This window comes from Rissa tridactyla, chromosome 2 (assembly GCF_028500815.1).
Source record: "Rissa tridactyla isolate bRisTri1 chromosome 2, bRisTri1.patW.cur.20221130, whole genome shotgun sequence".
NCBI lineage: Eukaryota > Metazoa > Chordata > Aves > Charadriiformes > Laridae > Rissa > Rissa tridactyla.
The window spans coordinates 166,230,237-166,302,325 of record NC_071467.1 but is presented as its reverse complement, the minus strand read 5'-3'; the positions used below and the strand labels follow the sequence as shown (position 1 = coordinate 166,302,325).

General features: G+C 41.8%; 1 protein-coding gene across 1 annotated transcript; it reads left to right on the top strand.

The window, feature by feature from the left end:
- Nucleotides 1-26,688: 26,688 nt before the first annotated feature.
- Nucleotides 26,689-63,632, top strand: MYL3 (myosin light chain 3). Its single transcript, XM_054192786.1, has 7 exons — nt 26,689-26,909; nt 49,135-49,162; nt 54,202-54,351; nt 55,484-55,657; nt 57,650-57,727; nt 59,232-59,267; nt 62,798-63,632. Exons 1-6 carry the CDS (start codon nt 26,787-26,789, stop codon nt 59,258-59,260), a joined length of 582 nt encoding a protein of 193 aa, XP_054048761.1. The 5' UTR covers nt 26,689-26,786; the 3' UTR covers nt 59,261-59,267; nt 62,798-63,632.
- Nucleotides 63,633-72,089: the final 8,457 nt, after the last annotated feature.

Below are 72,089 nucleotides of genomic sequence, written 5' to 3'. Positions count from 1 at the left end.
AATCTGAGTGTCAGGTCCCCCAGAAAAAAGGATCTTTTTGTGCAGGAGAGTAACAGGACATCTGAGTGCATTTCTGTTGGTGACATCCTTATCTTCACCAGAAAGATCTGATGAGGGATTTTTTTTTTAGTTTTGTTTTTTTTTTAATTGAGTGACTACATAAAGAGATCTGTTTCTAAACATAGCCAGGTTATGTAAAATATAGATATTTATACTCTCAAATCATCTTTGAAAATGCCTCATTATTCCCAAAGCTGCGAGCATTCCCATGAGATGCTTTACTATCTCTAACAACTATCTCCTCTTCTTGAAGACAGCCCTGGGAGCAAATCTGTATGCAGAGAAACATTGGTTTTGATTAAGACAAATTATTTTGCAGAAACTTCACTTTTGTTAAGCTATTACAGGGGGAAAAAGTAAGTTTGGCAAAATTTACGTAGAACTCCTTAATTTTTCCTTCAATTTTAAAAGATTTCATGAAATATCATTAATACCACCTCACTATTGCTGTTTCAAATGCAGTATTTGTTGTTTGAAAAAATCAAGGACAGCTGCTTCTCAGTACTCACTAAAAATTCTTACCTTTTCTGGATCAAAGTGTCTCCTGTCTGTGTTAAAATGGGACAGCATGACACTTTCCCTGTTTTGTGGGAAACTTCAAAAGCTTGTTTCTGTTTGGAACAAAGAGCGTATTTGTTAATGTTAATTTCCCATAAAATGGAAATGTTGAGATTTGACCAGTTGGATTTGAAATCATGAATACTTATCTCTATTCACAGAGTTGCACACATCAAGGGATCTACTGACTTTTCCAACAGTATAACTTTAGTATCATACTTTGCCAGTACTTTAATTTGTATCTCTTCTGGATCCATTGCACACTGATTTTTCTGTACAGTGAAATAAAAAATTTTTTTCCAAACATCAACCTTAACCCTATAAACAGAGAGACGCCAGGAATACTAAATGATTCAAAAAACCAAGATTTGATCTGTCAGAATGTCTCATTCCCAATTTGGTGGAAAGCAGGTTCAGTAGTTTTGTGGATCCTAACATTTTAAAAGATAAATATATTTCCCTTCCGTTAGGAAGATATCAGTGCAGTGTTTGGCCAAATACAACATAATCATCCTTTGTCATAATAATACTGTGCAGATGTGTGCATTCAGACCAATCTTATAAAAAAAAAGTCAGAGAAGTGGCAAAGGAAACTAGTTTAATATAAAAACTTTTCTATCTGTCACTAGAAAGTATGTCCCCTGCTATATTTATTGCTTTACAGCTGTTGAGACACATAGCATAGTATTTATCTTATCTAAATTTAGTCACCAAAATGTTAGACAGTTGGAATCTCAGCTATTTGAGGGATTAGCCTAGACAAATTTTGTGTGGATAGATGCTTTAGATAAGCAACATTTCCTGGGATAATTCCTAATCACAATGTAGGATCTGAAGGTTCAGACTTCTATTCAAAATAGGCAAAGGAAGGAATTAACTCAATATGGCAGAAAGTTTCTTAGCACTGGATTCAAATCATTGAATGATCCAGAAAAGGAATTTGTTTCATCACATCAAAGGCTAAAACACTGCTCTCATTCCCCACCTCTCAATTCCAGCCAGGCAAACAAAAAATGTCCAGCTCTTTTCACAGCGAATCTGCCAAAGGAATAAGTGACAAAATGAACAAAACTCACTCCGCTTTCCACATAACATCAGAAAAGAAAAGAAATCCATTGATCCAAAATCCAAAGAAGCTGAGGAACTTAAGTTATGCAAAAACACTTGGTTGACATCTGTTGGAGTGAGTCTGAAAATACCAGCTTCGACTGGGAATTTCACCAGTATCTAATTAAACTGCAATGTATACATTGTTAATGACAGTGAATTAGCAAGGATCTATTTTCTTTTCCAAGGTCCTGCACCTGGGTCTGGGCAAACTCTGGTATCAGCACAGGCTGGGGGATGAAAGGATTGAGAGCAGCCCTGCTGAGAAGGACTTGGGGGTGTTGGTTGATGAGAAGTTCAACACAAGCTGGCAATCTGTGCTGAAAACCCATAAAGGTCCCCACATCCTGGGCTGCACCCCCAGCAGCGTGGCCAGCAGGGCTAGGGGGGGAATTCTGCCTCTCTTCTCCGCCCTGGGGAGACCCCACCGCAGTACTGCCTCCAGGTCTGAGTTCCTCAACATAAGAAGGACATGGACTTGTTGGAGCAGGGCCAGAGGCGGCCACAGATATGATCACAGGGCTGGAGCACCTCTGGCTGAGAGAGCTGGGGTTGTTCAGCCTGGAGAAGAGAAGGTTCCAGGGAGACCTTACTGTGGCTTTTCAGTACTTAAAGGGGGCTTATAAGAAAGAAAGGGAAAAACTTTTTAACAGCGCCTGTTGTGATTGGACAAGGGGTAATGGTGTTAAACTAAAAAAGGATAGATTCAGACTAGATCCAAGGAAGAAATTTTTTACACTGAGGGTGGTGAGCCCCTGGCCCAGGTTGCCCAGAGAAGCTGTGGCTGCCCCATCCCTGGAGGTGTTCAAGGCCAAGTTGGACGGGGCTCTGAGCAACCTGGTCTAGTGGGAGTTGTCGCTACTCACTGCAGAAGGGTTGGACTAGATGGCCTTTAAAGGTCCCTTCCAACCCAAACTATTCTATGGTTCCATGATTCTTTCGCAATTCTATGCTTTAAAATGTATCGCTGGGCTAACACTGAAACTGGAAAAGCGAAGCTCTGAACTTTCACTCTCCCATGTAACTATCTCTAAGGTAAGGGGGAATGAAAGACTGGGCAGCTGCTCGTCTTTGCTGTGAAGATTCTCTGAACTTTTCATATCAAGTCTTTGTAGACAGTCAAGAAAGTGTTCAGGCACCAGTATTTGGGATTCTGGTGTTACATCTGTCTCACCATGTGGAAGTATTTGGTGCCTCAATGTGTGAGAAGGAACCCTAAAGTTGCAGTAGGATGGGCACAGTGATCTCACCCTAAATACTGCTTTACCAGATGGCACCTGAAATTTTAAGGTATTTTACCCTTTGGCTCCCTCTTATATCAATACAAATTAGGAACTCCATTATGTGGAGTCAGGTGAGGGTCATAAAGTTCTTATATTGTCTTACCCCTGGGACAGCCCCTGTTCTGAGAACTTTGTATTATCATATGGAAGAGTGATCAATAAACAAAGCTTTCTCATTTTCTCCCTGTTCTTATGGGAACACGAATTCTTATTGCAATATTATCTATGCTCTTTCATCCCGACAATGTAAGAAAACCCCAACTTTTAATTGAAACAGCTGTTGTCTCTTCTTCATAGATAAGAAAATTAGGTCCCCTGCCCATTACTTTTTTAAGTTTACAGGAAATGCAGATAGAGGAAATTCTTCACCCACCTGTAATGAATTCTGGGTAGACTTAATGAAATGTAAAACTCTCCCCTCTCTCCCCACTCTCCCCATTCCCTCACAAACAGTGCAGTCAACTTGTAAATTAACATGAGCTCTCAGAGCTTGAGCAACACTTTTTTACCGACATCATTTCCATATATTTTAAGCTCCGTTTCCATCCTCATCCTTCTCCTCCACCCCACTGATTCCTTCTAGGATTTGCTTTAAATGTTGAAGTAGCATCCTGAACAAGGTGGCATCCCTACCTGTGGGGATGCCATCTGACCCTGCTAACACAAAGTGTAGGTATCTGAGTAGGTGGGTGACTGACAGATGCTGAAGAAGAGAAGACAGGGTGAGGTCAAGGTGAAAGCAGAGGCTGGTTCCCTCTTCTTTTCAGGTTTGTTTCCCAAAACAGGGCCTTTACCCCAAGTTTGTTGTTTATCAGAAGCCAATCTTTGTTGATAGCCATCTGCTTCTCTCCTTGACCTGAGACTTCACTAAACTTTGTTTCTTGAAACCTCAGACTGGATTAAGGAGTGGCTAATCCCTGAGGGTCAAGCTCCTTTGTGAATAGCAACAGGACCGGAGCCCCACCACATGATCTACGTGGTGGTATCAGTTATTCAGCAGCCTAAGATAAAGGACACAAAGCCAGCAAACCCTTGTAAACAGTTCATTATGTTCTTTACATCTCTGTGTTTCTTTTTCCTGCTGGCTTCTCCCTCCTACGCTCCCAGACTAGCTAATTACTTTTACCACAGGCTAAGTATGCAGTCAAGAGGTTCCAGTTGCCACCAGTAGTGTATTTTTAAGCCTTCGCAGCTGACATGCCATTTTAAGATTCAGGCTGGCTTATCCTTGGCCTTCATAACTTTGCATAACCTATGCCTGGGAGGCAGGAAGAAGTGGGAGAAGGGATGAAGGATCTCAGTGGAGTCCAGGCCAATGGGAGATGTGGGATGGGTCAGACAGACAGGGAGGGGAAGGTCATGAAAACTTAACTCTGGAGCTGCAGGGAATGAATTTGGCCTGGGATGAGCAGTGAGAAAGAGGGGAAGGAAAAAGGGGTGATGGTTTTAAACTAAAAGAAGGAAGATTCAGACCAGATATAAGGAAGAAATTTTTTTATAATTAAGGTGGTGAGACACTGGCCCAGGTTGCCCAGAGAGGTGGTAGGTGTCCCATCCCTGGAAATGTTCCAGGTCATGTTGGACAGGTCTCTGAGCAACCTGATCTAGTTGAAGATGGAGGCTTGTGCTCGATGACCTTTAAAGGTCCCTTCCAACCCAAATCATTCTGTGGTTCTATGATGCTATGAATAGGATCTAACAACTGTCTGATGAAGATCAAGAGAATGACCGAGCTCAGCCTGAGCAGTAAATTAGTTTCTGTGTAAGAAGGAAACCACATTTCTGCCCTCCTCTTTCTCTCATGCATATTCTCCTACCTCTGTTACCTGTCTGGCACAGCCTCATGTTATGACAGGGCAGCAGGACTGCCCTATCTCTGTACACAAACCTTGCTTTGATTCTCGAATACCAGCCCGATAGAGTGAAACTCTCACAGTTTCACATTCTCCCTGTTGCTCACTGAAATGTTTATGAATTCACCTTTCCTCCTCTTTGCACTCTAGCGCACTCCTGACGAGGACACTTTACATTCAAGCCCTTCATCCAGAAACACTCATATACTGCTCATCCCTCCATCTTTCCCTCCAAGGTATCTGTTCAAATCTTTCCAGAATGAATATTAATTTTCCTCAAACTTTCATTCTAGCAAAGCTCTTAATTTAGGCACATCTGTGCATCCTAATCACAGATCAGATGCCTCCTAAACTCCTTGTGATGCGGTGTGACATACCACAACTTCTGAGTGAAGTGCTAAATTAAAGACGCAGTAAAGTCCAAGAATCCAGGAGTCCTTTGTCAATCTTTCCATCAATATGGAAATTTAGTGTTAATACTATCTGTTTATTGATTCCTGCTTTGCAATTTGCCTGAGCTAAAGAACTTCTGAGTTTGTACAGCCCAAATTGCAACTGGAAAAGCATCAAGACATGGAGATCTTAATCAGGATAAAAATCAATAGTGTCCAAATACACTTGCAAGATAAAAGATAGTATTCACAAGCAGAACCATCAATGCCACTGACACCTTTGTTTGTGTGTGTGTGTGTGTGTGTGTGTATGAACTAACATCTGTTGCTATTCTCCTCTGGGAGATGGCTAATCCAGCAGGTGACTGTTTTCAGTCACTGCTGCGTCTGTCTGGTTTTACATCAGGGCTGAGAAGTTTGTGCTTCATGGTAATGCCAGTCCTCCTAGAGTTGCCTGGGGTTTTCCACCATTATCTTTTATGATGCAGAATATCCCTACTCTGTTTGAAGGGGTTTATGAGCTTCTCTGAGCACAACTGATGCTGCCTGCAATGGAAATAATGTGCCTTAGAAAAGCTAACTGCAGTTTAAATAAACACTCGCTAGATTACAGTAGCTTCCATCAGAGGCTCATTTCCAAAAACTACTAAAGAAAACACCAAAGAACAAGAGAGGAGGAAACATGCTGGAAAAATTACCTTGAGATAAATACTGTTCAAGTTTATTTTTCTACTCCATTTTAACGAGGTAATATTGCACAGATGAAATTACTTTGGCTAACTGGGTTTGCATCTTACATCACCATTTTTCATCCTCTAGGATTTCCTTCTATTGGATTCTGGGGAATTTATACTACGCTAAGTGCTTTCTTGGTATGGAAAAGAGGAATCCTGGTGGAGGCGTGTTGTGTAAACATGCCTTGGCTATCAGAACAAAGTTAAGGTGAGCACGCGAGCGTGATGGTTTTCTGTTTGGTATGCAGTATGCCTAGCCCATCTGAAATTCTTCTATGTGCAAACACGTGTGTGTTTCTGAGTGCTTTGGACTATTTGAGATGAGAAGGGCAAGCTGAAAGGATGATTATTTTTTTTTTAAGTTAAACATACTATGTAATAACAGCCCAGAGACATTTCACATGCAGCTGTTAACAGCAGAAAGCAGAACAAATGAATGCAATACCCCTGAACACTAAGTGTTTGCAGAGGGGAGGGATCAGGTTTTCAATATACACCAGATTTTCTGTTCTGAAAAAGCATTCCCTGTGCATTGGAGCATGTAGAAGGTATTTGTAATTGCTAAGCTCCCTTCTTAATTCGTGAAGAAAAATAGGCATCTCTAAAAGGTGATTCACCTCTTCTTAAAACCAGAGTGTACAGTCAATTACAGTAAGCCAAACCACCCAGCTGATTTGGGGTATTTATCCATGACTCCTCTAAGAGACATTCTTATCCAGATCAACATTCACAATGAATTTTTCTACACACATTTCTATCTATTGTACTTCTTAGACGAAGCTATCTCTCTCCAACTATCTACTGACATTATATTCCTATGGTCTATGCTGGCTCTTAATTTTCTTCCTTTTCTTTGCGGACTTTGATGCCAGATTCTCAGTACCAAGGACCTGGGATTTCTTTTCAGAGAACGTGATATTTTGGAGTTATCGACCTGAGGGACTCTGACAGAGCTTTTCTAGTATTCAAGGCACTGGGAGTCCCTGGAAGCTGCTACGAGAGGGGTAAATGAATGCAGCCAGCTGCAAAACATAGTTATACCTGCTATTTTCCTGATTGCTGGGAGCAGGATTCATCTCACTTGAAAATTAAGCACTTAGTCTAAGCAAGTTGCCTAGGCTGCTTAGAAAGGCAGAGCACTCTTAGGGAAAGAATCACCTAGATGAGACACTTGAGTCAACACATGTTTACTGATGCTAAATGTTTACATCGATTCAAAATATGAACAAGCTAATGACAGATAAAAACCATGAAGTTCACTACATAAAGATACCCACTCTGGGTCAGGAAGTCCTCGAGGCAGAAATTTCTGGAAGGTATTTTGAGGATGTGTAATTCTTTTGATTTTATATTCTTCCTAGGCATTTACTGTTGGCCAATTTCCAAGAAAGACTGTGCTCGATGGATCGGAGGTCTGGTCCACTGCAGTTCCTCTTACATTCTTATTTTTTTCAAGTGGAATGAATTCTCTCTGGAAGTACCTATATGTTTATTTATAATATATATATGTATATATATGCATATATATGTGTATTTATATGTATATATACACACACACACATAAAAACCACATATATATGCTTACATATAATCTTTAGAGAGATTAGAGAGAGACCCTGGATCAGTTGTTACTGGACACGAGGAATGGGGTCCTTACCTCCTGTTAGACAACTACAGTGTAGACGTCTACACTGGAGTTAGTCACTCCCAGCACCCTCCAGTCATTGCAGAGGAAAAGGACATTTTTAGAGAGCGATCCATCTCATGTTGGAGTCAGTCCCTTCTATAGACCAGAAACACCATACCTACCATACCTACAAAGTTTCTTTTTCTCTCCCATATATTTTTCAGAGAACAGCACATATCCTAACTTCTGCCTCTTCTACAGACCAGTTGAGTGACCTCAACTTTTCTATTTCTCTTCTGTTTCTTTCCCAGACATCTGGGGTACACAAACAGTGTTGTGTGAAGTGGTGGTAGCTGGTGGTAGGTGAGATGAATTCCTCCTCCGTACATTTAGGTAGCTGAAGATAATTGCTGTGGATCTCACCTTTCATGTCTTTGTTCCAGATATAACTAGTCAGTTTCAGGCTTATTTTTGTGCCTTTGATTGGTAATTCAGTCCTCGTGCCCAGCACAGTGATCACGTGTGATGCTCTTTGAGTGTCTCCACCAGGGATATACAGAAGGCCTCCTTTGTTCTCTGAACTGTCTGGTCCACTTCTTCAGACCACCATTTTCCACACAGCTCCCACCATGATAGACAAGAAAGGTTTTGCCATGTTGACATAACATAGTTTCCATCGCATCTGATTAATCTGTGATGTCTTTTTTTACCTCTTGGAGCAAGAGTGGGTACACAGTAGAGGAAACAGTATTCCATGGACTGGTAATCAGGGTTGAATAATAAGATGAAATTTTATTGTGTAGGTCTTCCAGGAAAAAATGATGACCTCTGAAAGGTCTTCCTGTTTCTTTCAAGATTTCGCAGGGTGATTTGACATTTTTTTGATCAGACTTATTGCTTTATGTAAAAAAAACAGGACCTCTCCTAGTCTCAGGACAAAGATGCCACATCCACGGGTCATCTCGCAGAGGCAACAAGCCTGAGACTCTCAGGGTCTCTGCAGTCTGTAGTTGTCACACTGCAACACAGCAATCCTTGTTCCTTCTGAGCGATTTCTTTCACTCACCCAACAAAATCTCCTATATAAGTGGGATGGTGGAACATGCTGTTAAATGTTTATTACCGAAAATTTGAGGGAAACCACATGGATTTGCTAGACAAGATTTACAAAAACAAGTTGCAATAAAAACTTTATAGCATCTCCCCCAGTGCCCTAGCATAGACTTCCTTTTTGTTTATGAAACATATACATAAACTGATGGACAAAATTTGTCTCTCTGGCTACATGGCAAACATCCATTTCTGACTCTGCTCATATGCACCAGATGAAGAGTTTTCCTGTTACCACTGCATCTTAAAAATCAGAATTCAACACACAACTGAGGTTTGCACTGCATGGGGCAGAGTTGCAGGAGGAAGAGAGGAACACTATGTTGCTAACATAAAATCCTTTTATTTTACTTCACTTCTTTCTCCCTCCGCTTTGTGTATGTTTACTATGAAATTGATAGATTTGATTCTGACATCAGATTGAACAATTAGTAATGGTCTGATTATCTCAACTTAGTGAGTTACCAGTGACAGAACTCATGAATTTATTTCAAATGCCAAGCATGGTGCATTAAGCAAAGGAATTCTGCTTTACATAGCCAAGCTTGAAGCACATGCAGATACAGTGATTTCTTCACTTGCATTTTCCTTTCAATTTTTAACTAATAATAATCAAATCTGTAGATGAAAAAACATTAATATTAATATTTTGCACTGTTACAGTACTGCACCAATGGAAGCTATTCTCTGTATGGCTTGGTGCTCTCTAAACTTGAAGTAGTTGAAAGTTCCCAAGAAAAATGAAGACCATCTGCAGAGTAAAAATAACACAGTGAAGAAAGAGCTAAAAAATTTTTTTCAAGTTCTCAGTGTCCAATCCAGATAGGCCAAGTAGTCAGAGGGTTAAATCACAAAAAGGAATAATCAGTTTAAGCACCTGCACAAAACCGAAATAAATCCATGAAAATCTGTGTAATGGCTTGGGGAAGGAAACCGATGCATTACTTGGGAAGACAGAAAATTTCCCATCCCTGCAGATTTTAGGCACATTCCTGCTGGGAATGACAGGTAGACTCAGTCCTGTCTTGGCAGAGGAGACATGAGTGAGATGATTTTGTGAGATTTCAACCAACTCTGTAATCGCAGAGAAAGGGTTAGTTTTGCAAATATTTTGTTAATTCTTCATTTGCTTTTTTTGGCATAGGCAGGAAAATGAAGCCTTGTTAGGGTGAAGATTTATAAATAAGATTAGGATGAGGCCTAATGGAGTGAAAGGGGACTCTAGTAGCTTTGCTATTTGATGGGTCCCATCCAGTTTTCTCCCATATGTCAAGTAATGCTAACAAAGAGTTTCCTGTTGGAAGAACACTCTCAGGAAGTACTGCTTGAAATAAACCTAAACAGAATAAAATGATTTGTCATTCTTTGGGGGAAAGATGAGGTCTTATAAACACATTTTAATTACGCACCGTCACTTTGCCTTCTGTGTTCATGTACGTGCAATGATCTGCCTTTTACTTAATGTAACACAAGCTAAAATGATACTTAGAAGTGGAGGAAAGTGGCTTTTGCAACCGTATAAGTGGGTAATTCCTATGACAAATTGGGCAGTGCCAAAAAAGCTTCCACGAGAGCAAGGAGACAGGACAGATGGAGTCAGAGACTGATTCATCTCTCTTTGAACATCCACCATGAAAACTGAAAAATTTCTTGCTCTTTACCTGCTTCCACCTTCCGTGCCCTGCTGGCTGTTTGCTACAGAACCTTCTTTGGGGTTAACTCTCTTCATGGTTTGGAGTATTTCATATGGGTGTTACCTTTCACCACAAGGTTACCCGTCTTTGTGCTGAAGTGGAATAAAGAGTGTCCCACCTACCCTAATTCTGCTGGTTGCATGGGCTTGAGGTTTCTTCTGGGGACAGGGAAGAACAGACATTGCGGGGAGGCTGAAACCACATTAGCTATATATAAAACCAAGCCTTCATCAGCAAATCTTAATGACTTTGCCTGGAGTACATAATGAATGTCAACATTGCCTTGTGCTCTAGCAGGCTGCAGGAATATCAAACTTCAAGCTGATCAATAGAAACAGACAGTTGAACATGCTAACATTTTTATCCAGAACTAGGTCTGGAAGAGATCCTCTTTCCACTTACAGCTGAACCTCTGGTCTGTCCCCAGGACATGATGGCTATTCAGTGCGCTTTTTATCTATTAGTGGTGAATATTCTCTGGCTGTTTGTGTGATGAAATGTAAGAACAGAGATGTGCGCATGAACAATTGTTCAGTATAGAAAGGACCATGAGGGAATGTGATCTGACATGAGACTGCAGATCTTTGAATATGAAGATATCTCAAATCCCTTTCAGAAAGGCAGAGCTATGTGACCTAAATATAACAACTACAACTTTCTGTGCTTGGCTTTACAGAGAAAAACTCCTTTGACTTCAGCAGACCTTGGATTGGGCATCTGAGAAATCACCAGTAAAAACACATCAAATAATTAGATGGGAGAAATCTTGAGGATCAATCAAATCAATATGCATACCTCGAGGCAGAATGAAGCTGGCTCTAAGATAGTCTTCTGAGATGATGGACAAGTGGAGAGTATGGCAGACCATTTGCCCATATACCATCTTGGTGAGACTGAATATTCCTAGGCCCAGTAACAAAAAGTTTAAGGCTCTAATACCTGTCTGGATGGCCCTGTGATGATTTGGTCTTCTTTCCTTCCTTCTCTGCTTTTCCAAGTTACTAGTGAAAAAAACCCTTCTCTAGACCCATCTGACTCCCTTTGTCCCTGCTGGGACAGGGAAACATGCAGGTAGCAGAGTCTGAATCGTGGGTCATGTTTTCATAGCCTGTGCAATTAATAACTACCCTGGTCAGGCAGGCTGTTCAACAAGAAGAGCTGGATCCCAGCTGGATCCGAGTATGAAAACTTCCTGAGGAACCTGGACTGCTGTCAGCCTACCTGATTGCATAATTGGTACCATTCACTGACAAACCAGATCTAGTGGTCTATACAATGACTGGGGTGGTCAGAAAATGGAAGAGCCTCAGGATGTGGCCTAAGATTGGTTCACCCACACACACATAATCCTCTCCAACACACTGTGGGACTCTCCATGGCATGGCTCCTTCCCATGAGTTCACCTTGGTTACTGAACCCATCTAGGTTTCAATGTAATGCCTTCAATGCAAAACAGAACCTTAGGATCAGATGACAGCAATTGCTCCCACTGCATCCAAAACACTGCCTCTCAGCAGAAAAATATGTCTGGAATGCACTGTCATTGTATTACACAGGGACGCAATTTCACTGCAGGGGATACAGTAAACCCCTGAAAGATGTTGGCCGATCAACAGATCATGCCATAAGACTCTGCTCAGATTGCTTTTGGCATGGCTGCCTTGAGACAATTCTAATTAAAACCAGCTGGCCTTAACTATATTTAGTGATATTTATTTGGGTTTTGATGCTTCTTTTTTTTTTTTCCTTCTGTTTAATCCATATGGCTGTAAAGAATTTCTAAACAAGCAGAAACACGCATGTTGTTGATCAGCTAATGAGAACAAGAGCTGGATAAAAAGGGATGGCAAACCCAACTGAAGGTTATGATATACCAATGAATGGGCCATAGGCAATAGAGCTGTCAAGCTTTATTTGTCGTAGGATTGTGACTGGAAACTAAAGCAGCTAATTGTCATGCCTGTGTGATCGAGAGAGTGGGATTAGTTCTGATTCCTAGTGGGATTCCCAACATCCTGGCAGACCCTGAAAGACCATCCAGTCCCAAGGCAGGAAGAATTACATCTATGCTCTTCCTGACAGCAGTTTATTTAAACTCACCTTAAAGCTTTCCAGCAGGCAAAAGTTTTCCATAAAACAGATTCCAGCGCACAGGATTCATCCTAACACAGAATTTCTCCTAACATTTAAACAGAAAGATTAACTGTCATGCAGTTTAAGCTCTTGATTATCACAGACATCAAGAACAGAGTAGTTTTGTATGCTCTGAGGCATTTTTTCATGTTCTTGAAGGTTATCAAGTTCTTGCCTTCTCTTCCCCTCCTCCGCATCTCGTTCCTCTTTAGCCCAAACAACTCCAGTTCATTCAGTGTGTCCTCATAGTTCATATTATCTGGGTAAGTGCTGTTTGGCAGCGTCTGGGGAAAGCCCACCTGCCCCTACCCACACAAACAAGGAACCTGCTTCTATGTCTCTGCCTATCCGTCTACAGGATTTGATGGGTTGACTTTGGGTTGAGATGGGTGGGCTGCAGAGCATGTGGCCATCCCCACTTCACAAGAGTAGACGCTTGCCCCTTACCAACCAGTACTCATCAGATGAGGATTTACACAACTGGAAGCCTCTTCCCTTCCTCCCTCCCTTTAAATCAACTTCCAAGCTAGTGTTGTAACAAGTCAGATGGTCATATGGCTCCTATTACCCTGGGATCCCAGCAACGCCCATCACTTCATCTAACACCTTGTGAGTGGTGGCTGGGGATCTGATGTTTTGTGAAACCATGCATTTCACAGCTGATGAACCAGAAGGCAAAATCTGGTAGACTCCGTGTTTTATGAGAATGGGGAGAACAATGCTGTCATCGGTTTGCACTTAATCTTTCCCTCTTGGCAGTCCAGATGTAAGCGAGGTTAACATGCTGCTTTGTTTCAGACTGTGAAGTGCTGTTGTGAATATGACTGTTCTCTCTGCAGCTGTCACTCAGTGTGACACAAATGGGACAAAATCAAGCTCCACAAGACTCGGAAAACCCACCTGGTGGGTCCTCTATCTGACCTGTTTATAGAATCATAGAATCATCTACGTTGGAAGGGACCTTTAAGATCACTGAGTCCAACCATTAACCTAACACTAACAAAACCCACCACTAAACCATGTCCCTCAGCACCATGTCTATTCGTCTTTTAATTACTTCCAGGAATGGTGATTCCACCACCTTCCTGGGCAGCCTGTTCCAATATTTGATAACCCTTTCTGAGAAGACTTTTTTCCTAATATCCATCCGAAACCTCCCCTGGCACAACTTGAGGCCATTTCCTCTTGTTCTATCACTTATTACTTGGGAGAAGAGACCAACCCCCACCTCGCTACTACCTCCTTTCAGGCAGTTGTAGAGACCGATAAGGTCTTCCCTCAGCCTCCTTTTTTTAATTCTTCTTAAAGCTCTCTTTTTCTGTAGTTTTTCTACACTGTGTGGCTGTATACAGGGAAAGATGGCCAGCAGGCTGATATTGACTGAAAAATGTTGATAAAAAACATATCCATAAGCAGTTGTAGGAGGTTCTCTTTCTCTACAGATGCTTTTACCAGATGAGGATGGGAAATGGGAGTAACAGTGTCCACTACCATGTACTACTCTCCATTCATTTAATTGGGTTTACTTTGCATGGTTGTGTGAATCCCAGGAAATAATCATATTTGCATATCTTTTGGAAACACACTGAACAATTTGTCATGACTGCACCTACACTGGAGGAGATCTGAACAAATCATAGCATCCATCATTTCACTCGTGGCTGTGGGACTGAGACTTGTTCACCAAGTAGGTCTTTCCCTGCCCAGTATAGGATCTGGTCCAGGGTTGACAGCCTGGGACTGCACCCCCTGAGGTCTGGGCTGAACACTAAAAAATTATCGCCATCACCCTCAGCGAACAGATGAATCTCTCTGCATTATTCCAGTTCTCCCTTACCAAGTCCCAGATCACCTATATCCTGCCAGAAGGACTGTAGACCTTCCTTTACCATGCTTTTTGTGCCAGGAATTTCAGGAATCTTGTGTCTATCCAGTGCTCCTGTCAGAAGGAACATAAAACCCTCTGGTCATTCAAGAGCAAAAATAACAGGCAGATTTTGAATTATTTTTTTTTTAAATGACATTATTAATGCTTTCATATTGATTACACACATAATATGGTTGTCTATGTGTGATATACACAAATTCATATATGTATATGGAATCATAGAATCATAGAATGGTTTGGGTTGGCAGGGACCATAAAGATCTTCCTAAATGCAAAATTTCCCTGACAGGTTAATTGAAATACATTGTATTTTTCACTTCCAGATAAGCCAATGTAACAAGCCAGACAGCAAGCAAATATGCTTTGATATCAGAACCTCAGAACATTCTTACCGAACCACTTCTGGGTTTTGGGAAATACTTTAAAATGGTCAAGCATTATCTCTGGTTTGCTGACGTCAACAAGTATGAATTGGAGTCATTCTTTCCGGGAACTGTCCTCTTCTATTACATCTTTGCGGTGTGCTGTAAAACCAAGATGTGACTGGCCTGAGCTACTGGGGATCACATGCCTCTTATCCCATGAGCTGGAGTCCAAGGTCCACTTGCGAGTGTACGTTAAGTTTTGAAGTGCTCACAGACACCTCTTTGGGATCTTGAAAGGGATACCCAGCGCGTCTTCAACTCCTGTCAAGTGCTAACCACTGTATAGCTATTAGTTGCTATTTTGGGGGGCAGAGGGATTGCCTTTCAGTGTGCTGTGTGCAGGACATCCTGCAGACAAAACTCACGGGACACAACTCATTAGTTGCAGTAGACTGATAACCCCTGTGGGTATCACAGCGCAGAGGACACTTGGTGGAGTCCAGGTCCAATGTCATATTTCCCATGTCCTTACCTCAAAATATCTTTTGGCCACTTTCTGTACAATGCCATCTCTGGAGAAACTCTTGTAACTGAAACTGAGCAGGACCAGATTATTATCTGCTTTATGTCTTTTTATTTGTTTATATCAACATTTACTACAGAGAACCGGGATGTCCTCTGTGGGAACAGGCTTGTTTGTTTTAATTTTGACATTTGTTCACTAGATATGCTTGGAGTAGGCTGTGTCTTAGTGGGAGTGTATGGCTGTTCAATGTATCCTACACAAAAAGTGCAATCCCGTAAGGACCAGACACCCTTGGCATCTCTTTAAACAGAAAACTGAAGGAGTAAGAATACCTAAGACCAGAACATCAAGCCTCTTTCCCATGTGCCTTCTAATAACCCAGTCACAGGACCATTGCAACATACAATCCACCTACACTTGTCTTCTCAGTGAGAAATAGTGGCATTTTCTTCTCTTTGGCAAAGAATTCAGATGCACAGGCTTGGGAGATGCTTGGTAGGTCAACTTACTCAAGCCATGTTGCACAAACACATAAGGATTGTAGTGAAAGGGGAAAAGAGTCTTGTAGATGAATTCTCTGTGCGGAAGGGTATCCATCATTAGCCCTTCTCTGTGATCAGCAGAATACAATGTCAAAGGAAAAAAAATCAGCCTAAAGCAACATAGAATCATAGAATGGTTAGAGTTGGAAGGGACCTTAAAGATCATCTAGTTCCAACCTCTCTATGGCAGGGACACCTTCCACAAGACCAGGTTGCTCAAAGCCCCATCCAACCTGGCCTTGAACACCTCCAGGGATGGGGCAGCCACAAATTCTCTGGGCAACCTGGGACAGTGTCTCACCACCCTCAGAGTGAAGAATTTCTTCCTACTATCTAATCTAAATCTTCCTCTTTCAGTTTAAAACCGTTTCCCCTCATTTTATAGCTACCCTCCCTTATAAAGAGTCCCTCCCAATCTCTCCTATAGGCCCCCTTTAGGTACTGGAAATGGCTAGAAGGTCTCCCCGGAGCCTTCTCCAGGCTGAACAACCCCACTCTCTCAGCCTGTTCTCATAACAGAAGTGTTCCAGCCCCCTGATCATCTTTCTGTCCTCTTCTGGACTTGCTCCAACAGGTCCATGTCCTTCTTACGTTGGGTACCCCAGGGCTGGAAGTGGTACTGCAGGGCGGGATCTCATGGGAGCCTCCCCAGTGAAAAATGCTTATTAAATATGAATGATTCATGACAAACAGCTTTCCAGGTCCCAAAATCTGTGCCTCTCTTATCTCAAATGAGATTGGGTGAATGTTAGCAATGGTTTAGCTGACCAATCATACTGCTCATGCAGTTTTTAATCATTAGATAACTGTCCAAATCTTATTCCAGCTTCTTCAATCTGTATGTGGGAAATCTCTCTTGGCAGAACTAAAAAGCTAGAGGAAGGGGAGGGAAGAGTAGAACAAAAAGGGAAAAGAGTGATTTTTGAAAAACGATGGAAGTTCAATTAGATGTCAAGACCAAAAATATGTGTTTGGTGGACCCCTTTTTAAAAAATATCTCAAGGTCCTTCAGAAAAGTGCCAGCAGATCAATAAAGGAATAAGAGGATAAGCTGATAACTAAGGCTGAGCAAGAAATGTGACTAGAAATACACCCAAGGACAAGTCCTGGGTATGAATGCTGGGGGGTTAGCATGGGATCATATTGCTTGTTTGTGGGTTGAATTGTGTTTGTATATCATGAACTGATCCATGGGCAGAGCTGGATCTCCACGTACTTTGCACATACTTGAACACTGACTCAGTTGCCAGAGCTCAGCTCTCTTTTCACACCTCCGTGGCTTCTTCACCCAGGCAGTGCCTGATGGAGGGTCCCCAGGTTTCAAGAGAACAGAGCAGAGCTAGCCCTTGAGTCCTTCAGCCCAGGACATTCCTGGAGTTCCTCTGCCAGACGACTCTATGTGGCTATTGTTCCCAAGCTGTTGGTCCAGATTGGGTTACAGCCCTTCACAGTGGGGGTTGAGTTTCACAACCAGGCCAGAAATTCCACTGCATGAAAAAGGAAGATGAGTATTTTGGGAAGTGACATTAGTGTTACACGTGTGACATCACAAGAAAAGACTCTGTGTTTCCTTTTGATACGCCCTATACTTATTAAAACAAACAAAAAAAAGCATCTACAAGTAAATTATTTACTGTTAAAATATTGCTCTGTAAGGTTACTTGAGTATGTTCCCATCACATAACACTGTGTGCCTCCTGCAGGAAATCTATTCAGCTCCCAGGATGGATAGTACAGTGTGGAAACACCAAGAGAAATTTACTTATTTCCTGAATCTGTCACAGACTCTCTGTTTGACCTTGGTCAAATAATCTATCTTACCACTAAAAAAAAAAAAAAAAAAAAAGGTATAGGATAATACTCCCCACTCCCTTTTTCTCCTCCTGTCACTTGTATATATATTCTAAATTTTTATATTTTTATTTCTATATTTTAAATAATTTCTTATTTTTTTTCCCTCCATGTCTGTAACTAGTAAGCTGGAACTGTGGTTTCTGCTGGGACCTCAAGATAGTCCTGTGACTCAAATGATAATGATAAATGATAGAAAAGTGTCAATTACTTTGATCATCACTGCAAGAGTTGCCTTTATGGTTATGGCCCAGAATTTTAAATATCTCTAGTAATAAAAAAGGAATAAAGAAATGAGTAGCAGGGCCAGATCATGATTCTTTATGGTTCATTTGAAGTTGGTAGTGCTCATCTGCAAGCAGGATTTGTCCTACAGGAAGCAGAAGTGAGATAAGCTGGGTGCATCTATTTTTGTTGTTGAACAGAAGTTCCAACAGACACCTGGCTTGTTGAAGGCTGTTTCTTGTGATGTGAGTTTTCTGCCTTCATCTCCCATCACATCAGGAGATAAGCTCAGAGCTTCCCAAAGCTGTGCTTAATGTTATAGTTGTGTTATGTCCTGGGAACTTGCTCTGATGGACTCTGGGCTCATGCTTTGGTAACGACGGGGATAGAGAATTCAGGAGTGTTTCTTGCACATCACTCTGACAGCATCAGAACCAAAAACTGGGAGTCTCAGACTCAGTCTGGGACCTTTGCTGGAATGCCAAAGTTGCAATACTGTAGCAGTTATCACAACTTTACAGCTTGAAATATAGTTTCATTTGGCTGGAGCTCATTTCCATATAACTAGCCATCCTGATTAGTCTTCCAGGGTTCTTTTCTGCTAAGTGGAGTGATATAGATGTCTTTGTAAAGCAAGAAAGACAGATTTCCATAAGAATGTGAGAATATGCCCTTTTTCCATGGAAGTCTTTCTACTAGTTCCTAAATGGAACGTGAATGGACAATAATACAAAAGAATAAGTGTATTTAGGGGGAGGAAAGAAGGAGGGAAGGATGACTTGTAGATCCACTGTGGGAGCAAACTTGGCTCTTGGTGTTTCCCTTCAAACAAGGAAAGAGTCAATTACAGGCCCTGACTAGATTTTTTTGTTGTTGTTGTTGAGGTTGAAAGCAGGAGTCTTAATTACATGAGGTAGTTAACAGTGGCTGGGGTTTGGGCTCTGGACGTGACCAGAAAACTTGTTTCTGGAGAACTTCAGATCAAACTTTGCTCTAGGAAGTATGCCACTGCCATTGTGATTCATCTACTTTGTGACAAAAAAATCAGTATTTGATGACGGGTCCAAATGAAAATGCTTCTCAAAATACTTACCACATTCTCCTCTAGTGTGTGATACTTCTTTTTAGCTTAAGAGGTAGGAATTTGTGCTACAGCTTTGCTTGCATGTGACTGTGCAGAGAGGAACGGGGTGTTCAACTTTTTACAGATGATCCCATTAAGGAGGCTGTACGATTAATTATCTCCTGTGTCCAGCACCAGGTCAGAGAAGTCTCCTGAGATGTCCTCTTCTCAGACTTTACTGTGAATCCAAATAAATTGCTTGCTTGTTTTTTTTTATTTTTTATTTTTTCCCCTGTGTCCATCACTGGCCCCTTTGGGGTCGTTTTCCCAGTATAGAGCTACTTCTCTGTGAATTCACTTCAGGTTTCTAGAAGAGAGCAGCTGTTATTTACTGTGCCTGCAATTGATTTTCAGCTAATGTCACTGAAAACAACACAGCTTGGAAGAAGGGAAGAAATCCACCTTTGTCCACCCCTCTCACCGCAGCTGTCTCTGGTAGTGGTTTAGTAACAACATGAAATACTCAGCTTCGAAATTTGCAGCAGCCACATTGCAGTACAAGCGGGGACAGTCAAAGGCTATAAAAATAGTTGCAGTGCCATATGAGCTGCTGATCTCATACAGTACCAAAAAAGAGAGAGCAAAGGAGCGGAAAGGAGGAGAGCAAAATACCTCAGCCCCATTGAAATCAGCTGTGATGATCTCATTTTCCTTATAATAGTCTTTATAAAGTTGAAAACACAAAGTAATGATGAAATGGTGGTGGTAGTGGGGACTTCTAGATAAACCAATTTGGATCTACCACTTTTGCCTTCAGCATCTACTCTAGGATCTGCAAGGTCACCCTGAAAAGAAGTATTTACTTGCCTGCTAAGTGTATGGGCAGTAACCTGATGTCAACCTGTCAGTCGCTGAGGTTGACCATTTTACTTTGTCCCTGAGAAGACCGTGAGTTGACTTGCTTGTGGCCCATAAGTATTCAAAGGAGAACAGTTCTCAGACTCTGTTGAGTCCCAGAGACAAAGGCAGAAAAAACCTGTGATGGATGGAGGCTCAGGGTAGGTATATTACTTTTGGAAATAAAGGAATGCATCATTTTATTCCTTTCCTGAAAAGAAAATTGAAACAGCCTAGTGGGGATGAAATGGGCTGTATGAGTATGGAAAAGTGGAATTTCCTTATTTTAAGCATGTGAAAGTTAAGCCTACAATCATCTGGGACTTCCTTTGCCAATATATATAGTAAAAGAAAAGTCTAGAAGGATATTCATCCTACTTTGTTATAAAGACCAAAAGTTGGAAAGAATCACCATCTGGGAGTGTTTCCTCACTTGGACAAAGAGAAGGCATTGCTGATCGCCCATATGAAAGCTAGGCATTTCGTCAATGCTAAAGTTAAATGACATCACTGTCCCCTAACCTTTCTAACAGGAGCTAGGTGATTTTCTGAAGAAAATAGAAGTCTATACTTAAAAGAAATAAGCTATCATGAAGTCTGCAAAATAGCTGTTAATTAGTCCTTTTAATTGACATCTAACACTTTTTCCTTTCAACAACCAACTGAAGGATCCCGTTGATTTTTGTAGACTTTTAATGGCTTTGCAGAAGGACTTTAGAAGTTTGCTAAGGCTGTAACGAGCAAAACGTTTCATTCAGAAATGAAAACAAAACATTTCATTTTTGTTCCTCTTCTTGTGGTACCTAAATAGTCTCAGGATCCATTATATACTGATTTTCTACTAAATCCCACGTGTAGAAGGACCAAGTTTTGTGTCACCAATGCTGCTTTGCTGCTTGGTATCTTCAGTGTTACAATTTCTATATAGATTCAGATTTTCTTTTTTCTTTTTTCTTTTTTTTTTCCTGTCCCCCACCCCAGCCTAATGAACAGCAAACATGTGTTCTCCTGATCCCAATAGTCAGAAAGTAAATGATGGTTACTGCCAGACAATCTACTATTCTGGTCCGTATCCACAGCTGGTATAAATCAACATAGTTCCCTTGAAGTTAGTGGAACTCATTGATTTATAGCAGCTGAAGAGTTGGTCCAAAGGCAGACATTTGCTCTTCTTTCGAGCTGATGTTCCTATAGGGAGCAGTGGTAATATTGGTCAGATGATTCACCCTATGGACGTTGGGAACAGAAAGAGTAATCTCAGGAAAATTCTCATTTTTACCTTTATTTCTGTCCTCCACCTTTGCTCACAGCAGCTTCCCATCAGATAAATACCCTCTCAGTTGGCCTGCCACTCTCTCCATGCAGATACCACTCCTTGTGTTCTTCCGTCCAGTATATTTTTGTCTTGCTTTAACCCCTCAGGTGTTAAAGTATGGATGGAAAAACTGACGAGCTCTACAGCTGGCAAAAAATAGAGAGAGAATTGAGATTTCTTGGAAATTCTCCTTCTGGTTTTCCTTTTTTTTTCCTTTTTTTTTTTCATTAACTATCTTTGAAATGCAATTGCCATTTGAAAATATTTGATTTTCTGTTTATAACTTGGTTATATTAAAGTACAGAGGCTGAGTAACATATGAGCAGATGTGGTTTGGAGCTTGCTTTCTTCGTCCAACAGCTGACAAGACATCTGCCGTGCTGGGGACTGAAAGAGTAGAAAAATAAATCGTCTTCTGGTTGCAAATCTTCTAAAAACACTTTTTCTCTGTTCTCTGGGGAAGACACTCAAGCTGTGGCCATCTCACAACTTTAAGGACAGCATTCCTTATTGGGAAAAGTTGCACAACCACTTTTGGTTGGAGAGAGAACATCTTTGACGTGCTCTTAGCCTCTCATTTAAAGATGTCTGGAGAGTTTCCATCAATGGTTGTTTTTAAAGACAGAATTGAAGTTTAAACTAAAAGATTTATTTTAATTTTATTTTTAACAGAAAAAAAATCCCAACAACCTACTTGGGGGGCAGGGGATATTATTCTGTTGAGAAGTCAGATATCTGAAAACTGATATGTTTTGGCCCAAAATAGTTAAATTCAAACATCTCACAACAATATTTCATGAAAATCGTTAACTTGTCTCAGCTCTTCGTTTTCCTCAGAAAGAGGCAGTTCACATTCTTTATATAATCTGCTCTACTTGGTCCGAGGGGGAGTGTGGCAAATAGCAGTAAGTGGAGTAAGATCGATAGATAATCTCATCTGGGATCCCTTTCCTATGAAAGATTGGACCAGATGATCTTTTGAGGTCCCTTCCAACCTGGGCTGTTCTATGATTCCAGTAAAACTAGACAGACAGACTTATCAAGGACCAGAGAACAATAAGACACTGAGGCAATACTCCCAAATTTAAGTGATTCAGATTTTGGCTGGAATATTTTGTTTTTAATTTTATTCTATTTTTCTGGTTCTTAAATCCATTTTTTTTCCTGTGGGAAATGTCTTGATGAGCTCTCTTCTCTTTGAAGATGATCTCGGTCCATCTCTCAGGAGAAACTTATCATACCCCGATGATCAAGAGAATTTTAGAAAATTCACAGCTAGCCCAGTCTTTCATGTAGGACTCTAGGGTGACTCTGGAATGGCTTTTTGTCACTGAGATCTGCTGCTAACATCTGTTGTGAGCATGACTGAAAAAAATTGAAGAGCACAATCCCCCCACACCCCCTGCCCTTCAAAACCTATTAACAGGAAGAGGGATTTTTGGTCAGGGTTTTTTTTTTTTTTGCAGCTGCTGGGACTCTAGGGATCCTCATGGAAGAGATGAATGGGGGATTTAGGGCAAGATTAGCTGCATTGATTTGGCTGTTTGCAGAAGGATTTACGGGGCATTGGAGTATCTTTAATCCATGGAATTGATCCAAGACATCCACCCAGCAGTGGTTAGCCAGCCCTGCAGATACTTAAAACTCATACTGTACCTCCCTGTTTTTCCCTTGACATTGTATATTTAAATAAAGATAAGCATACATATAAGAAGTAATCAGACAGATGGGGCTACTTCCTGCCATCTACGCTACCTTGTGTTGAAAAAGCAAAGCAAAGAACCACCTGAAGCTGGGAGAAAAGGCTGATCTGTTTGGGTATTTTGGTCATTGACAGTTCTACACAACTAAAGTAAGCAGAAGTCAGGAAGGAACATGCCATGGGTCTAGAAGAGGAACAGAGACGTAGGAGACTGAATAAAATCCCAAAGTATTTGACTGGGATTTTTTGGCATTGCCAGAAGCCTCTCCTTCCAGGCAGAACCTGCAATTTACAAAAAGTGTCAGGATGCTGCAACCATTTCGATTTTGACAGAAGTGGAAAGGATCTTTTCTGTGACCTGTGTCGAGCCAGTTGTATCATGAATATATTTTATCATGAATATATAAAAAACGTATTTGTATGACAGTATGACTCCTAAATTTTGGCTGAGAATCAGATGGAGGTGAGCTTTCAGCCACCTTTCTGGATCATCTTTGCTATTATTTCTCTAACATCTTTTTATTAGTGAAAAGCTGAGGGGAATCCCTCCCTCCGCAACTAATCCCACAACCATGGCTGATTTGTGGAATTTGGAAGAGAAGGTGAAATATGACTCTCCTTGTTATTATGGTCTCTTCTTATCTCACAGAGGTGGAGGTGACAAGATCCCAAGCTGCTGTTGAGCTGCTGCTGGCATCTTAATTGCCTGATATTTTCCAGTGCTGTTCCCAGTTTAGGAATAAGACCTGGTGGCTTTTTCAAACCTTGTGTAAAACACACTTATGTGCTTAGGCTGGTGCCTGTTCAGATGCTGTCCTTGTGGTTACAGCTGCTCTCAGAGCACACAATAATTTGCACTGCAGTTTTGCTGCTTTGAATTAGCGGAACCCTGGATTTTCTGGGTCTGTGCTGGCCCCTGCGGTGTCAGTCGAGAAGTCTGTAGTGGGGGAACATGGTGAAATTACTCCCTGGTATTTCTTCAGATCTGTAGAAAGCTCTTACAGTTCTTCAGCCATGACTCATTTCAATGCAGAAATCAATGCAGCAAAACTTTCTTACAGGGCATGAAAAGAATGCATGATTCCAGTTATTTCTTTTGCAGAAATATCTACAGTTTGCAAAGTTTGCAGAGATAGCTTATTCTGATCATCAGGATACATCAGATACTTTCCACACTTCATTCTTTTTTGCCCTGGACAGAAAATGGGCAAATGAGAAATAGAAACCTGCAGAAAAACCTCTACTCTGGAGCTTTGCAATATGAAGGAAATGTCAGAAGATGGAATTCAGCCCCAGTAGGGTTCCTTTCACTTAATTTAGGTGTCTACAATGTAAATATCTTTATGTGAAAGGTCACGTGGTGGGTTCCTGTGGTGGGCTCCTATCACAGTCACCAGAATCCATATATTCAGTGTGAGGGTGATGCATGTATTTCAGCTGCAGATATCTATCACTTCACTCAGTTGCTTAAAAGTAACTGGTGTCATTTGAGATGATTCTGCCTACAATGGCCTCTCCAGAGCCGTGTGAGTCTCCTGAAATTTAATAATTCACAGGGAATGGAATTAAGTTGCCTACATAAGTGTTTCTAGAGCCATTTCTGATACCTTATGGTATCTGAGATGTGTATGGCACTGGTAGGTATGCAGTTATGGCACAGACCCTACAGGACACTGAGGCCCTTCTGCAATGGCAGCTGATGGCCAGGTGGGATCATCTAGTGCATCTCTGTTGCATCTCTAATGCAAACAAATCCCACCCTACAACCCAGAGACCAAATGCAGGTTTTTACCTTGGGGAAGCTGAACTGCTCCCCTGGCTGCACTGCTTTTAGTGAGTAGATCAATGTGTTGGTAAGCTCCTGTCAGAAACTTCTTCCCCAGGTCACCAACTAAACATGGATTGGGCCTGGTGGGCTCCATCAGAATGGATCTGTGGCTGTGGTGAACTGAAGAGGACTAGAGTCTGGTCTGGTCAGAGTGAGCAGACAGATCTCTGCACCACTTCTCAAGGAGACGCATCCCTTCTCTACTACCAACTCTGTGGAGGGAACAAAAGTCAAATTTCAGGGAAGGTGTCAGGCTGCAGGGAAAAATGCAGTTCTCCGGGCTGTCCCTGAAACACCGAAACACCGAAACACCGAAACACCAAAATACCTTGTCAGCCTGGTCAGGAGCAGCTTAGGGCTCCTGTCATAGACAGTGTTTCCGAAGTGCCCTCTTTGGTTAGAGGAATGAGATTTGCTTCCCATTACACAAAAACCACAAATTACCATTTCTGTCATAATCATGAGATTGCAGGGATGTATTTATTACTGCAGTAAATAGTGTGGCATTGCCTCAAACCTGGAATCAGAAAGCAGGCTCTCATTCAGGTAGGACCTGGAACTGTACATTGTGGTGTATATACACAAAGCTCAGCCCTTTTCCATTCCCTCCAGTCTCTCCAGGATTCCCAATTCTTTTCACTTGCTGAAGCCATGGTGGAGACAGCAGCTTAATGGGGGTGGCCAGCCTTCTGCTTAGTATTTAGGTTGAGCTTCAAAGCTGCTGCTATACTACCAGTAAGGGATGTGCTGTGATTTGGGAGCAGCTGGGCAGGATAATACACGAGTGCTCTTCCAGTAGAGCCACCCAGAGAACGGAAGAGAGCATAGAGGCAGGCACTGAGGCGGGGCAGGGGTCAAGCTGATGGCGGTGTTGGGAAAAGCAGGTCTTAAAGGGGTCTGAATGGTAGATTATGAGGATGACATAGTAAGTAGGGGGAAAAAAAGAAGAGAATTATGATGCAATTTATTTGAAACACCAGCAGATACCCTTTTCAAATACATTTTGATTTGGTGGGTGGTTCTCTTGTTACAGTGGATGATGGCTTTTTTGGGAAAAAAATAATAATCTAGGCAAAGGGGAAAAGACTTTCTCAGACAGTGGCCTCTTGTTTTAGGAAAATGACAAAAGCAAATACAGATCTGAAAACTGTTAACTTAGTTTTCCTTTGAAGGGGGGTTATTTAAATCAAAATAAAGTTTGGATTAGAAAGGCTTCAAATGGATACCCTTATCTTAATGATTTTAATAGGAATTTGACATTCAAGTCCCTAAAATGGTCTGGAAAATCTCAGCCATGAGGATGTATTTACAGACACCCAGTGCTACCGTAGCCTCTGTGTGTGTGTGCGTGTGTGTGTGTGCATGTGTTTTCCTGCTCGTTAGATGCTTTCTGCTATAAGTAAAACTGGTGCTTTCCACCATCCCGGGAGAAGATCAGTGTGTGGTCTGGGGCATGGATTTTCCCCTGCACCAGCTGACATGTTGATGGTCAGCCTCCCATATAACCTCATCTTCATGTCTATATATAAACCTCTGCTTGTCTTTTAATGAACCGAGGCATAACAAAGGCCAGGGGTGCCATCCAGCCTGGAAGAGAGAAGCTCTGCAGCAAGTGAGCTGGGAACGTGTCAGCATGGGGAGGATAAAACCCATCCATGGGACCTGAGTTGTAACCCAACCTCCCCCTTGTACACGTACACCATGCACACCAACACTAAAAATGTTTGACCCAGCGCCAGCCTCAGCCCTAAAATCCTCAAACTCTCTTTCCATTTAAGTGCTAATTCATAACAATGCCGTATCCGATGGCTCTAAAATAGCCGGGTAAATGTCTTGTCCTTTTATAGCAGTGGCCCTATTGTAAGCTCTGGCATGTGACAGGTCTCAGAGTGACACAATGTGTGACTTCAAGAGACTGGACAGAGATAAAGACCTGTGGGCACTGGTGATTTATCCTGCAGCAGCCACCTCTTTCCTGTCTGTCTCTCTGTCTCCCTCTCTCCCTCTCTAAAGCAGCCCATCAGCAAATCAACATGGCTCCAAAGAAGCCTGAACCTAAGAAGGCTGAACCAAAGAAGGAAGAACCCAAACCAGCACCTAAACCAGCAGAACCAGAACCCAAAAAAGAAGTAGAATTTAACCCAGCTTCTATCAAAGTATGTATCTTTTGACCTGGCAGGTTGGTGGGGCTTGGGTTGGTGGTGGTTCTGGTGGTGATGTGTTCAATGCTGGGAGATGACGTTCTCAAATAGTAGCTCTTGGTTTTGAGCAGAAAGTGAGTAGCAAAGACAATTGCCACAGGTAGAGTAAGAGTGGGAGCAAAGTCACGGAGAGCTCTGCTGAACAGAGAAGCTAAAAGCTGAATCTTGTTTTATCTGAGGATGTTCAGACCTGTTTGTCTTAGCCCCAAAGCAGCAAATTTCATTGTGTGCAAGCTTCACTGACCTTGGTGGGAAACTTATTGCTTCTCTTCAGGCAATACTGCAGGTAGATGCCAGGAAGGCTTGACTGTACTCAGGGCTGACCACTAACTAAACAACGGTCAAGGCCTCATGGTAGGCTTGGAGCATGGGTTGGATTAATTTCTCTCTGCCTGTAATGCATCACTTTGGTAGACACCACCAGCGTGGGCCTTCCTTAAAGTGAGCCAGTGACACCTCTAGAAAAGCCCAACTGAATGGCAAAGCAACTGCCTGCTTATGTTTGTGTTTTGGAAGGCAGAGAGAAGCTTGGGCAAAAATCCAGGTTTCCTGAATTACTTGCTATTCAGGTTCTGCCCCAAGAATTCCTCCAAAGGGCATGAGCCTTCTCCTACTCCTTCTCCTTTAAATAAGTCTCTGCTGGAAAGAAACACTGCTGTTTTCAGCAGGTGTTGCTGAAATCTTGCTCAAATGTGTAAGAACAAGATTAGGTTTCCGAGGCCATTTCAGAAATAGGTTTTAGGAAAATTTGGGGTCACTACTCTAATCCTGAGCTGCCTAACTGGCATCTTGTTGCCATTTCAGTGAACTACCCCATTGACAGGGAACTGCCAAAGTTTAGGAAACACTGAGGTTTTAAAGCTGTGAAGTAGGTGATTCCAGTGAAATGATGCTTGAGATCTGTTTCCATTTCAAACACTTTTTTTCCATGGGAATTTACCCTTCAGCTGATATCTGAGAGTGACTCTTATTTCAAAAGAAATTTCTCACAGAGAACGATGAGGAGAAAGAAATAGTATATTCCTATGGAAATGACCATGAAATGGACTATCAAAAGGTGACCTCTTGACTTACAAAAATGCAATAAACAAATAAAGATCTAAAAATGACTAGTTCCCCTTTGCTCCTTCTGCACCACACATATTCGCAGGCAATGTCAGAGACCCCTGCACTCATCTCTAGGAACAGCTTTCCCGTATTGTTTGCACAGTAAATACCACATGAGAGATAGAACTTGCAAGAGATAGCAGGATTTGTTTGCAAGGCATTGTCCTTTGGGAACTGTCCTTTGGGAAAAGGCATTGCTCTTGCGGAAAAGCAGAGGAGCTTTGCCGCATCTCACAGGTTTCTTTCTCATGGGACTTTGGGCCAGGCAATGGCTGGGTGTAAATCAGCATTATTCTGTTGATTGGTTTAAAGCAGCCAGATTCTTTCGTGTTTTTCACAAGAAACTGGGCAAGCAACAGGGAAGTCCTGGTGATCTCCTGTGTTTCCGGTGAGCCCAGAGGACATGAGACAAGACTAGATAATGCCAAAGAGGAAAACAAAGAGATCTCCATAGCCATCCATGGGACCAGCTCCTTGGAGCTGAGGCAAGGGATGAAAGTCTCTGGAACCCTCTCTTGTTAGCTAAAAAAAGTAAAATTTCCTTCTCATAAACTATGTGAAAAAGGGAATATGTTACTCCTCAGCATGTGTCCTGAGCACACTGCAGCGGGTCTCAGGGGTAGCTCATAAATCCCGGGCTGCTGAAATCATTTTCTTCTCTCACATGGGAATGACCCGCAGCTGGGGATTTCTAACAAAGGAGTCACTGAAATGGCTCTGTCCCGCCTTGAATCACAAAGACCTTGTGAATCTTTCAGTTTAAATACTCGTGAATATAAAAGCAATCATTTGTAACTATATCAAGAAAAAGCTTTTGGGGCTAGGTTTTGGATTAAAGGAATTTGGTTTGGGGCTAGTTTTTAAAGTAATGACACCAAAGATAGTGTGGCGCTCTGAGAGGACTTTCACTATGACCTTGGGCAAGTGGTACGTGGTGGGATGCAGCTCTCTGCTAACAGCTCTGTACTTAACATTCCTGCACTGTAAAAGGAGGAGGGGGCATTTGCAATAAAGTCTTTTTGAGGGCACAGATACCTTCAGATGGGATGCCATGACATTGTGGTAATATCCAGCCGGGCTACTCTGACATTGTGGTATGAAGGGCAGCTAAGTCCAGTAAAGAGATGAGTTGTAATTTAAAAAAAAAAAAAAAAAAGACAAACCACAAACTGGTGCCACTCAAAAAACAGTGATTCATCTTTGCGGTCACCACAGTCTCAAAATTACCAAATACATAGGATTTGAAACCAATTAACTTCTGCATTTTTATTTTTTTAAAAACTTACTCACTCTGCACACTTATTCATGCAAATTCTTATTTTTCCCTCCGGCACAATTTGCAATTATGGAATCTTATGGTTTTTAAAGTGTTAAAAAATATGTATTGAGTTCCTAAAAAATAAGTAAATCCAGTACTCCTGTCATAATATCTCTTCATCTTTGCAGAGAGTATTCCACTATTTGCTATATAACAATCTGGACTAGGGAAAGCATTGGTAGATGCATGGTTTGTGTCTGGGGTATTTTTTTCCCCAAAACTTTTAGCAAGGGGAGATGATATTGTCTGGAGAAGTTTTCCTGGGAATTTTTCAATTAAATGTTTTTCATCAAAAAATGCTTTTGTCAAAATTGAAGCTATTTGTGCACAAGGGCTTGGTCTGGCAAATATACTGCTTCCTGTTTCATAAACCTAGCTCTGGTGGAGTTCAGGCCATCTGGTGTAGATCAGAATACCTCCCTAGATCATTGTACAACATTTGAAAAAAAATGCTTTAATGAGTTTTGAAATTCTCCAAACATCCCATTTCTGCATTCCAGGGTGAAACTTGTTCTTGTTTTCATGTGGAAGATAATCTATAGTTAAAAAAAGGTGAGGAAAACAAACTTGTGTCAAAACAAAATGTTAAAAATGATTAAAATGCATCTCCTGATGGAGATGTCTCAAATTATCAATATTTATTCTCAGACCTCATTGCACAATTTTGTATTTGGAATTTATTAATTTTTTTTTTTTTTTTTAGACACTCAGAAGTCTCAAAGCTAAAATATTTCCGTGGAAAGGAAAAGTATTTCTTGTTTCATTTTTATTTACTGTTATAGTCTATTGTCATGATAATGGTCTAACAGCCTTATTTTGCACTCCAGCATCATGTTAAATTTTCCTATTGTCTTTCTTTTGCTGTTTCATGGTCTCAATCTGTACTGGGTTTATATTGGGATGTCAGTTACAGCAACCTAAATGTGGGCTACATCTCCTTAAGTAAATGCAGTTATTCTAAAGTTTTGATGTTATTCACATATACATTCACATAGGATTTGATCCTATACTTAGAAATTTTCAAAGTAGATCGGGTGCGATTTAGTGTTGTTTGCAACTCAGAGAAAAGAGTTTTATGGGTTTTTATTTTGTCTTTATTTTCTGTAAGAGTTTGGCTGAGTCCATGAGGAAGTCTTTTTTTAGGAAAGTGTTTCTCTAGAATGGCTCCTGAACCCCTTTACTTTGGGGACCAGATTGTCCTGGAGAGATTTTGTAGCAAGAAGACTGTCTTTTCCATATATCTAATTCATTTCCACCTGAATGCTATCTTTTAGCCGGGGGGGACACACCCATTTTGACATGAAATATATGCTACTCTCATGAGAAAGATTAAGGTTGATGCAAACCAAGATTCATCTTTTATTGTTATGAACACGGAAAATGGGACTGAGTCATCTAGCTTTAAGTTGAAAGTTGATCATTGATCTTAAACAGATCACATGGAGAAACTCTCTAGAGGTTTGTCCCTTGCAGTAGGGCTAAACACCTATATTGGGATGAACTGAATCACCCTTGGGAGATGCTGTTGATAGGGGAAGATGAGACAGATATTTGGGTGCCAACATTTCAGCAGCTAAAGTTAGCTGGGATGACGTATGCTCAAAGTCCGGAGAGTCTTGGGCACAAAAAGGCCATGCAGAGACAGCTGGTGTATGTGAGGACCTGGAATGGACATGGCTTACCATATAGAGTTATCCTTAATAGCCACATTTTCCCTTGTCATCACTTGATATGCTTATTGTAGCAGCATGCAGTAATATAGGTGCCTGGGGAAAAAACAGTCAGGGTTTATTTCTGTGGAGTACTGTGATCTTGAAGCCATGTGAAACCTGTTCTCCCTGAAAAGCCCTGCAGGCTTCCGAACATGTGCAGGGATGCTAAAAAAGAAAAGCTCCTTCCCTTTTTTCTGCCAGAAAAACTGTAAGAGCATCTGGGATGGGAGCAGCCACGAGGGAAATATGCAGTCATCCTGCACCACCAGGAAGGATGAGATCCTGCTGGACTTGTCTGGTCATCTTTGAAACAGCAAGCGTGTGTCAGTGCAATGGCAGAGCGACAGGCAGGCAGCTGGGGGGAGATAGATTGATTTTCATGGGGGAAAATCCCATTTCAATAATTTGTTCTGGGCTGAAGGGACCGAAATGATTATTTCAGAGTGAGCTTGAATGTGGGAGAAATGTATATGGGTTAATAGTGGACATACCTGCGAGAAGGGCTTAGATGGGGGAAGGAAAAAGTAGGAGTTACTTTGTGGATAAAAAGGATTTTTGCTTGTCGGGTAAATGTGTTGCATTAGTGTGCATGAGAGAAAAAAATGCTCTATTAAACTTGTGGATGTATTAAATTTGGTTTATGGGAGTAATGAATGTGTGTGCAAGAGAGGGTGAAGCAGTATATGACACCTTTGTGCCTACATGTGTGAGACAGAGGTTTTGTAGTCACGTTTTTGTGGTGTTTGTGTGTGCAATCAGTAGCCATGGGGTGTGTGCCCTGATTTCTTGAATTTTTGTAGTTGCGTGAGAGGTTTTGAATGTACCTCTTATTCAGAGAGAAGAATTCAGCTACATCCCTGAATTCTGTAAGAAGGGGCGGGGTGTGTGGGGGGTAGTACAGGGGTGAATGGTTTTGCAGGCAAAAAGGCTTCTTTGTGATTAAAAAGCTGAGGTGTCAGCCCACTTGAGAGAGATTTTGAGCGCGCAAAAGAAGCGTTTTATCTAGATGTGTGAGGGAAACAGGGGATGAGCTCATGGGAGCACATCTCTTCTGGCGTGTGAGGCTCAGCAGCAGGTAACCTTGGTTGGCAGGAGTGTAAGGTCCTTTATGACATAGCCCAATGGAAAGCATGTTACAACAGGGGTTGCTTAGGAAAGAGGGGGGCTTTTCTTGCCAGAAAAAGCCATTTGCCAGGCCAAGGTTAGGACATCCCAGTGTGGCTGTGATTTGAATCTCAGCATATTGAAGAACCCCTTCCCTCTGGTGCAGGTGTTTCCAAAGCTGTTCACCAACCTGTTTCATCCCTGCTTTACACCAGAAAGGCACAGCTATTTCAACAGTTCATCAGGTAGAAGATGGTACAGAGCTATCCCTGAGCCACCCATGCAAGGCATCCCAGTATTCAGTGTGGAGACCATTTCTTTGAGTAGATGATGACCCAGGACATACTAAGTGCATCCAAACTAGTATGGGCTTTTCTGATTCAGAAGAAAGCCTGTCTGTATATCCCATGCAGTGTACACATATATTCATCTTGGAAGAACAAATCATGTTATGTTTTAGTAAGATGTGGGGGCGGTGCGGGTCTTTGCCCACATTAAAACCTGTCAGGATGTTAGATCTTGTTGAGAGTTTGGCCAAGTCTTCCTTGAGGATGACATGGGAACTCTTTACACATCTATACCTGAGCCTCCAAGATCAGGCACCAAGACAGCTGAAGGTGGCCACCATATGTGTTCAGCCTCCCAACACCCTCTCATTTTTCTCTCTCCAATCTATTTTTTCCCTTGATTTCATTCCTTCCAGGTGCTACATATTCCCATTGTTATCACCGTTATTATTATTGGCCTACAGTGCACCTCAGCAGAAATACTTTTAGAGAGCAATTTCCCTCCTGTGCTCACATATTTGAAGGTTTCTGAAGTGGGCAGACACCTGCCAGGCTAAACCAAGCCCATGCTGGGCCTCTTTCTCTCCATCGTTTCTTCCTGAGCCTTTCAAGCACAGAGAAATTTGAGTAGTGAGGAGGCCCCAGGCAAAAAATGACTGAAAGTTTAGCAAAGACAAGAGACCCCATTGCAAGCTCGTTGGAGTCAGTAGGAAATTTTTCCTCTTGCATTTTATGGGATTTGCCTCTGACCCACCATTCTTGCTATGGACCAGTTCTCTGGCAAGGTGTGAGAACTTTTGTGAACTTACTGTGATTTATTTTTAGTTTAGCAAGTGACAAATGCCTCTTAGGTATGGGCTCAAAAATTGCATTGATCTGGCAAAATATCTTCAGATGCACAGAGACAACTCCCTTTTCAGCATAATAATGGTTCAAACTCCTGTAACTCCAGAGGAAGATTTCAGATGCCATCTATTTTAAATACCAGATATCTTTCTTAAGATGGAATGAATCTTTATTTGAGAGTGGAAAAAGCCCAGCCTGGCTTCTAGGAGGGAACATAGACATTTAGCTTACATGAGATGTCTATCTCAGCAGGTTATAGTGAAGAAAAAGGAGCTCCATCCTGAAACCTATGGCTGCACAAGTTTGAGTTGCTATTTCAAGCACAGGTCTTAGTGGAATATCTAGGTAAATGCAGAAAGCCACTGGAGATTTGGATTGCATTATTAAAGAGTTTCCACAACTAATTACCACCTGACCCACTGCCCCCTTGCTCTAGAAAGCTAATGAACCAAAGTGCCCTGATAGCCTAGGCCTGGGCACAGGAGAAGAACCAGAAAAGAATAAAATAGGAAAAATTCTATTCAATTGGAATAACCAGGATAACCAGGGTCCTCTGCCCTGCTCAGCCTACACCAACTTGAAAACATGAGGATGAGTCAAGAAGGCCAAAGGCTCCTTCATGATCTATTAACATTTCGTGACACTGAGTGTGGCAAGTACTTCTTTTATAGAGCTTAAGGCTGTTTAATCATCTCATCTGACATCCTATACATAGATTTTGACTCAGATAAGCTCTAGTGAGGCCAAAGATTTTGATTAGGGAAAAGCATTTTGGGCCCAATGAGAGAGAAAAAAATGAAGAAAAAAAGTGGGATCCACCTGCTTTATTTCAGGGATCTCCAAGTTAGATATTCAGGGCTGAGCTAGTCTCTTCAGGCTCCCGATACAGTTGCTAAAGAGAAACAGGCACTTTCAGAAGTTCATTTATTTCACGTGAAGATGAGCCTCTAAGATAGATCAAATAAAGCAGTGGAAGAGAAAAGGGTCCACTGAAGAGTAGGGACACTCAAGCCATGATCTGGATGCAGTGAAGAGCCCTGGCAGCTCACTTTTGTGCCCTAGCTAACAAGAACTGCAAAAACTTGGAGCTCACCAGTAGAGCACTGACAGAGCTGGACTGTGCCTGGATGCAAGCCAGTAAAATTAACTGGTTTGTATGGTGCTGTACAGCTCCACTGGTTTGGATTTCTAACAGTTTGGGGACTTTTCCACAGTACAGACATTGGCTGATGAGTTTTAGCAGTTCTGCCCAAGGCCCTGCTGTAAAAGAAGTTATGGACCTACTCCAAAATCCTGATTCTGGACTGACCATGGAAAATAGATCTGCAGGATCCTGAACCTGAGCGATCTCTACCATGTCTGAAAGAAAATCTCCCATCCTCCCGATCCGTCATCCCCTCAAAGCTGGGGGGAATCCAACCTCAGTAGCCACCGGTCCTTCCTAGGAAAAAAACTGAGGTCATAGTGGGAAGTAGTTGCTTTGGGGGGAATCTAGAAGAGGATCATCCTTCTGGAGGGATCCCCCTCCAAATTCAAGACAGAAAAAGTCTGAGGCATAGAACTTTTCCTCCATAAATGGTGCTTTCTCCTACCCTGCCTTACGCTCTCTGAGCAGCAAGAGGTGCAGAGGTCTGATGTTACACATTGCACACACATGAATGTGCACGGGGAGGGGAAACTCACCTAGAGGATGCTGTCAGGGCTGTCAACATAATCTCTGTTCCCTCTCCAAAGCCTCCCCACCTGTGAGAGGCTGTTGTATGCAACCACCACAGGTATTTCTCGTGTCTCGGTGGCTGAGACATGCTGCCTTGCCCATTAAAATCAGGTGATGGTCATGCTTATAATGCCCCATTAGCAATTTGCTTCAGTACTTCTGGATGGACCCCAGAGATAAGCATAATTAAAATGCCGTGCTGCCGTAGCAAATTTCTAAAGGCAGCTCTGCTCTTTTTTTCTCTCCTTTATTTATCACAGTCCAGTCACTCTGGAAGCACAGGATGTTCCCAGCCAGGCTGGCCATTGTGGAGCAGATTTTAATAGCAGAGAGAGCATCTTTGTCCCTCCTCCCTCCTGTCCCTCCCTTCGGAAGAGATGGCCCCAGGTTGACTTGAATTTGGCAGCTTGCTTGACAGAAATGAATCAGTGCCTGAAAGCGTAAAGGGAATTTCAACAATAGAAAACAACCTCTGTCCTTGACCCAGTGAAATGTATCATCAGAAGAGGGGATGTGGGATGACTCGAGTCCTGGGGGCTGGAGGTATCCCCAAAGAAAGGATCCCCAAGAGATTCAGGCCAGGATGCAGAACGGTGAAGAAATAGTAAGATATTGAACAAACATGCATTAAAACACAGTAAAAGGGTTTCTTTGTGGTATATTCCACTCATGCTTAGGGCCAAAACCGAATAGCACTGGAAATCGAAGGAGCTTTCCAGATGAATTTTCTTGGCCAATAAAAGTCTGGCTATCTTTGTATATCTCTCTTGTTCGCTGAGCTGGGTGACGTTTCTCATAAAACTGTTTTTCTGGGGAGACTTGAAAAGTGCAGTTTGGTAGTACCAGAACGTTTTGCAAATCTAGACAGATTTTGCAAAGACTTTTCAAAAAAATCTGAAAAGGATAAAGAAAATTACAAGTTTCAGCTTTTCTTAGTTAATTCCCTGTTTAGATTTTTTTTTTAATCTGAAGCAGCTATTAATTTTCTTCTTATATAAAACAAAATACCCAGAAATTTTTAATGGCTGAAATTACTTCAATTTGGGCAAAAGAGAACATTTTGATTGATCTGGAAGAATTTTTCTCCCTCATTTCCAACTAAAACTGTCATCAAGTAGAACACAAACCCCAAATCTGTTTTCATTCTTAATCGAATGACTTTTTCTCAGAAAATTTGGAAATTGTTCAGTGGCACCCTAAAATATGTAGTAGTATGATTATTTTTTTTTTTAATTCTTTTTTTTCTGGGCAGTTTCCTCTTCCAAGTCTTTGTTATGCAGCTGCCAAAAAATAGCTTTTCTGCAATGTCTGATGTCCGTGGCACTGGGACGTACAAAACAAAACCTATGAACAGCTCAGCTTGGTCTGAGGGATGTAGAGATGAAAACTTGTCAAGATTCATGTGCTTTTTTTTATTTGAAATAACTCAGAGTTGTGACATTACTGAATCCTCAGGCCTTGGAGCATTTGAAGCAAAATGTGCAGAGTTCTGAGTCTGTATCTGGATTTCAAAGAGCCAGGAGCACAGTGTGATTTTCTGAACGTGACTTTCTTTAGTGTCTCATAGAAAAGAGATGATTTCTGTAGAGGGTCTTAAATGCTATTAACTTTATTTCCCTAATGCAGAAGAAAAGGCTGTGGCACTGGGTAAACCCTGCCCAAGGGTAGCCCAGATTTACTGAGTTATTTGAAATCATCAAAAGTAAGATTTTCTGCAAATGTGTCTGTTTTTTTTTAATTTCCCTCTACGTTTCCCCTCATACCCCTTTCACATTTTCATCTGTCTCCCTTGATATTTATACACCCCTTGTCTCTGCAGTATTTCCCAGCCTGCTTTTCCCTTCCACGTGAAGCACAGAAATTGTGCAAATTGTGAAAAGCAAAGAATTGTGCAAAAGTGAAGAGTTGGTTCGAAAGGGTTTGCATTGCTCTCAGCAGGGTGATTTAAATGCAGTTATTATTTTCCTGTTTCATTTTCACTTTTCAGTCGTTATCTCAGACAAACTAGGATACAGCAGGTCCTGACCTAGAAAACCCTTACGGCAATGCATCCTGCCATGGAATTTTATCTTCTGAGATCTCAGCCAACATGTTTGTCTCCTTCTCCAGCACGTGGTGTGGATGTGGCCTCTGTAGGCTTGTCTGCATGTCTGTAGTTGTGTATAAGGTAGATTTTCTTTGATTTATAGATGGGAAATAAGCAAAATATCGGTGTGGAGATCTCATGCTTATGAGCGTGTGTGCCCGAGGTGGGAAGCGAGTGAGAGCTGCCCGACCCTCAGCCTTACCGTCATCCCTCCAGCTGGTGCCTCCCAGCCTTGCCTTTTCCTTTTCCTCTCTCCAATCTGCCCCTTGATGAGCAGGGAGTTATTAAAAGCACACTCTGGATACGGAGCAGCTCTGTAATAAGATCTGCATTTCTCACATAGCTGCTAAACCTCAATCAATATGGTTTTAATCGCCATTTGTGTAACGTGCAATAACTATTAAATTTAAATTAAATGCACAGCTCACAGCATGCAGAAGGCCCTGGCCAAAGTGCTAACTTTTCCCAAGTTGCTGGAAAGCCGGACTGTAGAGACAGATCATTTATTTTTCTCATAAACCAGTTAAATCTTAACTTGGAGAAGGGGAAAAAATGTTGAGAGTAGCTATAGGAGGGAAGGGGGCGGGGAGGAAAAGTGTCTCTTCATAGAAGCAGAAACTTTGGGTTTCCCCTAACTTTTGCAAAGACGTTAATGTTTAGACAGAGGTGCCTGGGTTCACTTTTTCCCGGTGTCTGTGCTGACCGGATGGAAAAAGACGTTAGTGGGTGTTCCCTGGGTGGAGAAAAGCCACATATGTTCTGCCTTCCCCCCTGGTCCTGCACCCCATCCCTTCCCAGGGGTAGGCTGTTTACAAAACATAGAATCCCAGAATGGTTTGGGTTGGAAGGGACCTTAAAGATGACCTAGTTCCAACCCCTGTGCCATGAGCAGGGAGACCTCCCACTAGACCAGGCTGCTCAAAGCCCCATCCAGCCTGGTCTTGAACACCTCCAGGGATGTGACAGCTACAACTTCTCTGCGCAACTTGTTCCAGTGCCTCACCACCCTCAGAGTGAAAAATTTCTTCCTGATATCTCACCTAAATCTTCCCTCTTCCAGTTTGAAGCCATTGCCCCTCATCCTATCGCTACATGCCTTTGTAAAAAGTTCCTCTTCAGCTTTCTTATAGGTGCCCTTCAGATACTGGAAAGCTGCTATAAAGTCTCCCTGGAGCCTTCTCTTCTCCAGGCTGAACACCCCCAACTCTCTCAGCCTGTACTCACAGCAGAGGGGGTCCAGCACTCTGATCATCTTCATGGCCTCCTCTAGACATGCTCCAACAGTTCCATGTCCTTCTTATGTTGGGGGCTCCAGAGCTAGGAGTCACCAAATCCTCGCTATGCTGGCCCAGGACAATACATTTCCATATGTCAAGTGTTCATAAGTGAAAGAGCCCTTCAGCTTTGCTGTGCCACCCCCAATGGTAACTTTGGGAGCAGTCACCTTGGGTAAAGACCTATCTCTGCACTTACATGCTCCAGCAGCAAAATGGGGACAGCAATAATTATAGCTCTGAGATGGGCTTTCATGAAAGGTTCTGATGTGTTAGAAGAGTGAGACTGATATAAATCCCTAAAACCTACTATGGAGCAGTCCCCCTTGGCAGCAGAGAAAGGCAGAGTGTATCTACACTGATTTTCAGGCAGAGAAATGCAGTGGGTACCTGCCAAAAATGGGGTAACCAGTTAGCTCTGCACCAAGACCAGGAGCATGGGAAGAGCTCTTGCTGCTTCTCCATGCACGTTGCTCAAGCTACTGAGACCTGTCCATCTCACTGCACATGCTCTGGGACTTTGGGTGCCAAAGCATCCCAACCCCTCCTAAAGCTGTTGCAGCTCTGAATGGTCTCAAACTATGGGGCTTTCTGACATTAGACTAATAGTGAGCTTGTCCACCTCCATCTTCTTTCCTTGATCAACCGAAGGACTGATCAGTAACTTAGACTTTGTTGTAAGGTCTCCAAGTGGCAAAAGGACTAGTTAAAGCCCAGGTATTATTAAAAACAGCAACAACAAAGAAATGTCAAAGTATATTTCCTAAAAATATTTCATATATATATATGTATAAAATTACTGTATTCTAGCCAGTATAAAGAAGTGGAAAGAAATATGGGAAAGGAAATGGATGTAATAACAGTAGAAGGGCAATGCCAATATAATCTCCAGAATGCTGGTTTTTTTTTTTTCTTCCTAAGAAAATTTCCTTCTTGAGTTTAAATTCATATCTTATTATATGCATGTATTTTATGTAGCATTGTTCAATCCCCTGTCCTATCTGCAATCTGAATGCTAAAAAAAGCAGACAGGGAGAAGAGGGACTCAACTAACTTTAAACTGAAATCATCGTGCTATGCTCAGGGTATGCTAACTTGCGGCCCAGCTGTCTTTGATGAGATAGTTGCTTCCCAGAATCCCATAGCCATAGCCGGGGAACTGTATGTTGCTGCCACTAATAACAGGGATCAGGAGACCTTTAGTGGCTTTTGCTCATGAATGCTGTCCATGTCACGGATTGATTCCCCACAGGGGGTTAATCAGCATAGCCCCCTCCAGTCACGCATGCACCCATGTGGATTTATCCCAGCTGAACACCTGCATCAAACTTTTCCAAAGATCTGTGCTCTAGATCCAAAAGATCATATCCTCTAGATTTAAAAGCATCATTGCAGATTTATCGTGATCCTTTATAAACTATCTCTCACTTCTGTTTTCTCTGGATGGCTTGGGGGTTAATGTGTGTGTACTGTTGTCAGTGTGAGTTGTGCACACAATATATATTAGGAAGAAATTTTTCACTGTGAGGGTGGTGAGCCCCTGGCCCAGGTTGCCCAGAGAAGCTGTGGCTGCCCCACCCCTGCAGGTGTTCAAGACCAGTTTGGACGAGGCTTTGAGAAACCTGGTCTAGTGGGACGTGTCCCTGTCCATGACAGGGGGTTGTAACTGGATGATTCTTTAAGGTAACTTCTGATCCAAACCATTCTATGATCCTAAGAGATATATATATGTAGTAAGCATAGATATATAAAAAAATATGTAGTATGCACATGTGTGCATAGACATGTATTAGGAAAGAAATTTGACTGTGCGCTTATATATTCAGATATTCATATGTATGTATATTCATATGTACATATGAATTAATACTCACATAGATGCAGATATATAAATAGATGAGCAAATGTTTACACCCATGGATAGCCCTATGAAGTTTTTCTTTAACCAAATGCCCAACGCATGTGTAAGCACACACCATACCCATGCAAGGTGCCTGGATGGCCAACTCGGGGACCAGTGCCCCCCTCCCAGCCCTCCAACAGGTGCAAGAGAGCCCAACCCCACAACCCATCCTACTCTACTGGGATCATGCTGGGAAGGAAGGTGGCACTCAGCCCGCGACCCAGCTGGAGCCAACCCAGTCTCCAGCCTGCAAAAACTGCTCTGCTCCAGCAAACTTACGCATCCAGAGCCCAGAATAGAAACAGTGACAATCCATCGATTGTGTTTTCTGGGAAGCAGCTGAACATCACAGCCACCAGGCAGACGCTGCTGAAAAATCTCCTACGAGAAGTCTGCTCCTGTGAATGATCTTAGAAAAACAAACCAGTTTATAACCCACCCAGACTTAAAAAAACAGAAATGGGGAGCAAGGAAATAAAAAAGGGCATTATTGAGAACCCAGGTAATGTTAAGAGCAGCCTGACAATAACTGCTGAGTGCTTGGGAGGGAGGGGGAAAGAAAAATAATATAAAAAAAAAGAAGGAAAAAAGAGAAGAAAAACAAAAGATAAAATGTTGGTAAAGAAAATAGGTCAAACTTTTCGGTGTTTTTGGTTAGCGTTGACTAGTAGGTAACAGCCTTGCAGGGCGTAAAAATGTTCTCTCTCTTTGATTTAGTGGTTGCAAAAAAACCCACCCCCAAAATGCACCCCCCTCTGTCTAGGAATGAGATGTCTTCGAATGCCATACTGCTTGGTGACAGCACTTCATAAACACGGTGACTGAATCTGCCTCCAGCGTCCTTGTGTATGATGGCAGGAGCTGGTTGTAAGGAGTGCGAAAGGGCGTTGGGGACTGCGGCTGTGGGACATGCACAAACCTTGTGGGTCTCGGGAGAAACTTGTTTGTCAGTGTTACCTTGCAGGCTCCACGGCAAAGCCTGGAGAAAACCGTCATGGGTTAGAGCACTTGTTAATATGATCCAGTTCTGGACATTGACACTGTTGTAAGTGGACCGAAAAAAAACAAAACAAAACTCTGAAAGGTCAGCTCCAATTGCAGTTGTAGGAAACTTCAGATTTGGCTTCTTTCTACATAAATAAATAAACCTCTAAATCAAGCAAAGAACCCCAGCAGGCTGAAATGAAAGGAAAAACTCCTGGTCGTGGTAGGGAGGGGGAAAGAGTTTCTCCTTTCTTTTTTCTATTGTAATTTGAAATTTTGATAAAAGGGCAGGATTTAAAATTTCTGTCCTCTTGAGCAAGCTCCCAGCTGGGGTTCAGCTTTTCGGACTTGAGCTCCCTGGTGATGCTGGGGATGGGCAGGAACATCCAGTACGGCTGCGGTTACACAGCAAGATCAGAGCACACTGTTTTTCAGCTCACAATGAATAACGTCCTGCTTCGGAAAATAATTTATAAAAAAACCCCAAAACAACCAAAACCAACCCCCAGAGTATGAAGTATGGCAGATATTAGTTTGTGCTCGTGGATTCGCTACAGGAAAGTTTTGGCCCATTTGAAACTGTGGCTGGGTCACAGTGGTATTATTTTGGGAGCGGCATGTGCGCTATGCCTGCCAGCTCCGTGTAACAAAAGCAGAGCTCTCCCCATTGCCAGCATGTTATCGTAGTGACTCTTTGGCAGCTTAATCCTTTTTTTTTTTCAAGAAAGTTGCAGGGCAAGGGGAGTGACATTTTGAAGAGGTCCAGCTACTGTTTGATTCTGCAGGAGCTGCAAGAGCATGAGGATGGACTGGATTTGTTGGGGGATGGCAGTTGGCATCATCCCATCCCTCGGAGGGCTTGGGGTGGTGATGGCTGCAATGCCCATGATGGCATTGAAACACCACCTTTGGCACGGAGTAGGGAGAGAGGGATGTTTGCATCACATTCCACAGTGTGGAGTTGTGTCAGCGTATCTCTGGGAAAAACCTTAATATTTTCTATCCAGAACACTGAAGCTCAGACTAGACTTGGAGGAAGAAAACCATGGTAGATGGTTGTGGTGGCTGCTGCTGCTGGTGGAGGTATTTTGCCAAGGTATTTTTTATCTTGGGGTACATTGCTGTGTATAAGCAAGAGCTTCAGCTTCAACATCCAAAACTGACTCCTTTGCTTCCAGGAGATTTTTGCTTTACAGACACCTTTCTGCTACGTCTTGCCTGAGACCCATCCAACTCATTTCACTTAGGCCAACTAAATGCCTTATAGGGTCTCATTCACTATTAGCACGACTGGCACGTCTATCAGCAACCTAAAGGAGTTACACAAATCTCTCATCTGAGAGCAAAATTAGTTCAGCAAAGGGTGGTTGTTTTTTACGCTTGGTGGGGGAATTAAAATATTAGAAGAAACCAGCTTGAATTTTCAGGAGGAGGTTTCAGAAACACACAAAAAAGCCACAAAAATTCTTTTTTGGCAACACGAACTGGATTTGTTCAGCCCAAAAGGAATTGTTTTGGTAGGGTTTGGAGTGATCTAATGTGGGGGGAGCTGGATTCTTTAAGTAAATTTTACATGAAATACGCCATTTCAATATAAAAATATTTGAATTTGAAATTAAGAAAAAAAAAGAAGAAAAAAGTGCCATTATTTACAAGACAAAACATTTGACTTTGGAAATGAAAGACAAAGGGAAAGGCTTTTATGTCAAAATAATACGTGTAACAGTAATAATAATGCCTCATTTTTTTTTTTTTACTTTAAGCCGTTCACCAAATTAAATACAGAAGTGTTTCAGATTTTGTGGGTATTTTCTAACATATCATGCCCAACAAATGTATTATCTGGTGACAAATTTTCCCTGTCCTGTTTGAGACCTTCCATCTTAAAATGATGATATTGCAAGGGGCACAAGTGCAATGCTGTTCCATAGTTATGTGTGGAATGGTGGAGTCCACCTGCCCCCATGCATATGCGTCAAGACTGGCCTTTTTCCTTCTTAGCACCTACTTACCAGGAGGTTTGAGGGCCTGAAGCCCCCAGGAAGTGTTGCAGTGTGGTCCACAAGTTGTATCCTTGGCGTTCTTCTCCATCAGAAACCCAACCCACAAGCTAGTATATACTTCAAGCAGACAGCACCGGCAACATCCGACCTCTCCTACACCCCAGGCTCCCCTCCAGAACTTAACAGAGGGTATTTTATTAGGTTTTATAATTTCTTCCATGGTTGCAAACATCTGAACAAACATCTGCTGGTAAGGCTGGTGGAGGGGGGAGTTGCAGACCTGGCGGAAAGCCAGCTGTCAGTAAATGGTTGGAGAATCCAAACCCATGTTGCTACAGGGAGAACAGTCAGTCTACAAAATGTTTTATATTTCTGGTGCTGGCTGTTGCCAGCAGCTGTCTCAGTTCTCCAAAGTGGCTGTGTCATTCTCCTGTCGAGGCTCTGGAATTTCCCTTTGCACTCCAGAAAGTTGTGGCAACACATTCCCCATCTGAGAAAGGGAGCTATCAGTTTATAGGCTACTGCCAGAGTTGGAAAAGCACAGTTGGGAAAAACACTCTCAGGAAACCCAAATAAAACAAAGATTCAAGGTGACCATCTTCTGATGGAGAAGGGTGCAGCCTGGAGAAAAAAAATGCTTGCGTATTTCCTTATGTAGCAGCACCTTCTCTATGACCTTGACAAAGACTTTGCCTCATTTTCCTGATCTTGAAATACATCTTTTTTTTAATGAAAGGCTTCACCAATTTGGCTGAAAATAATGGTTGATTTCTATTTTCACTTGACTTTCATTATCAGTATAATTAGGTGTTGTAAAAGGTCAACAGTTCAGTTCTGTATTTGACTCCCAAACAATATATTTTCTGCCACCCTAAAACGACCTGTCATTTCAGACCAACTAGAAATATATATTTCTTTTTTTTCTGAAAACATGGGGAACAAAACTTAAAAGTGAAAACATGGAGTATCAGTAGAGTTTTATGGTTGGGTTTTATTCTGCAAAATGTTCATTGTACTTTAGCTCTTCCCCATGAAGACCAGGGGAGCACATCATGTGCTGTTGTGTGTCACAGTTCTTATATTAATCAAGTATCTGTATGCTATACCATGCCTTCCCTCCCATTAGACCATGGCCCGAGTAGAAATAATGAGGAAAGTCCTTATGGCAACCCTGGGAGCTAAATGTAAATGTACCAAAAGAGTTTCAGAAGGCAGAGGAGATGAGAGATCAGGAGTGACTATCAAACAACAAGAAGAAGCTGTATGAAACTTGACCAAGTGTCAAGGTTTGCCCATGGGCAGTGGAGGTGTTTATGCATATTGTAATTGCTCTGTGCAGAAAGTGATGGGAGAGGGGATGGTGGGGACGATGTGCATTAATAGGTTTAAAAAGGTCTTAGTGGAAAAAGCCACATACTTGTGAAATACAAATGTAACCTCAACACAATGATACTGATCTTGATGGCCTTCTGGGCCTCTTTCCATCTGCTGTATTTCTGCCTCCTAAATCGGTCTCCCAAGAGCACAATAAAAAACGCACCCCACCCTTCTCTTTCTCCCAAAAAAGCCCTGCCATGGCTAAGTGAAAACCTTGCTTTTTGTATTAAGATTCCTCAAAATACTATGAAACAAGAAGAATATTTCTTCTTTTCAAGAGGGGCTCCTTGCTTGCATTGTCTAAACGTTTCCCCCCAGATAACCTTTTGCCTGTGGGTTAGCAACAGTTTTATTAATAGAACTTATTTCAGACTTAAGTTATATCTGACTTATCATGCTCAAAGCTATGTGCTTGATTGCAATACTACGGGTTTATAAAAAATTCCCTGAGATACGAAGCTGTGAATGACGTTAATAGCACCAAGGGGTGCATGCATCCCTCCTGGTCCTTCTGGGACAAAATCAGCTTAATGCCATTGTTTAGGCAAAGAGGACAGTAACATTAGGGCTACAGCTGATGTCACTGGTGACTGGGTGATGATCCCCTAAACCCAAGGTTGCTAAAAAAGCAGGAAAGCTGGCATAACACTTCCCGTTTGTTATGGAAAGGTTTCCATTCAGACTTCTGGTGTCTTCAAAGAACATGCAGCACAGTCCACCCATCAAGGCAGGAGGCAAGTGGAAAGAGAGGAGCAGTCAGCAGCTCTGTCCCTCGTATGGATTTGTACCAAATACAACCACCATGAACCTTGCTACTGTGGATGCTTGACTCTCAGAGGAACGTCCTTGCTTTAAAACCAACAGAAAAAATGCCAGGGGGAATTCAATTCTGAAGTGCCAGTATATTTTAAACAATCAATCAAACAAACAAACACAGAAACAAAACCCCAAGGGAAATAATCCTCGTCTACTTCCAAGGAACCGGAGAAAGTAAAGCCGTACCCGGGAAAGCAAATACACATCAAGCCTGTGGGGAGGTTTTACAGCCTCCAGCTTTGGGTGATGAGGGCTGCTCTGATGACTGAGCTCAGTGAGGTGTGGGGTGATGCTGGTGTAAGTGCCTGGGGGCAGGAGTGGGCCTGGGCATCAGAGATACCGCTGGGGGCTTTCTCTCCCTTGGATGCTCATTGCAGTAGAACAGCAGAAGCAGAGTTGCCTCAGAACACAGGTATGCGTCACTGTCTGTGGCTGCAATGCGTTGTGACTCATTCGCCCACTTTTTGCCTTAGCCTGACCCCATTTTTAAGCCTGTCCTCTGGATCCCACCCGCATGGGTTCTCTAGGACAGTGACCCTTCTGTCCTCATAGACAGCTCTACCTTTGCTCTTGCCTCATGAAGATGGCTTTGGTTTTGTGTCCTCCACGCCGTTCTGAGGGAGAGGGGCGGGAAAACAAAACCCCAGCCATCTTCAATCTAAATATAGCCCAAAGTTCATTCCATCCATCTTCAATGATACCTGTGGCTGGGTAAATGATGACTCGCCTTTCCATACAACTCCATGGTGGTATGTGCCGAGAGGGGAGAAAATAGCAGCAGCCGCCACCCACTCATCTCTTCAGCTTTCCTGAGAGGAAACCATGCCTGGTGGTAGGGCTGGTCAAACCGTCTGCCACCGCTTTGTCAGCTGTCACGAATGGTCCTCCAGATCTGGGTGGTGCTTTTATAGGGACCATGATTAGAGGTGAAAAACACTCAGCCTTTCAGCTGAAACCTTCCCTTTGATCTTGCCATGGGAATTTGCAGTCATCCTTTTTCACTCTGGCATGGTTTCTCCTGGCCTACAGATTGCCAAAGGGCTAGTTCATGCTTTCGGGGTGGGATTCACCAGAAAAGGATATCTGCATCTGTGCTAGTTGCCCACGCTCTTTTTTACTGTCATTGTAGAATTGATTGATTCACTCAGCGAAAAGGAGAGCAAAAATCATTATCTCCTCAAAGGTAGACCTAAAACAAGTCAAATTACACCCTAGAAGTGCCTGTAGCCTTCTGCTGGTATAAAGCGAATGTGGGGTCACTGACACATCTGGATGTCTACATCTAAGTGCAGCTGAGCTGAATTCTTCCCCGAGAGCAATCCATCATAGTGATTTAAATACGACTTGCCAGCAGCTCTGGCCTTATTTCGCCCACACTGGCTATCGATGCCTGAATAAACTCAATATGCAATTAGCTTCAGTCATATTCTCAGAGCTTGATATAATTAGACACACTGGGCATAAGGCTGCTGCTGGCAGTGCACCTGTATAAATGTGTCCCCCGATGGGTATTTATTTTTAATTAAACTAAGGTATGTAGATTTCGGATAGGACCCAATCTAGATAATTATGATCTCCATGACAAAGATGTGTTTGAACCCCTCCATATGTTAGGAAAGGGAAGAGCATTGCTATTCTTTTGGGGGCTCCTTTCTTGTATTCTTTAAATAAAATTCTTCCTTCCAGACAGCCTCCTGGCTGACACTTGGGTAACAATTTTATTAATTGGATTTCATTCAAGGCAAATCATGACTAAGAACTGCAAACAAAGTAGTAATCCCCTGGACGAGCTAGTTCAGATAAGGACTGAACATCGCAGACACAAAAATAGTGGCCTAGTTTTCAACAATTGCAGGATTAAGGTTGAGTCCTGCCTTCCAAGTATACCAGATGTTTTCTGGTTCTTCCTTCTCCTAAGACAGAAGATGCTCAGAAACACTATGGTAGGGAGAGACAGGCAGGGTACTGATGGGAAATAGGAGTTTTGGGCTATCATATGTGTCCCGTAGACCCTCATTGTGTCTTATAGATGCTAAAGCTCCTTGTGGTGCTCAGGGTGTCTGGAGACAGAGAAGCATCTGGGAGCTGCCCACTGAGCCCTGGTGGAATAGAGAGGTTGGTGTTGTCACGTTTTGGCATGTCACAGCCATCCTGGCTGGAGAGATGAGGAGTTACAACAGCTCCACCCTTTAATATTATGAAAATCCCAAGAAGATGAAGAAGGGATGTGTCATGTTGCATTTCACCTTGAAATAAGAAAACGGGGAGTTTATGTTTGAGGTTTTCACTATGCCTTTGTTCCACCCAGCTGCTTTGCTACCAAGGAACAAATTATGATACTGAGGACTGAGAGGTGGTCAGCTTCATATGGAAATTCTGACCCAAAAAGTGTGGAGTTGTACATATGTTGGTGAGGGGAGAAGAGTCATATATATTCACAGAGGAATGCTTCCAAGGGTGTGTATTCATGTACTGCTAGGTCTGTCCCAAGCGTATGCTTTGCATGTATGCATTTGCATGCTTATGCATACCAAAATATGTTTTCTCTTTGTTTATCTGTTCATTATCAGGGCACTGCAAGATTGCCCCTATCAGCAGAGACACCCACCCTGTTGGTTTTCGCTGAGAGGCAGATGTAAATTCTGGTGTAAATTCACGTTACTGACCTGCACCTGTTCATTCAGAAGCTTGGATCTCATATTCCAACATTGTGTTTCCTTCTTTTGACTTTGAGTTCAGCAGAAGCCTGTTTGCATTTTGGAGCATTTTTGGAGTCCAGAGCTGCAAGAGTGCTGTGCCATGGAAAAAAAGGGAGTGGGAAAACCCCAAAACTTAGGAAACAGGAGGAAATAAGAAGTTATGAGAAAACAAGAGCAGACGACAGAGTCAGAGCAAGGTCCAGAGAGTTTTCCAATATAGTACAGCAGTGGTTATTAGAAGATGCTTTAGGAAAAGGTACAGGAATAGGGAAAAACTCCTCCAAAACATTCTGCTAAACATCATGCAGAGATTTCCTAAGCCAGGTATTTCTGTACATTTTGTAATGTATAGAAATGGATTTCTTTTCCAGGAAGTGGTCCTGTCACCCTTTACACACATGTAAGCTCTGAACATCCACAATATCCCATGACCAACTTTCCACAATTCATCTGTAAGAGCAAAGAACCACTTCCTTCACTTTTCCTTGAGCCTTATTCACTTGATACCCCCTAGTTCTTCTGCTGGAAAAGACTATGGATAGCAGATGCAAGGCTGTCAACAGATAAAAACCCTTTCAGTGAAATAGCCTGAGGTTTACCATAGTGTTACTACAATCATCTCTGCAGAGGGCATCAGTGGTGGACAGTCACTTGGGATAGGGAAAGAGACTACAGCAGGAACACAGGAGCAGCGGAAGAATCGACAAAGGGAATTTACAGCCTTGTGGTGGGGCAGAGGTCCCAAAGGTGGGACTAGTGAATAGGGAAGGTGGAAGAGGAAAGAAGAATCTACCGTCTCTATAAAATTATTTTCTTGGATTTATGAGTCAGTATTTTTCATGGACCTCACAAGCACCCAGATCCATAACACAGAGACTAACCCAGGGCTTTTCTTATTCACTTCAGTTTTCTGTTTTTATCTGGCTTTTATTCTTTGTCTCTTCCAGGTTGAGTTCACCCCTGATCAGATTGAAGGTGAGGAAGATGTGTTTCTCTTCTGTGCACAGTAAATACCATCACTGGGAAGTGCTGGCAAGTTCTGGGGTGGACATGGGTGTGGCACTGGAGGTCTCCTGAGAAGGAAGTTGACTCCCATGCTTTTAAGTTATGGCTTTGCTCTTTCTCTGTCCATCCTCCAAGTCCTCTGCTAAGCTGGTCAAGAGAAAAGGGTGAAAGTCATGCACCATGCAAATTAGGTACTTATTTCATTAAAGAAGACATCAGCCTCATTTACCAATGAGGTAAAATAAAAATAAAAAAACCCAAACCCAATAAAAAAACTCCCTCAAAACCTCAGTCCATATATATTCTCTTTCTTTTAAGAAAACTGCTAACAAAACTTCAATCTTTTCAAGAGAAAGTCTCACAACTCTGCTTTTGAGAACTTTTCCCTGTATTCAATCAGAATTTAATCTGTTACAGTTTTGTGACATCTCTCCAGAAACCAGCAAATAATGACAGTGATGGCATTTTTTTGCTTTCAAAGCAAAACATCAGCATTAGTTTCTGAACGCTTTGTCCCAGCCCAAGAAACTGATTCTTAAACCTCATGCATGAAGTCCTGGGAAGACTACCAGTGCAGCTGTCCCCTTTTTCCTCAACTACCAGCCTGCTTTTTACCTAGGGGGATAATTGACAGATGGAGCCAAACATCTGGCAGAATTTTGCTTTAGTCTTTAAACATTTGGCAGAACTTGGTAGAGCCTATGAAAGATGGTATCAGAAAATGGCTAAATCAGAACAGATTAAAAATTTAAAAAAAAAAAAATCACAGGCTATCCAGTCAGACTGATCCAGAGAGAAGAGATACAGAAAGAAGGATTTTCTGAAGTGGAACCAAATGCCATAATATCTTAGAGACTGATGATTTGCCACAGACTTCCAAAATTACCTTGGGATTTTCAAGCCCCCCTTTAATAGCTTTAGTTTCTATTTTCTAACAACAGGTCAAAAGTAACTCATGATTGGAGGTAACTATTAAATTCTGGGAACGTGCCCCTTTTCCAGTCCCAAAGTCATGAGAGAACTGTAGGAGAGTCACAATTCTGAGCCACAAACCTTTGAACTAGTCCAGTAGCACACAAGAGCTGGATCTCCCATCAGCTAATGTTTTGAGGATTGGATAGGAACCACCCAGTTTAAATGCCTTGTTTTCCCTCTCGCTGAGGAGAACTAGCTTTAGAGATTATATCAGAAAATGGGAAAAGACCTATTCAGAAAAAAATGTGATACCTTTCTGGCCATGGGTCCATTGGAATGGCTAGGAAATGGCAAATTTGGAGCAACCCCCGGGCTGCCATGAAAGGTAGCAGGTCTAAAGCAGATGTAGATCATCTCTAGAAACAGAAAGATATTCTTTTTTTCTTACAGCTGCCTTCTGGTCTAGCTGTACTCACCACATACACAGAGAAAAGCTGGGAATCCAGGACTTGTGAAATAGGATGTCCTTGAAATATTAAAGGAAAAACCATGGGGCAGGAAGCAGATAACATCATCTATGTGAGAAAGACTATAAGACCTCCACGTCAGCTACAGCAGCATAACAGAGTTATACTGTATGCTAGCACTGGGGAGAAATGCTAAACTCACTCAAAGTTAACCCCGCAGTTAGTTCATAGATTCCGCCATGAGTTGCTGGAAGGAATCACTTTGGGACTGATCACTGCTCATCAGCCATCTCTTCAATTCCTTTCCTCCTGGCATCTTCTGATTATTTTTTTTTTCTTTCCTCTCCTTCACCTGACCTTCAGAAGGTGCTTAGGATCATAGATGAGTAGGCAGACAGATTGATAGTTGCTAGATAGACATTTACTCATAGGTAGGGCTTAGATGCTTCAGATGTAGAATTATATCTACAGCATGGTCCACTGTTGTCCCTGGTTTGGCTGGCGTGTGCCGCCCTCTATACTAGTTGGCACATGTCAAAACCTTGCCAAGAAATGTGCCACCAGTTGAAGAAAGTGGACAATCAGTATTCTCGTCTTTGAGATTGTTTTATTTTGTGTGAAAAACACAGGTTAGAAAGCAAGCACCACTTGCCATGATTTATAGCTGTTATACTGGCTGTTGGCATGACTCGAGAGTTGGGACTCACAGGAGCTCTAGATTAATATGTCAATTTTGATTTGTTTTCTCTTTCCCATTCACTTCTCACTCTCTCAAGATTCCAAGATTGCCAGCTCTCCCTTTCTTCTGGGTTTCAGTTGCACTTGTTTTGTTCTGAGTTCATTTTCAGCTCCTCACTGCACTGTTAATTTTGTCGAATATCCTCTTTCAGGAAGTCCTCGGGAGGTCATGGTCACCTGTTACACCTTTATATGTGTTTATTTAAAAATAGACCTCTAATGTATAATTACTACCTCTCTCTCTCTCTCTGTTGACCAGATGAGGACCTAGATGTCCCAGTGAGACTAGATGCTTCCTCATTTGTCATCTGAAACTAGATCAATAGGAAGTTCATCCTATATGTTAGATATTACTTGCCATCAGTCTGCCACTATTGACCCGAACTGTGTTTCTGACAACTGATTTTGAATTGAGGTGGTGGAGGAGAAACAGACAACACAGCATCTCAAGGTCTTTTCCAACCCTATCTTCTAGGATACTCTGAACCTCTTCCTCTTGCTAAGGAAAAGACTTTGTTGCACCAAACTTACTTCCCTGCAAGGATTCATTATTATGTTAGCCCCCAAAATGTTACTTTCAGAAGGGGAAGAATACTCTGTGGGTGAAGCCATGTGTAACACACCCATCTTTACGTGTCTTCCTACCTCAACTGCCACTGAAATTCATTGGTTGTGGCAACGTTTATTTATGAAACTGGATTCTTGACCTCTTCAGCCCCCTAAATTGCTGAAAAGAGAAGAATATGAGCTATTCAAGATGAGAAGATAGGTAGCAATTAGACATATGAAAATATACGCTGCTCCTGCCAGTGGTTTAATGGCTAGCAGGAGGTTAGAGGCCATAGCCATACTGGTTTCATTGCTTTGATGGGAACTTGCATTAAACCAGCAAACGCAAATGCAAATGAGAAAAAAAAAAAAAAAGAACCAACCAAAAATGTTGCTTCTGTATATTGACAAAATGGGGTTTCCAAACCCACAGACCAATGCTCTGGTGAGAGACGGTTACATCTGATTTTAAATTAAAAAGAAAAAAACAAAAGATAAATGGGAGCTGTCAGTAACTGATGAATTGGGAACCTTTAGGAGGTGGTGCAAGGGTGCTGAGGAAATTGGTCTCAGGGAGTAGGTAAGCGGCAGGCAGGTGAGTAGCTCAGGGAAGTAGGCGTATTTCTTATCCATCTCAGCTGCTAAGACACCCCAGGAAAGGCCAGATCTAGGAGTGGGGGTCTGGACTCTTCCAGTGTCAGCAAAGAGCCCGTGAAAATCCACTATTGCCCTCTGCTGGAGTGAGGGTTGCCAGTGGGACCCCGGCTCTGGCCGGTGAGAGAGAAGGCAAAGATCCGAGAGAGAGAGGCAGGGAGAGAAAGAAAGAGAGAGCAAAGAGAAGAATGCAAAGAAGAAAACAAGAGGAGCATTAAATAGTCCAAAATGAGAAAATGCATCACTGTTTGGAAGTCTTGGATGAGGAAGGAAATGAGTAAGATATGAGTGGCATGATAAAAATGAAAAGGGAGGGAGAAAGGAGGAGAAGCAAACCCAGCAACACTGGAAGAAGGAAAGAAAGAGGGAAATAAGCAAAGGAGAAGGAAGAAAAAAGAAAGAGGGAGAGTAATGAGGAGGAATTGAGAAAGGAAAGATGGAGAATATCTGGCATGCAGAGTGCATGGCTGAATGGTTGAATGAGTCAGGATCTAGGGAAAAAAAAGATAGCTTTACTGTATTCAGAGAGAAGGAGGTAAAACTGTAAAGAAGTGTAACAGCAGGGCAAAGGGCAGATTTAGAGATTCACAGCTTTAAAGCTAAAGGGATATCTGTGATCAGTGGTAGACCATGTACTATGCAGTGTGTTCATTAAAGGATAACAGCCTGTCGCTGTTGCTTGTGCCTTGAGATGCTCCTCTGTCATAGAATCATGGAATGGTTTGGGTTGGAAGGGACCTTAAAGACCACCTAGTTCCAACCCCCCTGCCCTGGCAGGGACACCTCTCACTAGACCAGGTTGCTCAAAGCCCGATCCAACAATCCAACCTATCCTTGAACACCTCCAGGGATGGGGCAGCCACAGCTTCTCTGCACAACCTGTTCCAGTGTCTCACCACCCTCACAGTAAATAATTTCTTCTTAATATCTAATCTAATTTTCCCCTCTTTCAGTTGAAGAGACAAAAGCAGCCAGATATGAAACAACTGGAGGGAATGGGTGCATCTCCACACGTGAGATCTGGCCTGGCATAGGTAGCTGATGACATATGAAACATTAATTCTCCAGATGCAATTGGATTGGGTGCTAGAAAAAAGAAAAATCAAAGGATTCCTCTTTATCTGCTCCTTGACACTGTTAAATACAACAATTGATCAATTATAACGTTTTTCCATGGGCATTCACCCTCCCTCACCAATAGACTGCTTGTTGTGTGATTATTCCAGTAGCTTATCATGGCATATCTTGTTACCTCCTAATAGAGGTGCTCCTTTATCTCAATGGGCTGTGTCCGTGCTAAGTGTATAATGCTGAATACAATATCCAGTTAGCTAATGAGCAGAACTGCTGTTGAATTCTGTGCCATCCCAAGTGTTCCTGACGAGCTGGAAAGCTCTCAAGGCCAATCATTTCTATAAGGTTTTCTGCACTTCCTGGCATTAACTGAGACAGAAATAGCATGAGAAGAGCATTTGACCTCTCTGATTCCATTCCCCGATTGAACCGGAAAATGCAGGGGAGGAGGAACACAAACACTGCAGATAACAGCAACAACAAAGATCATCAAACTTGTTCCCAAACTGCAAAATAAAAAGGTCAGGCAGAGTTAGTTAGGGGGAAGGTCTAGGCTTGCTTTGACTTTATCTGAGGGACCATGGCATTTCTTTTTATCATTTTGTCTTCCAGAATTTAAGGAAGCATTCTCACTCTTCGACCGGACTCCTAAATCTGAGATGAAAATCACATACGCACAATGCGGAGATGTCTTGAGAGCTTTGGGGCAGAATCCAACCCAGGCTGAGGTCATGAAAGTGCTTGGTAGACCCAAACCAGAAGGTTGGTGTCCTCCTCTGTGTTTGTTTTGAAAAAGATCACTCCAAGAATTATCCGAGAAGGAGATGAGGTCTCCATTTTCTGAAGGAAAGAATAATTGTGAAATGGCAAAGGATATAGAGGAGCCCCTGCAATTCACTAGCAGAAAAGTAAAAGAGGAAAAAAGTGATCTTGCAGTCAATATAATTGTCTCAAATTTAGGAGAATGAATTAATTTAATGGCCCCGTGCGTCAATGTGTTTTACAATGACAAGTTTTGGCCTTTTAAAATTGCTTTGATGACAGGCATTCGCTTGTGTTTACTAAAAATGCAGACATTTTGAAGACATCCAAAGAAACAAAGGCATAGATTGAATGTGAGGACATAGTTTGTTCTACAAAAGTATGTATTAGAGGGTCTGTAATAATTACAGTAATATCTCCCTTCAACATTTGCCATACACTGGATATCTCTTCATAACAAAGGAAATGTCTCCCAGACCATTTCTATGTTCAGGCATTTTCTAGGCTATTTTTCTGTCCTTTCCTTCTGTTGAGGTAGAACTGACAATCAGGCCCTCATTCAACAACTATGATATGTCAGGATATGTCAGTCACACAGTGGCAGGTGGGACAAGGAGTCATGTGGGAACAAAATGCCCTCTGATGCTCTTGAAAGGCAAAGAATCAGGAAACTGGGATACCCAGCCCTGGTCCAGCCTATTTGCTCTGAAGCCTCCCTCCCAGTATGGTTTTAAACACCTCTGTGTTATAGGGTTGCAAAGCAAAGCTGATTTCGTATTGGCAATGAGCTTCTCTTATTGTCTTCTGCTTAGTTTCATTCTTTTATGTTGCATAAAACAGTCTTGGGAATCTAACAGTATTTTCTTTCCTTGATGTTTTCTAAGTCAGATACTAAGACATCTCTCTCTCTCTCTTAAAAACTCATATTTCTCTCTTTACCAGGCCTCTTTCCCACTCTATCCATTCTTCCATCTGTACTTACAATATTTCTATGTGCTTTTCTCCCCTTTAACTGGCATTTATTGCCACAGTTCTTCTAGCCTCACCACCTGTCCATGGTGGATGCCCCATGGTTGGTTCTCAACTCTCCTAGAATCCACTAAAACTTTAATTTCCTTCTGTGTCTTTGTAGACATGAACTCCAAGATGATCGACTTTGAGACCTTCCTGCCCATGCTCCAGCACATTGCAAAGACAAAAGACACAGGCACCTACGAGGACTTTGTGGAGGGTCTGCGCGTGTTCGACAAGGAGGGAAATGGAACAGTGATGGGGGCTGAACTCCGTCACGTTTTGGCTACGCTGGGTAAGGCGAACCTTTTTCTCATGCAGTTTCATCACTGAAGTCTTTCCCATACAGCTTGTATCATTCTGGGTAACCTTTATGCAGAAAATGTCTGAGCAAAATTTCAGCCATTGCATTGTCCTTGATTATAAAGACCAAAAAAGTTCTTTAACAATGAAGCTAAAAATCACTGACCTGTAGCTCAAATATTTGTCTTTCCTTCCTTCCTTCCTTCCTTCCTTCCTTCCTTCCTTCCTTCCTTTCTTCCTTCCTTCCTTCCTTCCTTCCTTCCTTCCTTCCTTCCTTCCTTCCTTCCTTCCTTCCTTCCTTCCTCTAGTATTTTATTATTTCTCCAATAAATATTTATTTCACCATAAAATGACACAGACTTTGGAAACCCCATCTATTCCTTCAATATTTGTCTCCATTTTTCTGTACCTTCAAGAAAAGTTTTAAGATGAAGCACTTTTTTATCAGTCAACTGTTTAACAGAAATGTCTCTGAAATAGAAAGCTCCTGTTTTTAAAGTAGGGATCAATATTTCTCTGTCCTCTCAAATTTTGGCTTCAGAAGCTCAGTTTTTCACAAAGAGTGATGCCAACAGAATGAGTGCAGGACAGAAAATTTGGCTGTAGCTTAATGACAGGTTTCCAATTTGGATTAGAAGGCACTGACGTGTTGTCATCTGAATCCAGTAAACATTTCTCAAGATCAGTCTTTTCTATTAAGGTTTATCCACTATTTAAAAAAAAAAAAAAAAAAAAAAAGGATAAGCCTTTACAAAAGAGATTTGATTCAGACCAAAGGATTCCAATGATGTGTTCTGACCTAGGATATCAATTCAAAAAGCCGAACTTTTTATGCCCAGGGGTTTTCATCCAATGACACATCTATCTCTATTAATGACACTGGGAATAAGAAAAGAAAGCAATGCTATTTTGTTTTTTATCACCGATACTATGATGGGGTCAGTTTGGGGACCAAATTCAGTGATGAGAAAACAACCCCAGCAGGATTCCCCTATCTAACCTTACCTGGGACAAAGAAACCATTCTGAGTGGTTTTGTGGGTTTCACAGTACTACAAGAAATGCTTTTCTACTTATTCTTCTCTTTCCAGAAACCCATAACAATGTGGCAATATCTGATTTTCAAGCACCAATAGGAAGTATTTCAATCTTGAGAGTTAACAGTTCTGTTTAGAGTGGCATCTCTAAATACTGGTCAAATCCTAGGCATAGCCAAATATTCTGTAAATTAGCATGCTTTTCTGTTCAGTTTTCAAAAAATTCTTTGAATTTTCACAGGTTTGCCATTGATGGGGACTTGTTCCTGTGTGCCAGAACTCAGTGATGGAAAAGTAGAACAAGAGTAGCAGGGCGCATCCAATGACTTTTACTTTATTTCTACGATTTCAGCTGAAATCACCCTCAAATTTCTTGTTTAATTTTCTGGAACTCATTTGTTCTCATCCTAAAATCAGTGCCTAATATTCAAAAAAGGGGATGGAATGGGTTGATCTCTGCTTAACCAAAACGAAGCCTTACAGGCAAATATGCACCTGATATTTAGATAATTAAATTAAATGGAATGGATCACTGATCTAAATCAGAGATCCTAAGTTTGACCTTGGAATCTTCCAGAAAAACTCAGAGGCAAACTAGATGGTGACTCTACTAAGATTTTGCTGAGTGAGGACTTGTTTAAAAAGTGGCTAAAGCCTTCAAGATTTGGCAGTTAGAAAAAGTTTATTCTTAGAAGAATGAGTATGTGAACATGATATCATGTGGGTTTCCATATTTATTCTGTCCTTCTGGTTTTCAGATCAAATTTTCTCAGTTTGCAAGTATATAAGTAGCTTTCCTAGCAGTCAGCACCACAAACTAAATTGAAGAGGAAATCTCCTCCTCTTCTCTCACTTTTTCTTTTTTATTCTTTTGTTCTTTGAACTGTGCTTTGTAAATTCTTAAAAAAAGGGCCCAGATACTCAACAGGCATTTTGCTTTCCACCCAGGTGAGAGATTGACTGAAGAGGAAGTTGATAAGTTAATGGCTGGTCAGGAAGATGCCAATGGCTGTATCAACTATGAAGGTAGGTATGACCACTCTAGTCTGAGCAGTGGTCATCTGCTTGAAGGCGTTGTTGCAATTATCCTGACAAAGTTTAAATCTGTGGAAGATCTGGAGCAGGTTGTGTGCTTTTACAAATTCTGGACCAATTCAGATTCTATAACTCATCTGATACACCCTATCTTTTGAAGCTTACTTGTATTTTCCACAGCTGAATGGCCATGGCCCTTTCAGGAAGTGGGGCTGTATATTCTTCTTTTGTTTGACTTTCTTTTTTTTTAAATTTTTTACATTATTTTTTCTACCTTCTCCCACAGTTCCTTGTCCTCTCAAAAAGAGAAACACATCCCTTTTGAGACCTCCTTACAGAAAATCACTAAATTTTCCTTCGAAAACTAAACAAAAAATTTTACCCTTAGTATCTTCTTTGGTGTCCTAAGAATCCTTCCAAAGTCCTTCCAAAGACCTTCCATTTTATTTCAGTGTTATTGTAGAAAGACAGAACAAAAGGGTTTGCCCATGAGTACCTGGACCATGGTTTTCTCCTGCATCTTACAAGGCTATGTACTTGAGGCTGTTCATTGAAACCACAGTATTCTGGTAGGGGTCATGAACACATGCTTTTGTACACAGCTGAGTCCTTCTTAAGGTTAACTGGTGACTGACCACCGTATCGTCTTGGTGATTTATCTGGTCTGTCATATTCACTGAGCCTTTCATGAATATTTGGGTTGGTGGTCTTCTCCTATTTACAAATACCTGTGATCTGAGCTCAGGAAAACATTTCTTACAAGTTGTTTGTTTGTAGAAATCTGTAGATTTAGCCAACCCAAATGAGTCATGAATTTATGCTGAATTCAGAGAAATTAAAATTATTGGGAAGGAAAAAATATTTCCTTACTGCAAAATGTATTTTTCCTTTTCCTTTTGAATTTCAAAAATTATATATAATGAACACTTCTTTAAATGGAGAAAAATGGAACCCGAAACATTTTGAAACAAAGCTTAATTTGATTTTGAAGTACCTTGTTTGTTTATAAACCTGAGTTCACTGGAGAGATATAGTTGTGATACCCGACTTGGTGACCTTCTGGGGATTCTGGAGGTTCACTCCAGAGGCACCTTCAGTATCCCCTGACTTAGCACAAATATGCTGAAGTCTTGAAAGCTTTGCAAGATGAGGACCCAGAGTTTCTCGTGGCTGTATACTTTGGAAAGCCAGTTCCATATAGCAGCCAGGGGTAAGGGATTAAGCAAGCTATGGATTGACTGATGTGTGTGTTCGTTTCCACTGTCTACCTAGACTGTTGCCTACACTGCACTCTCTCTGTATATTATCTTAAGAACTTACAAAGCATTTAGCATCTGATATCTGGAGTCTTATTTACAAAGTGTTGTAGTCTTTATTGCATCAGAGAGAAGAAGAAGAGTGAATTTATATAAGAGCCAAGCTGAGATACCCAGGACATTCCTGAGTTCAACGAAAGGGAATTGATAAATGACCCCTCTCTTTCTCTTGTTTCTAGCATTTGTGAAACATATCATGGCTAACTGAATGCCAGGTGAGTCTCTTCTGTCCTCCTTGCACATCTTGTCATTTTGGTTTTGACATCTGAGATAGACTTGAAGAACGTGTAAGTGACTAATCAAAGAGGGTGACTGTTTTCAATAAGCTGTATGAGGAAGTAGGACAAGAATGAGTAAAAAGTTTTATTCATCCCATCAAGTGCACAGAAAATTGGTGACATTTCTGCAATTGCCTCTTAATCTGGATGCCTTTATTTGAGAAGTCCAACATAACATATCCTAAAAGGATTTGATTTCCAAAGAACTGGAAACTTCAAAAGATGCATATTTTTCACGTCCACTTACAAGGCCCTCGTCCTAGGTTTCTCCTAAAAAGGCAAGGAGATAGAACTGAGCTGACTAGAGAAAGAGTGGGCAAAAAATACAAGGAAAAATAGATAAGAAGGAGTAATGCATGCTTTTATTGCTGAACCTACGCTAGGAGGATAATTATTGGCCTTCCATAAATCTGGCTCCCAACATCTCCTGGCAAATTGGTTCGTTTTTGCAGGAAAAGACATGAGCTTTGTCCAGCATATCTTCTGGCTTTGTTCAATATTGTTCTCCAAACCACAGTACCATTATGGGTATCTTTGTCTCGCCAATGCAAATGAGCTGAACTTTATTTCCAGTATTTCCTGGTCATCATTTATTTTTGTATTCCTGGAAAAGATGCCCACTGTGTTCAACTGGCATTCACTATTATTTATCTCTGTGCAGCTCTTGGGGAAGGTTTGACCTGAGAGTTAACCAACTCCATCTATTCTGCAAAGTCTGATAAATGGGAGAAAGCAGTGGCTTCTTTCAGATTTTTTCTGGTTGCTTTGGGTTTTGTTTGTTTGGGTTTTGGTTTTGTGTTTTTTTTTCTTCTATTTCTTTTGCTTTTGTTTATTTTTCTACTCTTTCCTGACCGGTCCTGGCTTTGTTTTGCTTTTGGAGATGATATTATCCAAGCCTACCGAGACCTGTCTGTTTTGTGGTCACTTTTGAATATGTTCACTCTTAACTCCCAGGGAGGGAGTTTAGGAGTCACATCCAGGTTTTGGAGAATTTTGTTCCAAGATAACATTGAACAAAATGTAAACTGGATAAAAAGGATGACTGGGTTTCTTTTCTTATTATAGTCCAGTTTTCTTTCTGAAAGCATTTATCTTCTCTGAACATACACTCAGTTTTCCAACACTGGCTCCCGGTTTTTGATTCCAAAGATCTGGACTGGACCACAGCCATAGTGGCTAATCCCACAGCTAGTGTGATCCCTACTTGTTGTTTAGAGATGTTTTCAATCCTTAATCTTATCCTAAACCACCTGCCATGGGAAACTCCCATTCCGATGCCAAAAGTCTTTCTGAGAGTCACCTAAACCAATGTCAGCCACCAAAGAAGACAAGTGAGCAGTAGTAAAGCTGGCACAGGGTTGGGAGATGCAGCACAGGGGCCAGCAAAAGTGTCTTTACTTATGATGGGTTTGGAAAGGGAGCTGAGAGCTCCTGACTCACAGAGAACCAATGTGCCACTGATTTGCCAATGAGCCATGATGGGCGTCATTCAGGGGTGGCATCTTCCACTCCCTGCTGTGTTGCTGTTGGCATATTTAGGGAAAGACAGATGCGGTCTTTATCCTTGAAAGGGTGATGGCCTTTTGCCATAGAGCATATAACAAACAAATCCCAAAACACTGGATTTGAACTCAGTGGGAATCTGGATCTGAATTGAAAAATAAAGTAGCGGCTCGTGTTTCTTGGCCATTCCCATATGCTGGAGTGGAGGAAAGCTAGAGCTGTCTCCCAATATAAGAAATGAACTGTGTCTTTCCTTTTGTCTTTATTTTGTGAGTGTACTTGTAACTACTCTATATTGACTTTTCTTACATAAAGCCTTTCCACTAGCTTTTCCCAGGTGCTACGTACTATTTATAATACAGAGTAATCAATTACATCTTCAATTAGTGACTCTTACACTGTTTTTTTCAGCCCCCCTCCCACGTCAAGTGTTCTGCAGGATTATAGCCAACTAGTCTTCCTTCACAGTAGACATTGCTGTTGAAAACACTCCCAGATTGGCTACACATGTACTCATTACACTATTCAGCCAGAAAGACGTGGGCAGCAGGACACATTAAGCTTTCTTAGATAGCTAGAAAGCACTACACCCTACTTGTGATCTAATGACCACTGTAGTGTGGAACAGGGCTATGGGATATGTGTGGTGGACTACATGGACCCCCTGTGCTGGCAATGCACACAACTCTCCCCCTGCCATGAGACTGAATGTGTGATGAGCAGAGTCGACCTTATCTCATAGCCTATCTCTTGGGTGCATGCTCATTTATGGGAACTGATCAGACAGCCCAAAATGCTAGGAAAGAACATCTTTGGGAGCAAGTTGGATGTTGTCAGAGTTGTTCAGATACCTACTTCTTTAACACAAACCTTGTGGTACAAAACCACCCTGTTTAAATTTAAACACATCAACTCAAGTACTAAAGCAGTACAGCTGGAGGGACAGTCCATAATGTATACACAGAGGCTTAGTTCGGTCTCCCACAGGTAGGTTCATGGTGTTGTTTGAGATGCCTCAGGTGTCTCCTACATCCATGGCCTCACAGATGGGATGAAGAACCCGCGGCAGACTAGAGCTTTCTGGCAGTTGTCAGCCAGGCAGGGTACTCTGGGACATCTCAAGTGGCTCTAGGTGCTGAGATGTGGGGAAGAGAATTGAGCCCTGTGGCTTGAGCTCATGTGACTGTAGGTGAAATCCTAGAATAAGCCATCAGTATTTGTCTGGCTGACACAGTCTTCCTCGTCTCCCATCAGATTAAGATGCCTACAAGTAGGTGTCTACATGAAAGCAGGGTGTTTCCACACCTAAAGGAGGTCCAGTTAGATGAACAATGCAGAGTGATTCACCCCTTCCGAAGAAGGAACATAGATGCAGTGAGTCCAGTTGCTGACGTTGAGAAGGACAAAGCTCCATGAGACCTACGCCATATTTGCCATCTGTATGGCGTGTTTTCAACGCCTTGGGTCTCTCAAATTGCGTCAGACACTTATGATTCAGGAACTGAATCCTGCCTGAAATGTAGACATTAACTAAGAGAAATGTCTGTGCTCAAATGATGCTGATGGGATTGTCTGCTGACTACAGATAATAGAGGGAAAACAGAAGTAGGAGAAACTGCCTAGTGGTTCAGGAACTGGACTGTCTTTCTGCAAAGTTGAGTCTTTGACCTAACTTCACGTCTGACATGGCTATATTGCCTTGCATGCCCGCTTCTGGTGTTTTGCCCATCGTTTACACATCGAGTGTGAGATTGTGGGGTTGGGACTGACTAAGGATATTTTGTCAGGTTGTGCGATTGCTCTTTGATGTCAGTTGGCATCTACATAGTGAAGAGACACTCAGCTGCAGGCCTCACTGCCAATAAGCTGAGTACAGATGCATGAGAATGATTGAGGCTGATTCTTGGTGTCATTGTTTGCTTCTTCTTTCCTCCTCTAATGCTTGAAAACAACTTTATTTTTAGGACAAGATAGGCACTGAGAACACCAGATGCTGGCCTTGGATTTCGATGTAGTGGAATGTCTTCTCCTTTTTCAGCCCAGATTCCCATTACAGAGCTAAAAAATGTGCTGTCCCTAAAGTTATTTGGATAAATGTTTTTTAGATTGTTTTGTTTTGTTTCTTCATTGGAAGAGGGTGGCCTCTGTGGAGATTCAATACACTCAGGAACTGAAGAAACTGGAATCTGAACTATGAATACCTGGGCATTGTAATTTTTTTTCTGATACAGACTATAAATAGCAATACAAAATTACTAAGGGAGGGAAGAAAAGAGGAGTAACTTTTTCATGACTAAATCAATCAAAAAATGTATTAGTCATCTAGTTATACCCTTCCCTCCCCTCTTCCTTCCCAAACAATTGAACCTTTCTCTGTGTTTATTGCATTTGGGAAAAAATAACTGTAAGAGAGTAAGGGAGAAAAGAAATTAAACCAACTGTATAAATCTCCTGTATGCAAGGAAAACTCTTAATCTTTAAAGAGAAATAGTAAAAGTAGAGTGCCCAGAAATCAGCAAGAAACACAACCGTGTTCACATGTTTCTTAGCTTTGGAAAATACCGCAATTAAAGGAAAAAAAACAAACAAAGCCAACCATAAGTGTACACAATGTTTTCTAAAATGCATCTCTTCTCCACAAGGTTTACTTCCCTTTCCAAGAGTCTGACCTATGAGACAAGCAAAGTGTCTTTCCCAATGCAAACTGGAAATTGTTCTAATATACATAGTGGTCCTGTAGCTTTTCACAGTAAAACATGGGATTCTTTGTCACCTTGTTTCATTGTTGTTTCTGTGTGTGAGGAAAGGGGAAATGCGAAATAAATGCTGTTGGGAAAAACCACAGTAGAGGCAAAGGAAAGCTGAGAAGCGTGAAAAAGCACATGGATTAAGTTGGTTCATTTTCTGGGGAATAATTTAAAACGTAAAAAAAAAGAAAAAAAAAAGGAAGCTATATCCTTTGGGGCTGGAAAAAGGAGAAGCTAGAGGCTGGTACAGTTTGTTAGGAAATACCAAAAAATTTAAATATGCAACACTCCATTTAAGCAAGAGGTATTGTTAAAACAGAAAACTTGAAAACTTAGTGGAGGGAAGATAATCAGTGGAACATTGTAATACCAGGATACAAACTGCATAGCAATGACTGAGTAGGTCATCCCTGCAGAGAAGAATTGCTAAGAACGAGAGAACACAAACAATCAAATTACATGAATATAAGACCTATAACAAAATGTACTATTGAATAGCCATAATAGAAAATCAGCAGTCAGAGAGCTAGATGTAATATCAAGCTGATGGCAATAGCAATAAAATGCTAAAGGAAATTCAAAAGGCTGATGCAGAGGGAGGAGTAGAAAAATGTTAATAATGACAGGAATATTTTATATCCAGCCTGTACATAAGGGTTAACTGTACATAAAGGTGCAAGTATGTGGGGGGAAATAAAGGTCACTATGAATCACTGGTTTTGAAGAAACCACCTCTGAAGCATCACTCCTGAACAGAACCCTGCATTGAACAGGCTGTTGACAAGGCCATGAAACTAGCAACTGTATCTGCTCTAGCGTGCCAGAGATGGACACCAGAGATAGTCAACCACCCGTGGTCCATCTCCTCCTCAACAGTCCCTTTGTGAGCATTCACTTCTATTCTCAGCATTGGCTCCTCTGATCTCCTAAGGCCTAGTCTGTCTTGGGTCTAACACCATTTTGTAGGCTTCTTGCCTTTGACATCTTGTAAATACATATTTAGACCCTAATGACAACTTAATATGGTTTTGAAAGGTGTAGAGTAGCTGGAAAATGCAGTGCTTTCTTCCTCTCCTGCTGGTGAAATGAACCACTTGGGAATGTCTCCTATCTTCTGCGAGACTCTTACAAGGGTATCTCTAATTTAAGGACCCCTTGAACTCTAGGACTCATACGGCTGAGGAGCACCATGAGGGCTCAGTACAGAAACACTCTGCCAGCAGGTACTATCTGACTAGCTCCTCTTTGTCCTCTATGCCCTGTTGTTCTGTCACCAAAACTCATCTCTGAATTGGGCTATTGGCATCACACAATGCGTTCTACATGTCCCAGTCTAGGGCTATTTTGACAGGTGTCTGTCAAAATGGTATTTTGTAAAGTTCCCCAAACAACATCTGTCCTCATCCACAGATGCAGGTGAGCCTTTCATCTGGGAATATGGATGTCCTTGACCCGCCTAAGTGCAGATATCTGTAGAGTTGGTGTCTCCATCTGTCCTAGGCTTCAATGCTTATCTCATTGTCACAGATGGTATCTGTACCATGAGGATCACACATTCTTACTGGTTTTGTTACTGGTTTTGTTACTGGTTTTGTTGTTGCTTTTGCTAAAATCACAGTTGAAACACCCTCATCAAACGAATCCAGCGGCTAGGATTTACATGAGGGTCACAGCTATTTCAGGAAAATTTGAAGTGTTGGTAGTGCTGCAAATGAGGAAGCAAGTCCTTTGATGGAGAAACATCAGGAGCAAAGACCAACAGGCCAAGAACAACCACCTGAGTTGACGTACACCAGTCAAGAAAGCAAGGTAAGAGGACTGCCAAAGCGCAACACACAGGGCAAGCTGGGCTTACCAGTGGCCCAGTGAAGTAGAACAGAATAAAATACCAGGTGGTGTTTCACCCCAAGTGCATTGGCAGGGCTCTTCGAAGAAGGATCCCCAGGTCAGTCCAAGGTGCATAAGCAAAGCTGTGTGTGGGAGAAGGCTGGAACTGTGCCTGTTGCCTTCCGTGCCTCAGGACAGGCTATTGCTGAATTTTGTTTTTATAAGCACAAGATTCACTCACAAGCAAACTGGAATAAATAAACAATATCTCCCCCTTCCCTTCCTCTTCTCCCTTATCCCTAAATCCAAACTAAAAAAAAATAAATAAAAAACCCTCGCCTATCTAGAGAATGTGTCTTTAAAAAAAATGTGGGCAGGAGACATGCCAAGTTTCTAGAAGGTCTTTTTATAGCAGTAGCATCTGGCTCTTTGGGAGACTCCGTAGGGAGTTTTGTTGGTGACTTTACATCTGCTGTGGTTAAGCTGCTAATGGACTGGCTGTCTGGGCTGCTGCCTGTTCCACTGATTCCTTAGTACCATGCGTTGGTTATTTGAGGAGTTCAAGCCTATTGACTTCTTGCCAGAATTACATAGTACATTCCAGCAGTAACTTGTATTGCGACACCCAGTCATGCAGAAGGGGTTTCAGATGGAGTGAGGATATTGGCTGGCATTTCATTACCCTCTTCTTAAACCCACCCAAGCCTGGATTAGAGCAGGGGCTGCAGCATGGATGTTTTTGATGCAGAAGCCAAAGGGAAAGTGAATACTGTAATATTTTTTCAGTGATGTCCACAAGAAATTAAACAAATAAATACATCAATAATTTAATCTCGGGGGGCCAATTAAAAATATTTTGCTCCCTAGTGATATGTTCCAACTCATTTTTTTACTTATTCATCATTCTAAATGCTTTTATTTCCACCTCAATTAATTAATTACCGCTTTGAAGGAAAAAATGAAAATGCATCCATATTCATCATTTTGAAATGAAACATTTTTACATTTTCAACATTTTCCTCTATGAACAGAATTAATTTTTTTCAGCCAAACCTGTTGTCAAAATTACACCTGATTTCCTCCTTAATGCCATTCCCCAGAGAAACTGCAGGTTTTCCCAGAACTGGTTTCAAGATTAATTTTTCTCAGCTGACCCATTTGATTTTTCAGAGCTTTTGCTCTTACGATCAGATAAATTGGCCCTTAGAAACACAGTTTTTTTCCCCTCCACTGTGAATAAAAAGACCCTAAACAGCTCCTTCAGGCATAGGCTTTTTGAACATAATTTGGTGGCCTAAACAGTGATATGGTTTGTTATTTGCACTGCTCTAGGCTATGGCCCCAGTTTGCTCAGATATACGCATATCTTCTGCAAGTCTTGTTTTGAGTTTTTATGGATGAGATTAATCCTATCCAACTTGTAAGCTGGACTGATATGTTCACAGACAGACTTTCTCTTCACAGACCTTGTCTGTGTACTACTTCACCCCCTTCTTGCCCCACCAAGATACCACCCCCGCCCAAAGTAAAATAGGTTTCTTATCTGATTTTGGAAAGTGTTTTTGGAGTGGTAATGATGTGAAAATACCTGTGAATCCATGTTTACTGGTAGAATTAATATCTGATTATATGTACTGATCTTAAATATATATATGAGTGTTTATGCAGAGATGCAACCACACTGCATAATGTAGACAACGTGACCTATGAATTCACCAAACATCTTGTGATACAGTGCAGCTATTTTTTCCAAGTTTTATTTAACATAGAAAATTCTTTGGATTCCCTAAAGTTTCTCACATAGCTATGTCCATCTATCCTTCTTCTCCCGTTTATCTGGTGAAGTTGTTGAAATATGTCAAAAGCCCTGCAGAACAGCAAAATGAATGTTTTCATTTATAAATCCAAAAGTGCCTGTGTTTCTGAACTAGCTGTTCTGTGAATTCCTTCACTTTCCTGTAATAAAAGTGCCACAGGAGAGTTATGATGCATGCCAAAGATAAAAGACAGGAGAAATGAAGAAAGAAAAATATGTATGTGTGTAGGTAGACCTAGACTGAATTGAAGCAACTGTGTCATTTGGGACAGCACTAGCATTTGAAGCTGTGCTTCTGTTCCCACCAGCAAGAATCAAAGGGTGCATAGGAATAAGCACACAAACACACAGATAACACAGACTTACAAAGAATCTCTCAAGATGTGGTTTGACATTTCTGGGATGAAGTTTCTAGTTTGATGATACTAGGTTTTTGGGAGCCTAGTAACAGATTTAAAAAAAAAAACAACAAAACAACATCAAAACCCATGGTCGCACAACACAAAGTACCTCTCCAGTTTAAACTCAGTGTGTGTCTTCAGCTCAAAGCTTCCAAAGAACTTCACTGAGTTTAGGTAGACTTATGGCCATCACCTTTGTCTACCACCAGCCTCATGCTGGCTTGCCAGAAATAAAGTATCGGTAGTATCTTTCTGTAACTTCTGTAAAACAGGTATAAAAGTAGAAATTCAGCATACTCAGACTCTATCATGCACACCAGACAGAGTGACAGTATCACAGTTGCACACTCAGGGTTGGTCTGGATGAAAATCGGTGCATGTAAGTTTGTGAGCCTCTTCCAGGCGCACTTGTAGACAAACTTACATGCACAGATACTTAAAAACAGAGACACTACTGGAAAATCCATTGGCAACTGACTTTCCAGAAGGCCCCTTTTGCTTATGTGACATATCTTTTCACATTTGTCCTGGATGATGGAGGTCCCAGGTTGTGTCATTTGGGACACACAGACACCAAAGGCAGCAGATTGTAATGGAAGGACATTGAAGTAACAGAAACACCATGGCAGTGGACTGCAGAGATCTCTGCCTCCGTCAAGTCCTTGTAGAAGATTAATTTCTTTTCTCTGGTTCAGCAATGTAAAATTCCCCCAGGAAGTCCCAGGAGGGACCCTCTTTTACTGTCCAACAAATGGAGTCTCATACATTTTGAAAAATAGAAAGTAGAGAGAGAAGGCTGATGCATGCATGTGGGAGACAGCTAGCACACACACAGTATTACATTAATACATCCCAGTATCACAAGCATGATGAGCAAAGCCCAGAATGAACAGAGGCACTGTTAGTAACTTCTACTCATCATTAATTGCCATTAATTTGTAAATCCCTAATAATCATTGCTCTTGCCAAGAATTACAGCCATTGACTGGGAGCATGTTGTGCTTGATGCTAGACCAAAACAGAACAAAAAGACAATTGCTTCACTGTGCCATTTACAGTCTAGTTTCTTTCAAAACCATTGTTTTCATCAAAATGCATATTTACGATGTTAGCCTGGTGATTCATGACTCCATCAAACAGAAAAGTGAGCAACTGACAAAAAAAATACCATTTTAAGCAACATTACAGTGTGCAGGAACTGGATGAAAAATGACAGAGGAAAATTCTTCAAAGTAAAGCCCAAATTTCCATGACTTTCTGGGGTCAAATTGTAAATGAAAAGTGGCAGAGTAATTACACCTTTCTGTTTTGGAGATTGGGGATGAATTCTAGTCTGGGAAAAGTTACCAACACCAGCATAAGCTGGAGATTTTCTTTCTGAGACTTTTCTTTGCATTTCTCCTGCATTCACATTACAGCTGACTCACGTTGTCACATCCTGCTCAGCAGCGAAGTGTGGGCATGTTGGCTCAGCAAATATTTAATCACCTGAAGAAATGTTGCCACAAAAAGCTGGAAACTGCATTGTCTCCAACAACACGGTCAACATCCCTGTTTAGAGGCATTCCCAGAGGACAACTGCCCTGTTTCAAAGCTCTCTGATGCCACCCCTTAGGGGACATTGTCCCTTCGTGACCAGAGCCTGTTTTTTTGGAGTACACTGCAGACAGTGTTGGGATCGGTTTCCATGCTTGCTGCAGGTGATATAATGGAGAATTTTACCCTCTATAATAAGCACAACCAGTGGGCTAAAAGGGCTGTTTCAAACCATGAGTCGATGCAGTGAACTGTGTTTATGCTTCTTTCTGCCTTTATATGTTGTTCAAGAGCATGAAAAGGTGTGAGTGTTGTCTGGTACAGAAGCTGTGAAGAAAATTACACAGGCAAGACTGCTTATTTTTTATTGTTATAGTCTGTGTGCAGTGGTGAAGATGCCTGCTCAAAGCTCCCCTGTGATAAGCCTGGTTGAACTGCAAGATGCGAGTTTCAGGCGTGACTGAAATCTAGATTAAGTATCAAGCTAGTGAATTTAGGAAATAGCAAGGTCTTTGGCCATGTGCAGAGAGGGGATAATGCATGTGGCATCATGTCTGGATGTTTTTATCTCCCTTTACAAACGCAAATAACAGGACTTTATTCACAGCAGTGCCAATGAAGATGGCAGCGAGTGCACGGGTAGAGCAGTGATGTGTACATAATGATACCTCTGCAGCACTGCAGTCTTAAGTGCATGTGATATCAGATAGAACCAGTATTAATAAATGCCGATACTAGTGTGACACCTTTGTAATGTACCCATAGCCTGGCCCTGTTTCATCTCAACTGAGGGTTTTTTTTCTGGGAGGGGAATAACTGGCCTCAGAGCTGCAGAGTTTAGAAGGATGCTGGGACCACTCAGGGAGCCGTGCAATACCTGAGACCACCTTGAAGTTCTCCTTATCCTAAAGAAACAGATTATTTCTGTTAAAAGAGACTCTTCGTCCATGGCTAACAGTATAGTGCTTATGATAAATGGGTTTGAGAGCCTGGGGGCATCTGCTGTAGGGCACTCACACATAAACATAGGAGTCAACTTCCCATTGCTGCTATTTAGAACAGGGGTGATGGATTAAAGTGATTCTTTCCAAGGTCAAAGCTGGAGTCTGTTTCAGAGCCAGGGTAAATACTTAAGAAATACTGACTACTGTCCAGACCCTGTTTTTGTGTACACAAGCACTGCAAAAAATGCAATCAGATAAACATTAATAAATAACACAGAAATAACATCAAGATGCCAAATTCTGCTCCAATGCCCAGTTTGCCATAAAAGCTAAGACTTGAAATGTAAAACCTCAGAAGACAACTGAAAATATGTGCCACAGGGGACTGGTTCATATTTCTAGCAGAAGTCAAAAATACTGTTTGAAGAAGTTTCAAGGTTAGACTTGGTTCATGGCATACAGATTTGTGAGTGGTAAAGTGTGTGCCCTAGGCTGTGTTGGCAATTTCATGCTGCTCCTGGACAGAGCTTAGAATACAGCAACCATCTAGAAAGCTAAATAAAGTTCTCTCAGGATGAAAAAACAGCCACAATTTATGGGAATATGTCAGAATAATTTGAGCCACATGGTGTTGTGTAGAGCATCTTAGACTAATATCACCTCAAAGATCTAACGAGCTGCTCCTTCCCATGAGACCTGCAAGGAAAAGGTGCAGGATAAAGAATGGAATCAAAACCAGAGGGTGCTTTGCTCCCAGGAATAATGTCACAAGGAACTGGAGATGGCATTGCTGCCATTCTCCTGCAGGGAGGGAGGAATTGTATTAGGTACCTTGTCACCCAGACGCAGACCTTTCACACAGTAATTTATTGAGGACTTCCTTAACTGGCTGCATTTACTGCCTGCCCTCCTGTGATGGCTGAAAAGGAAAAGGGATTCCTTGATGGGCAGTTTGGGGAGATCAGTTTCTAATCACAGTTCAGACACTAGCATCAAACATTTCTCTTCAATGAACATATCCTTGTCTTTTCTAAAGAACTCTTTTTTAGTCATTATCAATAAGATGAGATGATGTAGAAACATCTGTTATGGATATCAGTACCCATACATCTTGTATTTATCTGAGTTACATCACAGAATCATAAAATACCAGGTTGGAAGGGACCTCAACAATAATCTGATCCAACCTTTCTTGGCAAAAGCACGATCTAGACAAGATGCCCCAGCACCCTGCCCAGCTGAATCTTAAAAGCATTCAATGTTGGGGAATCCACTGCTTGCCTGAGGAGATTATTCCAATGGCTGATTGTTCTCATGGTGAAAAATTTTACCCTTGTGTCCAATCGGATTCCAATATAGATGCTTTCATGTATGTGACTACATATGGCTTTGCAAACAATTTTGTGTGTGCCTGTGTCTCTGTCTGATTCCCAACCGTGGGTGAAATATATTTGGGAAGGGAGAGGATGTGACATATATGTCTGCCTACATGTATTTCTGCGTAGGTACCTGAGCCTGGAGAGTCATAATATAGTGGTCTGTATCTCCCTTTGCATTTATACAAATAATATGTGGTATAGTCATGCCTACAAGGTAAAGTTGGTGAGAGACAGTAGAGCCAGCACAGGTATATAATGCCCGAGATACATCCTGAGCAAGACGTCATGTCTGAAACACATTGTGGCAGATCAGATTATAGGAAGCATTCAGCCCAGCCACGGTGTTTAGCAAAGATCTCCTTTCCCATTTCACAGACGATTGGTCTGGTCCTGCGCTGGCTGAGCTATAATGAAGGATGAAATGCTGCCTCCAATGTAAAAGGGAAATTTCAGGTCTCCTTCCTGCCAAAGAGGAGGTGTGAGGTGGAAAGAGGGGAGCTGGGTCTCCAGGATGTCTGCGTGTTCAGGGTTGGAAAACTTTTTAAAACGAAGTGGTAGAAATAACTTGCCCATAATCCATAAGAGCACATCTGTTCCAGAAACTGC

Bases quoted from the DNA above. Each gene is read 5' to 3' on its own strand.
- MYL3 (XM_054192786.1), top strand. From the start codon at position 26,787: ATGGCTCCAAAGAAGCCTGAACCTAAGAAGGCTGAACCAAAGAAGGAA. The intron at 26,910-49,134 runs GTATGTATCTTT...TGTCTCTTCCAG, and splicing joins TTAACCCAGCTTCTATCAAA to GTTGAGTTCACCCCTGATCA. The intron at 49,163-54,201 runs GTGAGGAAGATG...TTTGTCTTCCAG, and splicing joins CACCCCTGATCAGATTGAAG to AATTTAAGGAAGCATTCTCA.